The 72,089-nt window shown below is 38.0% G+C and overlaps 2 protein-coding genes across 2 annotated transcripts; both read left to right on the top strand.

Annotated features, from left to right (window-relative positions):
- Positions 1-42,569: 42,569 nt before the first annotated feature.
- LOC121991115 (putative F-box protein At4g22180) lies at positions 42,570-45,773 on the top strand. The gene is made up of 2 exons (XM_042545141.1): positions 42,570-43,935; positions 45,352-45,773. Coding segments are annotated over exons 1-2 (1,332 nt in total). The 5' UTR covers positions 42,570-42,604; the 3' UTR covers positions 45,353-45,773.
- Positions 45,774-60,450: 14,677 nt separating this feature from the next.
- On the top strand, positions 60,451-61,791 carry LOC122044986 (putative F-box protein At4g22180). The gene has a single exon (XM_042605029.1). The coding sequence runs from the start codon at positions 60,451-60,453 to the stop codon at positions 61,789-61,791; it is 1,341 nt and encodes a 446-aa protein (XP_042460963.1).
- The last annotated feature ends 10,298 nt before the right edge of the window (positions 61,792-72,089 follow it).

Raw genomic sequence — 72,089 nt, 5'->3', positions numbered from 1 at the left:
TAAGTACACTTAAGACTTTCCTGAAAACTCATTCAAATACGTTAGATAACAAGATCATTAAACCCAAGTTTGAATCGGTTGTACATAGCTCACTGTTTTCCAAAAATCAGATCAAGATTCTTGGAACCCAACGTGAACCGTTCCAACGTATCTTTCAGTTCTTTAACTTGAGTTTTCAAATTGGAATTTTCTTCCTCAAGTTATTGGACTTGAGTTGAACTTCCAATTTGATTTGACTCAGTCAAAGGGCTCAATTTAGTCTTCCTCCTTTTGGAGTGACTTAACTCGGAGGCTGGATTTGGCTAATTTATGCATAAGGTAATTAACTAATTATGCAGTTTACTTAATTGAGAAATACTTACAGTGGGTTTAGGCCCTTCGGAAACAGATACGAATCCGTGGCTTTGCTCGGACTCGATTTCCGATTCGCTCTTGATTTTTGATTCTTTGAGTTGTTCCCAGGCCGTCAATGCGAGGAAGCTTGTCTGTTCGAGTTCTTCGTCGGAGTCTTCTGAAGAAGACTCATCCCATGCTGCTTGTAGTGCTTTCTTCTTCCTCTGCTTCTTTGCTTCCTTTTGGTTCAGACAGTTGGCTTTGATGTGTCCCTTTTGGTTGCAGCCGTAGCAGGTAACTTCAAATTTTACTTTTGGACTGGCTTGCACTGTCTTGGACTGAATTGCCTTCTTGATGTCTTTCTTCATGAATCCTTTCTTCTTTTTGTAGAGCTTGTGTACTAGGTTGACGATCTCAGTTGTGATCTCATCGTCATCATCTTCTGAGTCTGATTCATCTTCGGACTTGGGTTCGATTTTGCGCTTTGCTTTTGGTTCCCGGGTTCCGCTTGTACCTGCAACCAAAGCAATACCTTTCTTGGCTAGATGTGCATTAGTTAGTTCGTGCAATTCCAATTCTGAAATAACTCATCTAACTTAATTGATGAAAGATTCTTGGATAATTTGTAAGCATCTACCATGGATGCCCACAAAGTATTCCTCGGAAAGGCGTTGAGTGCATACCTTATTGTTGGAGTGTATACTGAGAGCCTAAGCTTTGTAAACATTCATTATGAATAAAGAATCACATTTGGTCTAATTATCTACATTTGTTTGTAGTTGTTCATTTAATTTATATTGTAGATAACATAGTATGTGGTGTCACATACAGAAGATGATGTTATCAGTACCTTATAAAATTATAAACAGTAGCTCACGACCAGAATGGAAAGGAACAAACCATTAGAAGGTCGTAGTGTAATTAGGTATTAGTTTATCTTGACTATATAATTACACTAGTACACTCAGAGTGTATTGAGTAGGACCATTTGAGGTCGTTTCTTTTATACTGACTTTGTAAAGGAACAAAGACCTCAGTTATTATGGAAGTGTGTGCTCTTAATCCTAATATAATAGCAAGCACATATGTTTGATATTTATTTCTTTAATTTATCAATGGGTGAGATTTAGTTCGATGAATCAATAAACCCGATAAGTTGGGAAATGGTATCACTCATAGTGTGTGTTGTTGATTATAGAAGGAAACTGTGTCCTAGTGATGCTAGGTTGATAATGTCCTCAAGAGGAGCTCATAAAGATTGTCATGTTAAACCCTGGTGGACTTAGTCCGACATGATAATAAGGTTGAGTGGTACTACTCTTGGACTTAGATATTAATTAAATGAGTTGTCGGTAACTCACTTAATTAGTGGACATTCGATATCTTAAACACGGAGACTAACACACTCATAATAAGAAGGAGCCCAAAATGTAATTTGGGATTGGTGCGGTAGTTCAATGATAGTTCTCTAGTGGAATGAATTATCATTGATAAAATTAAGTTGTGTGTTAGGGCGAACACGGGATGCTTAATTTTATCGGAGACCAAAACCAATTCCTCCTCTCGGTCCCTATCGTAGCCTCTTATTTATAGAGTACTATACCCACATATACCCACCTTTTATACCCACCTAAAGGGGGCCGGCCAAGCTAGCTTGGGAACCAAGCTAGGGCCGGCCTAAGCTTGGGTTTAAGGTGGCCGGCCCTAGCTTGAACCCAAGCTAGTAGGGCCGGCCATAATTAAATAAAAAAGAAATTTAATTTTAGATTTTATTATTATGTGGAAGATATATTTTAAAGAGAATTAAAATTAAAATATCTCTCTTGTAAAAGTTTTACAAAAGATTAAAGAAAGAGATTAGATCTCTTTCCTTATTTGTAGATTGGAGAGTTTTTTATTTTCTCTTTAAAATTATTCACATGTTAATAAAATTAAAATTATAGATATTTCCTTTTATTAACCATGAAGAGATTTTTAAAGAGAAATTTTATTTTTTAAAATTTCTAGAAACAAATAAGGAAAGTTTTAATTGTTGATTAAAACTTGTCCAATTTGTTTCCTTTTGATTGTGGCCGGCCATTACAAGTTGATTGGGAAATTTTATTTTATTTTTCTCAATTAATTCATGTCAAGGAAAATTAAGGAAATTTTATTGTAATTAAATTTCCTAATTTGCCTAGGCTAAGGAATATAAAAGAAGGGGTGAGGGTGCCTTCATGAGACACAACATCTATTATTCCTCTCCCTCTTTTGTTCCTTGGTGTGGCCGGCCATCATCTCCTTCTCTTCCTCTTGTGGTGGCCGAACCTCTCCCTCTCCCTTGGAGTTCTTGTGGTGGCCGGATACTACTCGGAGAAGAAGAAGAAGAAGGAGAGAAAGCTAGCATCTCTTGGAGCTTGGTTAGTATTTTGTTTTTCCTCCTTGGTGAAGTTTCCCTTTGTGGCCGAATCTTGCTTGGAGGAGAAGAAGGTGGTTTGTGGTTTCTCATCTTGGAAGATCGTTGCCCACACAACGTCCGAGGTTAGAAGAGGAATACGGTAGAAGATCAAGAGGTTTTTCTACAAGGTATAACTAGTAATTTCTATTTCCGCATCTTGCTAGTTATTTATGGAAATAATACCAAATACAAGAGGCTTACGTTCTAGTATTTCGAATATGGTTTTTCGAAGTTGTGTTCTTTTGTTTCTTTCTTTTCCTTGTGATTTGATTGTTCTCTTTGGTTAACCTAAAGTTATTTTAGGAAATTAAATATTAGCTTTCTATTAAAGGTTTTGTCTAGTCGGTGGTGGTTGCTCCCATATCCAAGAAGGCCATGTGCCTCGCCACGTCAGTACTGGGAACCTTTTATGGAAATTGATATTTAATGGAATTAATAACTTAAGGAGACTTGGGTCGAACGTGTTAAGTTCCGCAGGAGATCCAAGTCAAAACCTAAAAGAACAAATAGATTAAGTTTTGGATCAAACGTGTTAAGTTCCGCAGGAGATCCAAAATTTAATTTAAAAGAACACATGGTAGCTAGGAAAAGGTTCAGACCTTTGTACAAAATTTTTGTACAGTGGAACCTATAGGCTTTCCGAGTAGCAACCAACACTTATTATGTCTCATATCGAAGGTGCCTTTGTGCAGCTCGATTAGCTTCTCCCATAGTTCTTTCGCGCTTGAGAATGGACCAACTCAGTTCAGCTCTTCCTTTGTTAGACCACATTGAAGAGTACACGTTGCTTTGGCGTTGGCCTCGACTTTCTTTATTATACTTGCGTCCCAGTTCTCGCATGATACTGGTTTTCTCATGCCATCGAGTGGGAGTGAGATGCCGGTTTTGATGATCATCCACATCTCAAATTGGGTTTGGAGGTAGGACTCCATTCAGCTCTTCCAGTAGCCGAAGTCTTCGCCAGTGAAGAGCGACGGGCGGGCTGTGCTATAGCCTTCTTGATGGGTCATTTAAGAGGAAACTCTCACACACAAAAAGAAAAAGAATCAAATATTCCATGACTTGGTCTTGGATTAATAGTGTTGGAGAAAAATAGAAATAGTAATTTTTTTTAAAAAAAATAATAAAATATTAATAAAAATATTTAAAAAAATATTATTACAAAATTTTAAAAATGCGATATTTCGCTAATATTGTCCAATAGTGAAAAGATGAAAATGAATTTTTTAAAAATAGTTTTGGAGGGAAAAATGAAAGGCGTAATATTTTCTTTTTGAAAAAACGGACGAAAAAGCAAAAATTGCTCGAACGGTAGTTGTACCGATTCAGAGCGACCCCGCTCTGATACTAATTGTTGGATTGAAAGCGCTAGAGGGGGGTGAATAACACTCGTGGCTATTTCGTTCATTTCAGAAAACTCAAAGTAAAACACGCAGCGGAAAATAAAACACAACGCAAACACCAAGTTTTTTACTTAGTTTGGAGCCTGTGGCGACTCCTACTCCAAAGACCGCACGTAAGAGTGCTTTCAATGGGCAATGACTAAACAATTTGAATACATAAGTAAAAAGAAGGAATATCAATGATGAAACAAACCTGAAAATGCGAGCTACTGAGGCAGCGAGCAATCTGCTTGAACAAGGTAATCATGCAGCGTTGGAACTCTGTCGTGAGCATCAAAGACCAAATATTACCAAATATTAAGATCACTGAATTGTCTGGACCACCACATAATTGAAGCTAATTGTCTGGAGTTGCAGGAAAGAATAATCAAAAGTAAAGTTGTTCCCAACCTCTCAAGTTCCGATTCATGAATCTTATGCTTTAATTCAAACTAAAACAGCACAAAGAGAATGCTCAAGGAGACAAGGAGCTTTATTTGTCACCAATCAAGTGGGAAAACATAATAGAAGCTTCAGAGCAGTGGTCTGGGGAACAACTTTACTGGCCCTTGGGTTACTGAAGCTTACAAATTGCTTACTGCCAAGAACGTTTCAAACCTGGTTGATTTATCTGCATCTGTTCTATAGAAACTCTAGCTATCACCTCTAAGTTCTCAATGCATTCACCATTAATTGATTGCAGCAAAAGGAAACCACTGCATGTAATAGACTTTTCGACTTGATCTCTTCTCCAAGTAAGAACATTTCAAACCTAGATACCTAGTAAATCCACATATGTTCTATATAAACCCGTCACCTCTAAGCTCTCAATGCATTCATTCACCATTTACTTCCTCAATACATGCTCTAGTACTGAGAATTCAAGCTATGCAAGGAATGGCTGTTAAACTCCTCATTGCACTGCTTGCCTTGGCTTCCTCACGCAAAGGGTATGCATGCATGCAACTTTACTCTCGAAAACTAGAAGATATATTGAAGTCATTATCAGAAGAACATGAAAATTTACTTACAATCTTGTGTACTGTGTTCACCAAATCTTCACCTTCAAACTCTCCTCCTTTGTTGGCGCGTCCTTTCTTCCACATAATAGCTCTATTGATGTCATTATCATCACATAATTCAGTCCCCTACAACAAAGAAAAATCAAATAACAAATGTGAAATAATTTAATGTGAATCAATTAGAGGGTTCTTAGAGGAAATATATTTTAAAAATACTTACAGGAGGAAAGAAGGCACTACAAATTAGCTTAAGGATCACACTCTGGTTTAAATTAGCTCCTTATTTTATCATGTTAGAAGCAAGCTTATTAACCGAGCTTGATTAATGAGTATACCTATGCCCCTGACCCTGAATGAGGGGAATATTACAATATAGAGAAAGGATAGGCATGGAGTATGACAGGTTGTGTGGCTAGATTGATGCTTATTGAGCATGTGCATGCTTTAAATGTTTGTGCCACTAGCTAAAAGAGTAAATTTTATTGCTTAAAAGAATAACAAAATGTAAAATTGAATAGTAAAAATTCCTAGTACCAACCAAGAATAAAGGTATATATGAAGCATTAAATATAATCCTAAGTTAGGTTCAAATGCGCAAGAAATCACAAAGATTATGCTGAAAAACAGATCATTTTTAAGCAGGACATAATTTTGGAAGTCTAATTAAATCCGATATGTAATTATACACTAAAGCATTATATTTGCCCATGTAGAAAATCGCATGCAAAAATTGTAATCTGCAAACTAAATTGATAAGATTTTAACAACAAGATAAAACTTCATTATTGGAAAAAAGAAAGAAAGAAAGAAAGTTCGTTCTTTTGTTGTTAATTCCAACAAAGGAAAAATGAAATGAAAGGCAACGATGAGAACAACACTTGTTAGATGTTACCCCCAACCAGAACCAGCTAGCCAACCAGATGAGATCGTTGGAACATTAAAACTCTGGTCAACTCCAAGATCCAGCAGCTCTATTCTCTCTACAATGAAAGCAGGACCCTTTGCCGACCTAATATAACAACGAACAGAGGTAAGTAACTACTGCTTTCTAACATTACTTTCTGTCAAAAATTGACCAACCAGATCAGCAAGAAGGGTGTTGAAGAGAAGGAAATGGTTGAGAGGTTTACCTTGGCTTAGTTTACGAATTGGGATGGAAGTCTCTGCCCTGTGCAAAACCCTAGCAGGAAGGCCTGCACGGTACAAAATTATTTATGATAGATAGGTTACAAAATCGAAAATGGGGCCAGCACAAAAAGGTAGACCACGCTCGTCCCCCCGTGCGATCCCTTTACTACACCATAACTGATCCCATCTCTCTCGACTTGGAGGAGTTGGGCCGGCGTGAGGAGTTTTGCGTGAGGAGTTTGGGTCGAGATTAGGGTTCAGAGGAGATCACGCGGCAAGGAGAGGAGAAGGCGCTCGTGGAGAGGAGAAGGCGCTCGTGGAGAGGAGTGGAGAGGAGAAGGCGCTCGTGGAGAGGAGAAGGAGAGGAGAAGGCACTCGTGGAGAGGAGAACTCGTGGAGAGGAGTGGTGAGGAGAAGGCGCGCGCGCGTTGAGGGTTTAGAGTTTAGCAAAGCGAGGGCTGCGAATTTATTTTAAGTGAGTTTAGGGGAAACATACACAACACTTTAAAAAACGTTTTTTAAAAAAATGTTGTCTTTGACCATAAACAACAACACTAAAGACAACACTTCATTAAAAACCGTTGTCTTTAGTAAAAAGTAAATACCATAGACAACGCTTTTCACTAAAAGCGTTGTAAAACAAAGAACGACAACGTTTTTATTAAAAAGCGTTGTCTATTGGGTGTTGTTGAATGCAAAAATTCTTGTAGTGGTACATAAGTAATACAATTGTAGTACAAGGAACTTTTAAATGAAAATAATACCGATAGCTCTGTATGAGGAAATCTTCTAGAAGAATCGTCGTCGGAGCTTCCGGGCGTCGTGGAAACGATTTTTGAGCAGTTCAGAGAAGCGACAGTCGTTCATTGTGTTGTATTAAAGCTTCTAGTCGAGGCTGCTTTTATAAGCCATTCCGGGCGCAAGGAACCCCTTCGGGCGCCTGGACCATGTGGCTCGGCCACTCCACACGAGCCACATCAGCTTAGCGATAACTTTTGGGTTCCGGGCGCCCCGACCCCTTCCAAGCACCCGGACACCCGGACCAGCTTTCTCCAGCACATTTATTTTCTGTTAAATAAAGTTAGTCCAGGCAAAAAATAATATATATAATATGAAATTATAACAACCTTTGACTGTCCGGTTCTGACTTTGAGTTTCGTCGAAACTCTAGGTCTAACCGACGCCTACTATTCCCTCTTCGGGGAACACGTCCTCACCTACTCCTCTCAGGAGAGTTTACCTGTTGCCAGCCAATCCTCCAATCCGACTAGACTTTTGCTCAGCTCCCGAGGCTCCAGGACTTTCTGCTGAATGTTTGCTCCATGACCTGTCCAGTCTTTTCACCTGGTCCGCGACCACCAGGACTTTCCACTTAGAGTCCCCGACTCTAGGGTTTTTGTCCGAAACCTTCAACCCGCCAAGACTTTCCACCTAGGGTTACCACCCCCTAGGATCTAGGGTTACCACCCCCTAGGACCTAGGGTTACCACCCCCTCGAGTTTTCCACTTGTCTAACCGCAGGTATGACTTTTACCTAAGTACACTTATGACTTTCCTGAAAACCCATTCAAATATGTTAGATAACAAGACAACTTAACTTTGGACCCTTTGACATAATCAAAACACAGGTTCGATCGTCGGATGCTTCCCGCACCAACATATCATTGGGAAAGAATGCTTCAACACAATTGAAAAATTCATTCGTAACCACTTCTTCACTTCCTATGCTCCAATCATTGAAGCAGTAATAAAAGTTCAAGAGGTAGGCCACCAAATATAGTGGACTATAAAGCTGATTACGCATTTTTCATCAATAATATCAATAAATGGATGATAGTGAAGCTCTTGATTTTTGAATGTCACTTTAATTTCCTCTCTCGCTCTAAGTATTTCTCCATACACAAAACTCATAGATGACTTCTTATCCCATCAATAAGACGAAGCACCTTAACTAAACGAGCAAACACCTTCAAGTAAAAACTTACCCCATTCTAAAAAGAGACACTCAAAACAGTATTATATGTCACTTTCCCGTTTGCACTCTTTGAATATTTGCATACATTCCATTCTTCACTAGCAATCATAACTCTTAATTCACTTTTCTTCTTTATCAAACTTTGCAAAATTAGAAAAGTGGTTGCAAATTATGTTACTCCTGACCTCACTATGACCCTTTTTGGATAAACTTTCTCATCTTGTGATGTGCATAAATAAAAATTGTCAAACCCTTTACTTTTTCAATCACCCTTTTAAACTTAGGTTGATTGTCAATTCCTTGAAGTATAAGATTCTCGATGTGAGTTGACATGAAGTTCAAAATCTAGGTGGCCTCTTCTCCTTCAATAGATCTTTTGCCGCCATATTATTTGAAGCATTGTCCATTATCACTTGAACTACACTTTGGGACCCAACTTCTTCAATGCACTTGTTCACATATTCAAATATATAATTCCTGATGTGTGCTTCATCAAATGTTTTCCTAGAAGAAAGGAAAGTTGTGTTTTTTTTTACAATTAACATACAAATTCATGATACTTTTTCTTTACCGGTCGGTTCAAGCATCGGTGAAAATTAAGCAACCATTCAAAGCCTATTATTCTTCTTGCTTCTTTAATAGACTTTTAGTTCTATCTACCTCTTCCTTCAATAAGGGTTGCCTTAATAGGTAATGAGTTGGATGATGATAACCCAGGCTAAATTAACCAACTGCATTTGCAAACCTTTTGAAGCTCTCATTATTAATGATATAAAAAGGAATATCAGACTTATACACCCATTGAGTTAAAATTAGTGCACACTATATGTCCTTTGCCTCCAAAGTGCATCAATAAATAAATATATATTTATTTATTTATTTATTTTGTCTTCTTATTTCATTCAATGAAGAATCGAGATCAATGACGAATGCAAATCGGTCTGTAGAGCCAAGAGTAGGCGGATTTTTTCTTGTCCCAAGACTCCTTCCTCATATTCTTCAAGAACAACTTCTACTCTCACCTTCATTTCATTCATATTCTTTTATTTTTTGTTCTTGCTTCTTCCATGACATTCTTATACGTCACTTTATCCTCATCCGAAGACTTTTATATGGGATAATATTTTTCTTGATATTAACAACATGTTGTTTGATCCTATAAATTCCACCGCTAATAATTTTTCCACACAATTTACATTTCAACTTATCCAATTTTTTAGGATTCACCAAGTCTACAAATTCCCATCCATCATCATTTGAATTACGTTTCAAAGATGTATAAATCTCCAATATTAAATTAGATATTTCAGAAGATATAGTACTCAATATTTTACTGCACTAAGTAAAAAAGTATCAATATCAATTTTAAAAAATCATTTGAGTCAAGCATGGTTCTTAAGTATTCAAAAAATCAATTATCAATTCAAACCTCCAAACTCAAATCAAAGAGTGAACTACATCGCCTCACTCAAAGACATCATGGGGATTTCGTTGATTTTAGAATGAAATAAGTGAATGCATCAATTCGTCGAGCTCGATAACAAAAAATGGTTAAACGGAAATCAAGTACTTGGAGAGGTGGCGTTGAGACGAGGAGAAAGATGTCTAGTCTCCACCGAAATCATGGTTGTTGAAGCCGTAGAGGGAAAGGGTCGGTGTAGTAGTTGTTGAAGCCTTCGTAGAGGGAAGGGCGTTGGGTAGAAGAGAGGAGGAGCCTGCGGCAAGAGCGACGGGATCCTCTTGAGAGTGTGCCTCTTGTTGCCGGTAGTCAAAGCCGCGGGGGACAGGTATTGGTTAGAAGCGGGCCATGAGGAAGCGTGGGAAACGTGAGGAGATGCAAATTTTAGGAATTTAAATGTAAGGAATCGATTTAGGGATTTAAGTTTTTTCTTTAAAAAAAACTTAAAATCAGAATAAAAAAATTTTAATTGGCAGCCCCTGCCTAGGCGACCCTGGCAAGCAGATTAGGCGATGCCTCTTTGCAAAAGGCGGGGCGGTGGATCGTTGCCCACCACCTAGGCATCACTGTTTTAGAACACTGATAAATAATACAATATATTATTGTTCTGATTTCTTCTAGAGTCAATGGGTTGAGATTAAGAAAATGATAGAACAGGCCAAATTGAGAAGAAATACCAATAAATTTTGTTATTTTTTATAATTATTATTTACATTCCAACAAATCTTCATAATTCTTTGACTATATGGTAATCAGAACAGGATCAAATCTCTATCAAGAATATTTATGCATTGATTGCAGACAATATCAGACAAGAGAACCACTATATTTCAAATATATTGGCAGACTTTCCTTACAAAAGAAGAAAGCAATTAGGAATATATTATCTGACTTCTACTTTAAGAAAATAAAAAAAACATAAAAAAATGTCTTAGGAAACAAATAATCGACCAAGAAATAAATCAAATTAACTAAAAATTTTACCATCTTCATCTGTCACGTTTGGGTCAGCTCCCCTGCATTTTAATAAAACAGTTAGCCAGGTGAACAGAATTTAAAGCCATTTTTTTCCCCTCTATAAGAATCAGTAATAGCAAACAGAGGCACTATATTTATACATCTAACACATGCAGCTGAGGTATGTCGATGTATCCAAGTTAAGAAAATAATACAATATCGCATCTTATTATAATTTTCTGTAGAAAATATTTCTGGAACTTGAGATCAGTAATGATAACCTCTTGTGCAATTTTTTAGTGAGAAAATGCAGAGAAAGGCAAAAAGGGAGGAATGGTGCAGAGTTTATGCATAATTAAAAACTGCCTTCATAGGGATATAGACTCAGGTCTCAAAATATTTAACAAAGGAATTCATTAATTTTCACTAATTTGTCACACCAAATAAGATGCTGTCATGAATTCAAAGTATATGAATTGGGCAACTCACCTTGTCAGTAGTAGTTTGGCTAAAGAGTGTCTGCCTATAAGAAAATAATGATTAAGTGAAGTGGTGTCCTTCCTCTTACATAAGTGGAAGTAACATTTGCACTATAAGATAGGTTAGGAAGATTGTTAGGAGGGCTTCTGACATTGTCACTCTAACACCCAAGTCAGCTTGCTTCGAAAAGATGAGGAAGAGGTGCCCCCGAAATTAGGATTTTTTCTAGATGTATGTGTGTGTAACTTTTCCTTGTATCTCCCCCTTTTATAGGAATGAATCCTTCTTTTCATGTCTCCATATTTTCCTCAAACATTACCATATCCTCCTCAGTTGAAGGGTCATTACTGCCCATTTATTTCCAAAATAACTGCCCATGTTCTCCCACCGTTATAGCCATAATGTGAGTGATGCCAACACTACTCTTTCTACAACAACTACCCTGGATAGCCTCAAGGAATCAAGAACCAACCGGTAGTCGGGGCTTTGAGCCAAAGAGAAGTAGGGAGCCAGATGACAGCCAAGGTTGTGAGCCAGATGGTAGTCAGGAGTTGGGAGCTAGATGATAGCCGGGGACCGTGAGCCATATGATAGCCGAGAATTGTGAGATAGTCGGGAGTCGGAAATCAGGCCTTTTCTCTTGTTGACTTGACCGCCCCCTTGGCATAATTATTATTTTTATTGGCCACGCGACCTCTAAAGAATACCACTAGATCACTAATCTCCCCTTTTAGATTCGTCGAAGGAGGTACTAATCCGACTGATTGGATTGGTGTGACTGTAACTTTTCTCCCATACCTTTACGACACGTGGTCAGGACAAATCTTCGAGAGCAGCTCTTTTGAGATATGGACTTTAATTATGACCACGCCTATTAAATGCGGAACGTGTTTTATTGTTCTCGATTTTTGAGCTTTTAGAGATACCCTTGCTTTCGAGATTATATCACATTAATATAAAGTGACCTTGGTGCTTGGAGAACTGCGCACATATCCTCATGTAATGATTATTATGTTTCCCCGTAATTTATGTTTCATTGAACGGTCTCCAAATTCCCTTCATCTGATCCAAGGGTCTTAGTGCGTTGCCTACTTTTATAAATTAGGTTTGGGAGACATTGCATTCGTTTCACATCCTATGTGCTTAGTTCTCCTGTCGATTTACGTCCTCTTCTTACTTTGGCTTTTGATATTGTTCTTCTTTCTGTTGGACCCCGTGGTAGTTTTGATGTGATCAACCAAGTTGATCCCTGTGTCTGAGTGTGCAGTAGCTTAGGAGCGCAGGAAGTCGAGCGGAAGACGCAACTAGCGAGAATGACAGCACGGGAAGGGAGCCGATGGGCTCAGTGCGTCCGAAGGACGAGAGAGCTGCGGAAGAGTACACCGGTGGGCGAGAAGAATGTGCGCGGCGTTCAAGGGACGTTAAGCCAGAGAGGAAGACTGCTCGAGGAGAAGGCCGGGAATTGAGTTCGGGTGAGCCATATTCCGGTTGGCCGTAATCACCTAAAAGATCGGAACGTCGGAAGTCAAAGCAAGGCGAAAGGATGCTGGAAATAGAGCTTAAGGCGCCTCAAACCAGTATTGGAGGCGCCTCAATCTGCCTTGGAGGCGCCTCAAGCTTGAAGGCGCCTTCAAACTTGATGAAGCCGCCTTCAACTGGTCAAAAGTGACCGTTTGCGCTGCGGATAAAGTTTTATCCGCCCACTCGATGGAGGCGCCTTGGACCCCTGTTGGAGGCGCCTTGGACCCTCGAGATTAGATTTCCAGAGGCTATTTAAAGGCCCCTGAAAGGCCCCTGGAGCTAGGAAGTCAGTATCAATTATTCCAGCAACTCTGTAATCAATTCCTTGCAATAGTTCTGAGCTGTTAGAGTGTAAAAGGCTTCTCCGCCTTCAGAGAAGGAGATTTTTCTAGTGCGCGCTTTTCATCTCTCTGGATTAACAACCTTCTTGATTGTAACAAAGTTCACTCCCTGTCTTCTCTGTCCTTTTGTTTAGCTTTATTGTTTTAGTTATTTTATTATTGCTATTGTACTTTCGAGTTGAAAGATCTGAGGAGGGTATAGTTTTTTTTTGTGCAGGCAATTCACCCCCCACTTGCCAGCCTCCGTTGCACCCTCAATTGGTATCAGAGCCAGACCGCCTCAGAAGGACTAACCAGAAGGACTAACCACCGACTGAAGCACAACGATCAAGATGATGGCCGGAGCGAATATTCATCCCCCGAAGTTCGACAGAGACTTCGCAACGTGGAAACGCTGGATGGAGGTATTTTTCAAGACAGAATTTGACATTTGTTTAATTATGAAATATGACTATGCAGTTCCAAAAGATAAAGAAGAAAACACGTGGAGCAAGAAGGAGCAAACTGATTTTGTCGCAAACAGAAAGGCAAAATTCCACCTGCTTAGCGTGCTACCACCACAAGAGGTAAGTCGAATCGGAAGCTACGACTCTGCGAAAGACCTCTGGGAAAAATTCCTGGAGCTTCACGAAGGTACTTCGGAAGCTAAGCTAGCGAGGCGCGACATCCTCCGGACCCAATTAATGAACCTCCGGATGAACCAAGGCGAGAAGGTAGTGCAACTCCAAGCAAGGATCAAAGAGCTGATCACGCAACTAACCAATCTTGGAGAAGAAGTAACGAACCGGGACTCAATCCGGTACGCACTCAACGCCTTCCCCAGAACTCCAGAGTGTGCCTCCTTAGTAGATGCGTACCACATCTCTAAGGACTTCGAGGTAAGTACTTTTGAAAATTTATTTTCTACATTTGAACTTCACGGATCTCGGATTGCAGAGCCCATTAAAGTGGAGAAAGCAAATCAGAACATTGCCTCGAAGGCAAGAACAAACGATTCTAACTCCAAAGCCTCGATCGACGAATCCGAAGCTACATTAATGGTAAGACGATTTAATAAGTTTTTTAAATCTAACAAATTTAGATCGCAGAAGCATGAGCGAAAAAGAAGAACGGTTCGGTGCTACAACTGCAACGAAGAAGTGCACATCAAGGATGACTGTCCGAAATTAAAGAAAAAGCAGAAAGAAAAGGAAAAGGTCAAGTACAAGAAGCCAGAATCCTCCAAGCACAAGAACCTGAAGACAACATGGTCAGACTCATCCTCCGAATCAGACCTTGAAGAATTCTCGGGGCTAGCGCTAGTGGCAAGCCATCAGCTGTAAGAAGAGTCAAGCTTAAAAATGAGCATAAATGAAGGGGGAGGAACTTCAGGCGAAGAAAGCGACGATGAAGGGGGAGCATCACCGAGTCAGGTAAGTAAGGTACGCAATCTAACCCCGACTCAGTCTTTTCGCTTTATTAAGTGTCTTTCTAAAGACTTATTCAAATTAGAAAAAGAAAATTCTGAATTGAAATTGAACCTAGCAAATGCATGTCCACTAGAAATGTATGATAATCTAAAATTAGAAAATAAAAAAATTAAAAGTTGAAATTGAGAAATTGAGAGATAATGATGTATGCTTAAATAAATTTCCAAAATTAAAATTAAGAATTTATGGAAAATTGAACTAGTATATAAGAAAACATCAGGGCCAACTTAGAAGAATACTTAAAAGATATGTACCCCCTAAGTTTTTGATCAACCATGTAGGAAGGAACCTTTATTGGGTTCCAAAATCTTTGCTAGTTTAAATTGCTCTTTTAGTTAAAAGCTTACAGTGAGAAAATTAAACTTTGAGGGGGCGTTTGGTTCTTTCTTAGGAATAGGAATCGGAATGAGAATCATTGTATTATGGAATGAGAATGGGTATGAGCATGGATATCACTCTTAAAAGTAATGTTTGGTTAGTTGTATATCTTCTATCTGAATAAATCAAAGTTTCCTTTTTTACCCTTAAAGGAAAATAAGAGAAAAAATTAGATGTGAGAGAAAGATGAATGTGAGAGAAAAATATGATGAAAGAGAATGATGAGAGAGAAAGTATTATGAGAGAGAAAGTGTGATAAAAAAGAATGAAGAGAGAGAAAGTGTGATGAGAGAAAATGAAAAAAAAGAGTGTGATTGGAGAGATCATGATGAGAGAAAATATGATGTGAGAGAAAGTATGATAGGAGAGGATGAAGAGAGAGAAAATATAGTGAGAAAAAATGAGGAGAGAGTGTGTGATGAGAGAGAAAGTATGGTGAGAGAAAAAAGAACAGTGAATATGATGAGAGAGAAAGTATGATGAGAGAGAAAGTGTGTTGAGGAAAAAAGGAGTAAGTGTGATAAGAGAGATTGAGGAGAGAGAAAGTGTGATGAGAGAAAAAAGAACAGTGAATATGATGAGAGAGATTGAGGAGAGAGAAAGTATGATGAGAGAGAAAGTGTGTTGAGAAAAAAAGGAGTAAGTGTGATAAGAGAGAAAGTATGATGAGAGAGAAAGTGTGTTGAGGAAAAAGGAGGAAGTGTGATAAGAGAGATTGAGGAGAGAGAAAGTATGATGAGAGAGAAAGTGTGATGAGAGAGAAAGTGTGATGAGAGAGAAAGTGTGTTGAGGAAAAAAGGAGGAAGTGTGATAAGAGAGATTGAGGAGAGGGAAAGTATGATGAGAGAGAAAGTGTGATGAGAAAAAAGATAAAAGAGAGTGTGATGGGAGAGATTGAGAAGAGAGAAAGTGTGATGAGAGAGAAAGTGTGATGAGGAACAAAAGAAGGAAGAGAGTGCGATGGAAGAGATTGAGGAGAGAGAAAATATGATGAGAGAGAAATGTAATGAGAAAAAAAGAGGAAAGAGAGTGTGATAGGAGAGATTAAGGAGAGAGAAAGTGTGTGATAAAATGATGAGAGAGAAACTATGATGAGAGAGAAAATATAATGAGAGAGAATAAGGAGAGATAAGTGATATGAAAGAAAAAATAAATAAATATATTTTGATATTTGATATTAATGGAGAAAATTTTAGTTTTAAGTCAAGGGTATTTTTGGAATAAGTGAATATTTTGATTGATGAAAATAGGGTAATGGCTCATTGAAGGGGAGGTACATGGGAATGAGTCATTACCCAATTTCAAGGATTCATTCCCTTATTTGTATTCCTATTCCTATAATCCAAACATTAACAATGGGAATCAATGATTCTCATTCCCATTCCCCACTTCTATTACCCTAAACCAAACGCCCCTTGAGTTTCTTTATGGAAGCTTTGTCTAAGGAAGTGGTTGTTGCTCCAATAATCAAGAAGGCCTAGTGCCTCGCCACGACCTGAAAGTCGAAATATCGAAATAAAAATATTTAATTAACTTTATGATAAAAACATTAAAATTAGAATTAAATAATACTTTGAAAAGATTTTTAACATTTCCTTAGAAATTTTTACTTAATTTTTTTTTGAAAAATTCTAAAAATTAATTTTGACTTAGAAATTATCTTGAAAATTCTAAAACTTAATTTTGACTTAGAAATTATTTTAAAAAAAATTCTAAAAATTCTGTTTTCTAACTTAAAATTTGCTAAATATTTTTATCTTATTATCCTGTTTTTGCTGTGATCAAAGGGGGAGAGAGAGAAGTACAAGTTTTAGGGGGAGAGATTTTTGAAAAATTCTGGTTAACTCTTTATTAAGTAGTTGCAATTTTATTTATTGCAAATTTATGCTAAAATATGTTAGTTTAGTAATTTTCTTTTAAAAATTACTTTTTGTCTATCTTTACCCTAACATGAACTTGGGTTGATGCACATCAAAAAGGGGGAGATTGTTGGACCCCGTGGTAGTTTTGATGTGATCAACCAAGTTGGTTAGGTCCTGCTTTTGTGTTTGATCCCTGTGTCTGAGTGTGCAGGAGCTTAGGAGCGCAGGAAGTCGAGCGGAAGACGCAGCTAGCGAGAAGGACGGCACGGGAAGGGAGCCGACGGGCTTGGTGCGTCCGAAGGACGAGAGAGCTGCGAAAGAGTACACCGGTGGGCGAGAAGAACATGTGCGGCGTTCGAGGGACGTTAAGCCGGGGAGGAAGACTGCTCGAGGAGAAGACCGGGAATGGGTTCGGGTGAGCCCTATTCCGATTGGCCGTAATCACCCAAAAGATCGGAACGTCGGAAGTCAAAGCAAAGCGAAAGGATGCTGGAAATAGAGCTTAAGGCGCCTCAAGCCAGTACTGGAGGTGCCTCCACCTTGGAGGCGCCTCAATCTGCCTTGGAGGTGCCTCAAGCTTGAAGGCGCCTTCAGACTTGATGAAGGCGCCTTCAACTGGTCAAAAGTGACCGTTTGCGCTGCGGATAAAGTTTTATCTGCCCACTCGATGGAGGCGCCTTGGACCCCTGTTGGAGGCGCCTTGGACCCTCGAGATCAGATTTCCAGAGGCTATTTAAAGGCCCTTGGAGCTAGGAAGTCAATATCAATTATTCCAACAACTCTGTAATCAATTCCTCGCAATAGTTCTGAGCTGTAGAGTGTAAAAGGCTTCTCCGCCTTTAGAGAAGGAGATTTTTCTAGTGCACGCTTTTCATCGCCCTGGATTAACAACCTTCTTAGTTGTAACCAGGTTAACTCCCTGTCTTCTCTGTCCTTTTGTTTAGCTTTATTGTTTTAGTTATTTTATTATTGCTATTGTACTTTCGAGTTGAAAGATCCGAGGAGGATATAATTTTTTTTTGTGTAGGCAATTCACCCTCCTCTTGCCGACCTCCGCTGCACCCTCACTTTCTCCCTCAGACATCCTTGCTATATTCGCCGTAAGTTTTCTCTCTTTTAGTACTCCTCTCCTTAGCCTTTTCTTGTTGCATCTCCTACAAGTGTTGTTCTTCTCAAGTGCTAACGTGCAATGACGATGAGCTCTTCAGCCCTTTGGTACAAGTCCGTTAAATCCAATTTCACTAGTGGTTTGTTGGAGAGACTGCGGGAGACTTATAAGATTCCAGATGATCATTAGCTGCTCCTTCCTAATGGCAATGACCATCCTGACCACCCTCCTCCTGGATGTGTCACTTTCTTCCGAGAGCATATGAAGAATGACCTCCATTTTCTCATCCATCCATTTTTGTGGAGACGTCCCAATATTTCCATATCCCCCTCTCCCAACTAAGTCCCAACTCTTTCCGTCACCTGGTTGGGGTTATAATACTTTTTCATCTATATCGCATTCTTGTAATTGCTCAAGTATTTCACTACTTTTCTACCCCCAAGAAAATAGATGATGGAGTATTCTTTTTCTTTGCCCGCCCAGGAGTTTCTCTCTTGAAATGTCTTCCATCCTCCCATAAGGATAAACCCCAGTTTTTCTTCGTGAAACTTCCCCATCTGGTGGCTTGGCCAAAAAGGTGGTGTTCAGAGTTGCCTCATGCACCCATCTTAAAAGGCCTTCATCGGGAACGAGACTTATTTGAGTTTCACCGATAAGGTGCAAGATTTGAAGTTTGACAACAATCTTCTATTGGAGGAAGGACTGCTCCGTTTGTTCGGACTAAGTCCCATGTTGGTGCAATCGACCTAGGTTTGATCAGTATGATCATGATTTTGATGTGTGTGTCAAAGAGTTCAAGTTAGACTTTCATATATATTTGATATGTGTTTGAGTCTTACAGGACTTGGTGAAACACATGAGGAACTTGGTGTGGCCAAGTTTGGGAAGCTCATCCTAAGGCTCGGATCCTTGAGTCGGTGAAGGATGGTAGAAGATATCCGAGGGACCGCCGGACGAGGAGCAACGGGGTAAAGTTGAGAAAAGCGAACTTTAAGGCAACATGAATGGTGCATGGAAAGGAGTCGTGGGCTCGAGTGCATCTGAGGGACGAAGGCCGAGGAAGATGGCTTCAAGGGCGACTCCAGAAAAGATGAGTGTGAGTGAATGTAAGGTACCGGTCGACTGGTACTTGGACCAGTCGACTGGTCCAAATTCACGAAGAGCGCAGAAAGGTTCTGTGCTCATCGGCTGCGAAGATCAGTCAACTGATGTTGACATCAGTTGATTGGTATATGGCCATTGACAGAAAATGAGTTCTATAGAGAGTCGTTGGTTGTGTCTAACGGCTACATCAGTCGACTGATGTCGGGTTGAGTTGATATCATCAACTCTCTCCTCTTATTTATAGGTAACTTGGGGCATGAAGGAGGTTACTTATGCTTGTTGAATAACTCCCAAGTCTTTGCCCAAAGCTTCCAAATCTTTTCTTCCTCTCCAAACCTAAGTTTCATCTTGTATAGAGGAAGAGACCTTTGTGAGAGGTTTGCTCCACCGAGAAGGAGAAAGCTTTAGCCGGAGATTGCCGAGGACGAATCCACCCAAGGATTAAGGGATCGTCCACCCCAAGGACAAGCCGTGGAGTAGGAGCAAACAATCTCCGAACCATGTTATATCGAGTTTGTTAGCATTTGTATTCTTACATTATTGCTTTTCATTGCTTTAGTATATTCCGCTACGCATTAACCTTTTGTAGAGAAGTAATCGACTTAGGGGTGACTTCGCTATTCAATCCCCTTCTAGCCGGTCACCGATCTCCTACATCCCATTCCCGCTCCTTTACATAATTCTTTTGGTGAGTTTCATGTTGGTGCAACCTTAGGTCAAGGTTGACCTGGTTGACCTGACTCGAGTTGACGTGACTCGAGTTGTATTTTGATGTTTGACTTGGGAAGATTGTCGGTGCAACCTTAGGTCAAGGTTGACCTAGTTGTGTTGCATGTTGATGTTTGACACTCGTGAGAGAGTTCTATTCTTGATGTGGGACAAGAATAGATGTTTGGGAGATTATTGGTGCAACCGTAGGTCAAGGTTGACCTGGTTGACCTGATTCGGGAAAAAGTCCAAGTATGGAGACTTGGCAACGGAAAAGTCCAAGCAGGGAGCTTGGCACTAGAAAAGTCCAAGTATGGAGACTTGGCACTGGAAAAGTCCAAGCAGGGAGCTTGGCACGCGAAAAGTCCAAGTATGGAGACTTGGTACTGGAAAAGTCCAAGCAGGGAGCTTGGCACGAGGGAAAGTCCTAACTGGGATGTTAGGCGGTTGGAAAGTCCCGTGAGTGAAGCCAAGCGGGAAGTCCTAACTGGGATGTTAGGCGGTGTGGAAAGTCCCGTGAGTGAAACCAGGCGGTGGGAAAGTCCTAACTGGGATGTTAGGCGGTGGGAAAGTCCTAACTGGGATGTTAGGCGGTTGGAAAGTCCCGTGAGTGAAATCGGGCAAGGGAAAATCGAGATGGATCGGGGATGATCGGACTTCGGTGTTGAAAAGTCTAAGTGGGTCAAAGGATTGACCGGACACTTAGCGGGAGTGCTAGCAGGTCAAGGGAGTGACCGGATGCTAGGCATGATGTACCAACAGTCAAGGTTGACCGGATGTTGGTGTGGAAGCCTTAGGTTTAGGGTTGAAAAGTTTGGATCGGGCTGCAGACCGATCCAATGATATGGCTCATCGATCGGTGCGGTGACCGATCGATCGATATGCTCGATGGTTATCGATCGATGCGGAGACCGATCGAAGGAGATCGATGGCGGCGGAGAAGAATCCCGATCGGTCCGACCGATCAGGAGGTTCTGATTTCGAATCAGACCGATCCGTTTCTGATCGGTCCATGGACCGATCAGTGAACAAGCATAGGCTTCTTTCACGATTGGTCTGCGACCGATCGAGATGTTTCTGATCGGTCCACGCCGATCGGGCTTCGATCGCGACACCGATCGGTGCGGGACCGATCAGGGTTCTAGCGTTGCGACGCAACGGCTAGTTTCAGGTATAAAGGGGTCGAGGGCTGCTGCTGCGCGAGAACTTCTTCCTCTTCTCTTCTGCTAAAAAGCTGCTGTTCTTGTGCTTGAGCTTTGTTGAGCTCTTCTTCGCAAGCTTCGCGTGAGCTTCTCGACTGGGATATCCTGCTGTTGTAGGTGTTCTGAGGAGCTGCTGCTTCAACGAAATCCAGTCGGCAAGGAGGCAAGAAAACCTGTGTTTTTACATTCATTGTTCTTGTCTTCTTGTATTTCTTGTTGTATTCCTTTCTTGCTGTTGCAAGAATATTGTGGCGAGGTTTCTCCACCCACAAGGAGTATATTGTATTAGCCGGTTTTCCGGGGACTCATCCACCGACGGATTGATAGGCTTCGTCCACCTTACGGACACGCCGAGGAGTAGGAGTTTCATCTCCGAACCTCGTTACATCCTTGTGTTAAGGTTTGGTATTCTTCCTTTCGTTTCTATTTGTATTTTCCGCTGCGCTAACAAATTGTAGGAAGAAACGAGCGATTTGGGGCGGCTATTCACACCCCCCCTCTCTAGCCGAGTACGAAGGATCCTAACAAGTGGTATCAGAGCGAGGCCGCTCTTCATCGGATCAACACCCGTGGGAGCAAAGCTAGAGAATGGATCTCTATGGAGAAGATGTCACCATTCCACCCTTCTACGAATGCGGCGACTTCGCGTATTGGAAGGTAAGGATGAAGTACTTTCTTATGACTAACATAATGAATTGGTTTTGTGTACAAGAAGGTTTTACTCCTCCGGTGGATAAGGAAGGAAAACCACTTGAGAAGAAGGAGTGGACCAGAGAACAAATTCACAAATCCGAAATCAACGAAGAGGTAACGAGAATAATTGAATTTTCATTGCCTACTAACATCTTGTGTAAGATAGGTTACAACAATGCCAAGGAATTATGGGATAACTTGGCCAAGTACCATGAGGAGAGCTTCACTTCAAGCCATGGAGAGGAGCCTAGTGAGCCAAGTAGCTCACATCATGGAGGGAGCAAATTAGAAGTTGAGGGTTACTCAACATCTAAGGACGAAGAGGAGGAAAGTTCTTCTTCAAGTTCGGAGCAAGAAGAAGAAGCTTCTACCTCCGAAAGAGATGAAGAAGAGAGCTCGCATCCACCCTCAACCCTAGGTAACTCGAGCAATTTAAGTTCAATTAAATTACACATTATGTGCTTTGAGTGTAGGGAACATGGACATTACAAGAGTAAGTGTCCAAAGAGGGTAAGAAAGACTCCACCGGCGCCAAAGGTCAAGGAAGCCGGAGTCCCGATACGCAAAGGCAAGGAGCACGTGGTGTGCTTCCAATGCAAGCAAAGGGGACACTATAGGAGCCAATGTCCGAGGGGGAGGCAACCTCACAAGGGCAAGAGACCGGGCACATCGATAGGGGGAGATAAGGCAAACCCTAAGGTAACCTCTAAGGTTCATTATTGCAATTCTAATAAAACTCATGCTAGTAGTTTTGTTGCAATTGTTAATAATGATAAGCATGTTAACTTTAGGAACCAATACATGTGCTTAGGAGCTAAACATGTTAGCCTAGGTAAGGATAACACTAGAAATACCAACCCTAGGATTAACGCTTCTAAAGTTAAGGAAAACCTAGGTAGAAATCCCAAGAAGACTAGACACATGCCTAGGAATATCTCAAGAGAAAATGACAATTTAAAACTTGAGGTATTGGAGAGGGAAAATCAAGTCTTGAGGTCAAGACTTGATAATTTAGAAAAGGCTCTTAAAAACATGGAGAAGTCATCTCTAGGGTTTAAGAGTCAAAAACCCAAGTTCAAGGACAAGAAAGGTTTGGGTCACAAACCTAAGTCCCAAATGGTCAAGCCCACTTACCACAATGTTTCATTTGATTATGGAACAAAACCTAGGGCTAGGAAGACCATTACCAAGGTTACAAGGGGAGTCACCCCTATAGTTGACCTTGATGAGACCCATATGACCAAGGCTTCAAAGCCTAAGAGGGTCATTAGGAGGGTTGCTAGGGAAGTTATCCCTAGTGAATATTTAGTGAACCCAATGAGCTCTAATAGGTATTGGGTTCCTAGGAGCATCTTCTCTACCCCATAGATGGGTTAGAGAGTGTCAACTCCAATTAGAAGGGTAGTTAACCCAACTTTGAGGAAATTGACACTCAAGGAGCATTTTCAAGGTTTTGATAACCTTTGAAAATGAAAAAGGATTATTATTTACTCCTTAAAGAGTAAATTGTGCCATATTTGAAAAATATCGATTTTAATCTTATTTGGCACAATTTAAGAAAACCTAGAGAAATACCATAATTGGGATTTTGGTTGTCTCTTAGGGATATATGGGCAATCTAGGGTTAGATTCTAAGTTAGCTAAGGCTAAGGATACTTAGATAGGGAATTTAGGTATTTTATTTGTGCTAACTTGCCATGATTGGTTGCCATATGCCATGCCATGACATCATATTTATTTTATTATCATTTGAAATGTCATGATAATGCTTAGGTTATCTATATGTCATGTGTTAGTTTCGTTTCAAACTTTATGCCATGACATCATGACATTGGCACATGTTTTCATTTATGATACCATTTTATGCCATGTCATCATCTCTTGCATTAGTAATCAATTGAATTGATTTAAGGATGAAAAACACACTTTGATATTGAGATCAAATTTGTGTTTAGAAAATGCATGAGACCTTAGTCTAAGATACCTAAACCCATATCTCACATCAAAATTGACTTGGATGTGTTTGATACACTTTAGATGTGTGTGAGATATTAGGATCATGAGTTAGGATCAAGGTGCATAGTCCTTGTACCTAGATGACCCTAATTCAAGAAATTAAGGATCATAGGGAAAGCTTGTGTACAAGTCATGTACATCTAGCCCTAAGATTATAGTCCTAAATTCAAATGGTTTTAAAATCATTTTGAAATTGATTTGGAAAACCTTGATGAAGCCATCTTAGTGATTGCATTCATCATTGAACATTGTGATACAAAGTTGACTTAACTTTGAACTATTTCAAAGTTTTTGAACTTTGTATCAAGATTGAAAAATGGAAACTATTTTCATAGAAAATTATTTTTCCGTGATAGTATATGGTATGAGGAGTGTATCCTCAAAACTTTACGATTTTTGGAATTTTCTGGAATTTATTAGGAGTTTCTGAATTTCCGGGAAGGGAAATCAGAAATCTCTGATTTCAGAGTGTGGATCGGTCACCGGACCGATCCAGGGAAGTTCTGATCGGTCTGGTGACCGATCAGTGACGATCCAGTGCGATCAGTGAAGCGTGGATCGATCCAGGGGGATTCTGATCGGTCTGGGGACCGATCAGTGCGTGCCAGTTTCTGATTTTCAGCTGTTGGTCTGAAATTTCAGCTGGAAGTTGGGTTTTGTGGATTTCTAAAGGTTTGGAACTCTCAAAGACATTGTTGGTGCAATGGTCAAGGGGGAGTTGACCTTTAGGGGGAGTTTTACCTAATTGTCAAGAGGAGTTGACTTTTAGGGGGAGTTTGTACTCCTTAAGACTTTTGAGGATTAGTGATATGGGATTATCACTAAGTTGATTGTTGAGTTTAGTATCAAGGGGGAAATTAAGAGTTTCAAATGAAAGGTATGGGACTTTCATTAGGAAGAAACTCTTGACCTTGATACCCTCCTTTTTCTTTTTGATGTGTGTCAAAAAGGGGAGAGTAGTCATTGGAGAATTATTGGAGAACCCAAGTTAGGTTATCGGGTTAACCTAAGCTAGGGGAAGAATGTCAAGGAATGTTCAAGGAAGAACATTGGAATTCTTTTTGATGTGTGTCAAAAAGGGGGAGAATTATTGGGGAACCCAAGTTAGGTTATCGGGTTAACCTAAGTTTGGGGGAGAAACGTTCAAGGGAGAATATTGGAGTTTGGAAAGAATGTTCAAGGAAGAACATTGGAAAACCTGAGTTAAGGTTTAACCTAACTTGATTATGGTTTTGTCAAACATCAAAAAGGGGGAGATTGTTGGTGCAACCTTAGGTCAAGGTTGACCTGGTTGACCCGACTCGAGTTGACGTGACTCGAGTTGTATTTTGATGTTTGACTTGGGAAGATTGTCGGTGCAACCTTAGGTCAAGGTTGACCTAGTTGTGTTGCATGTTGATGTTTGACACTCGTGAGAGAGTTCTATTCTTGATGTGGGACAAGAATAGATGTTTGGGAGATTATTGGTGCAACCGTAGGTCAAGGTTGACCTGATTCGGGAAAAAGTCCAAGTATGGAGACTTGGCAACGGAAAAGTCCAAGCAGGGAGCTTGGCACTAGAAAAGTTCAAGTATGGAGACTTGGCACTGGAAAAGTCCAAGCAGGGAGCTTGGCACGCGAAAAGTCCAAGTATGGAGACTTGGTACTGGAAAAGTCCAAGCAGGGAGCTTGGCACGAGGAAAGTCCTAACTGGGATGTTAGGCGGTTGGAAAGTCCCGTGAGTGAAGCCAAGCGGAAAGTCCTAACTGGGATGTTAGGCGGTGTGGAAAGTCCTGGTGAGTAAAACCCGATGGATCAGGGATGATCGGACTTCTGGTGTTGGAAAGTCCAAGTAGGTCAAGGGAGTGATCGGAAACTTAGCACGAAGAGGAAAATCGAGATGGATCAGGGATGATCGGACTTCTGGTGTTGAAAAGTCTAAGTGGGTCAAAGGATTGACCGGACACTTAGCGGGAGTGCTAGCAGGTCAAGGGAGTGACCGGATGCTAGGCATGATGTACCAACAGGTCAAGGTTGACCGGATGTTGGTGTGGAAGCCTTAGGTTTAGGGTCGAAAAGTTTGATCGGGCTGCGACCGATCCAATGATACACTGATTTCGGTCCGGTGACCGATCGGTGACGATCGATATGCTATCGATGGTTATCTGATCGATGCAGGCCGTCGAGGACGATCGATGGCGGCGGAGAAGAATCTGATCGGTCCGTAGACCGATCAGGAGGTTCTCGATCGGTCCCTCCGATCGGATTCTGATCGGTCCATGGACCGATCAGGGACGGAACAGAAGCATAGGCTTCTTTCCTGATTGGTCTGCAGACCGATCAGGATGTTGCCTGATCGGTCCACAGACCGATCAGGGCTTCGATCGCGACACCTGATCGGTCTGCAGACCGATCAGGGTTCTAGCCGTTGCGACGCAACGGCTAGTTTCTTCGCTGTCTTCTTCGCAGGTATAAAGGGGTCGAGGGCTGCTGCTGCGCGAGAACTTCTTCCTCTTCTCTTCTGCTAAAGAGCTGCTGTTCTTGTGCTTGAGCTTTGTTGAGCTCTTCTTCGCAAGCTTCGCGTGAGCTTCTCGACTGGGATATCCTGCTGTTGTAGGTGTTCTGAGGAGCTGCTGCTTCAACGAAATCCAGTCGGCAAGGAGGCAAGAAAACCTGTGTTTTTACATTCATTGTTCTTGTCTTCTTGTATTTCTTGTTGTATTCCTTTCTTGCTGTTGCAAGAATATTGTGGCGAGGTTTCTCCACCCACAAGGAGTATATTGTATTAGCCGATTTTCCGGGGACTCATCCACCGACGGATTGATAGGCTTCGTCCACCTTACGGACACGCCGAGGAGTAGGAGTTTCATCTCCGAACCTCGTTACATCCTTGTGTTAAGGTTTGGTATTCTTCCTTTCGTTTCTATTTGTATTTTCCGCTGCGCTAACAAATTGTAGGAAGAAACGAGCGATTTGGGGCGGCTATTCACACCCCCCCTCTCTAGCCGAGTACGAAGGATCCTAACATTTCAGACTACGCACTATACTTGTAATTTCTAATTGAAAATTCTTTCTTCTTAAGCAGTCGAGACAATGTTGAAAGCTTCTCTATATAAAATCAAGTTGTCTAGAGCGGAATTTGAAGCTCGTCAAGTTGTCAGTAGGTCCCTTCAAAACTATTTCGGATCCCGTTTTCCAGTCAATCACATCCATGTGACAGGCTCCATAAGGATCCACTTCTTGATTCTACCGAACATCTATGGGGCTCCGCGCCTCGTCCTCTCCAAATTGACTACCGCCAATTGGACAAGCTCCCTAGGGGCCCACTTCCTAGTTATGCCGAACATCCACAAGGCTCCACACTTGTCTTTTCCTGCTCAAACAGGCTCCCTAGGGATCCACTTTTCGATTCAACTGGACATCCACAGGGCTCAACTCCCCATCCTCTCCCGATCAACTACCGTTGATCAGATAGTTCCCAACCGACTATCGTTGATCAGACAAACTCCCAAAGGGACTCCCTGTGCCTCACCCATCACCCCACCAACGGCCCAAGTGGATGCTTAACCCGTTGGTCCGATGGGCTTCCTAGCCCATGAACCCAATGGGCTCCCTACCTTGAAAGGTCACTTCACTATTAATGCTACACCTGAGCTTGTCAAGAGATCAAAGGATATGTATCTTGGTAGAGATACGTCATACCCCTCAGTAGGATATGAGATAAGCACGTTGATTAGACAGGTGATTTGAAGTCTAATTTAATGTGGAGATAACATACATATTATATGTTCTTCTCCATTAGTGGAGGTATGCGCACATGTCGACTCACGCATCTACTTTCATTCTCTTTTTTTTAATTGGTGTCACTGTATTGACTCGATCGTTAGAATAACCTTTCCTAGGACTCCTAGTTTATTTATTGACTATTCTCTTGCTCTTCCATTTCATTTATTGTACATTTGGTTCGAGGTTATTTTTAATAACTTTGATTATCCATCTAAAATTATCTACAAAAATTTTGTTTGGTTTAGATATTCGATGATTCTCGAGTAATGTTCCATGCCCGACATGTCAGTAAAAGGGTCATGCAGTCCAGAATCGGAAAACCTTAGAAAACTAAGGTTTTAAAAAATTTAAAATTTATTATTTTTTTAAATAAATAATTTAAAAGATAAAAAATATAAATTTAAAAAAAATAAAAAAATAAAAAATTTATAAAAATTTAAAAAATAAAATAAATAAATAAAAATTAAAATAAAAAAATGTAAAAAAATAAAAAATATAAATATAAATAATATAAAAAATATAAAAACATTAAAAAATAAAAAACACATAAAAAAGTAAAAAAAATACAGGAAAAAGAAAAGTAAAAAAACATAAAAAATAAATAAATAATAATAATAATAATAATAATAATATGTATAGTTGATTTTGTAACGGAGGGTAATACGGTAAAATATTAAACTAGGGTATTCATTAAAACCTTCAAACAAACAAGTTTTTGTTGCATTACCTAGGTTGAACCAAACAACATTTGGTTATGTTTTATTCCCCATAACCTTGTTTATGTGATTACCTGGTAATCACATAACCAAGGTTATATATGATAACTTGAACCAAACGCACCCTTAGTGTTTATAGGCAGACAGTTACTGGAGTCCTCGAGTCCACGCGGTCAACATCTACGCCAGTCTGCTCGTAGTCCACGCTCACTGCTTCTCGACGGAATCAAAACTCTCGAGTAGTCTGTGCAGACCATCACGATGTATTGCTCCATACCGCTCCAAATCTAGGCATTTCGCCATTTGGGCGTCATCTAGATCACAAACACACACTTCTGAAAGTGTGTTCATATACATTTTACCTTTATGGAAGATCATATTTTCAATTGAAATGGGGTTCCTTAGATCGAACCATTGCTCATCATCGTAGCGGGTAAAAAAGATTCTCATGTAAGGATGAGTAGATAGAATTGCTTTGAGGTGATGTTGTTCCATATACCAATTGCTATCATTGATTCCACGCCGAACTTGCTCTTCGTTCACTAGTTTTAGCATCAGGAAACCGATTAGGCGCTTTGCAGTGTCGCGGATATGGTGTGGGTGTCCTCGGAGGGGAGGATGCGAGGGAGGTCGATCTGCGCGCTGGTGATCGGGATTGGCGAAAAAGAATCAGGTATTCAACTCCGGAGATAAATCGAAAAAGAAATCTTTATTGGTTTTACCTCCTTTTTTTTTATGAAGAGAATGAATCTTTTTATCGAATGATCAGAAAAAATTGTCGGAAATGTGAATGGAATAAAGAGGTGGAGACGAAAAAACTCTATTGTGTATGTATTTAGTCCCACATTAGAAGTCTCTTAACTTTATTGTTGGTTTAAATTATGACACATGCATTGATGTTGTAAACATATGCATGAGGAGAGACTCTCTCATGCGTGAGTGCGTAAGGGTGGGTGCAAATTCAGGGCTCGGATTATACTGAACGAAGGTTGACTCATGTGCGAGACCGACCAAGGCAAAATTTGCACAAAAGAATAAACCAACATATTGCCACTTGAATATCTTTTTGCTACATTAAATGATCATAATTTGATAATTTGTTGTAAGCAAAGTGAGAGCTCTATATAAGGAGGTTGGATCTTGAGCAAAGAAAAGAAGTGTAAGAAAGTGAAAGCGAAAGAAAACGAAAGCAAGAGAATTCCTCCACCTCCGTTCTCTGATTCTTCTCTTAGTCGTGCATCCGCTCGGCTGAACTACTCGTGATAACACTTAGGTGCATTCTCGGTTCGCTACGAACAACCAGTGCTTGGTTGCGTTCGTGGTTTTGCCATTGTATCCTGGGAGACAGACGACGCGAGGAAACCTCGAAGCACAGTTGGAGGTAGGGCGAATCTATTTCAAGGAAACTGCGACCATCGCAGGCCTTGGTCCCTTCGCCCGTTTGGCTGCTTCGCCCGCTCAGACTTTGCTGCTCAAACTCGGTGCTCTGTCTGCACTCAACAATTAGCAAAAATCAACCCTCGCTAGCAGCCTGAGATTATCAGCTCAGGTCATTTCGACAGATAAGTTAGAATTGATTTTGTATAATTTCAATTTAGTTAATTCCCTAATATCTCCGACAACAAATTGTCCAACAAAAAATCGGCCTGGATCTACTGTGGAAATGATTTGGATGATCCAAAACGAAAAATAAGGGTATTTGCTAGCAACAACATTATGGAGATAGTTAATCAATATAGATTGATCCAAAATCCGATTCAAATCTACGGGTACATAAGAAATGTATATAATCGATTCTTTTTAATGAATAGATCCGATCACAACTTTGAATATGAAATTCAAAGGGATCAAATAGGAAATGATACAGACGGGGAGGGTGTACTCCTTCGCTCGTCAAAGGCATAGTGATGGCGGATGGATTGCTGCGGGATTGTCGTTAAGCATGAGCCAGGGCTTTGCCTGCGGAACTAAAATCATCTGCTGCGGGAGACCAGGTGACCAGTCCTGTCGCCGCCGTCAGCCATGGGAGGAGAATCTAAGAGAGATGTTGATGTTCATGTGGCTGCGATAAGGCTCGGACTTTATAATCTTGTTCTAGGGTTATCTCAAGATTTCTTTCTACATTTTTCTCAATAATATTGATTTTTCTTCTCAAATTTCACATACTCTGATTTATAGGGTTTTTTATTTGATAAAATTGAATTTATCAAACTGCATATCGTATTTATATAAAAAAAATTTATTTCAAAAAATAAATTAACAATCCATTTATTATCAAAATTAAAGAAATAAATTATTTTAATTATGTTTTTTTTTATGATAATACGGAAAGAAGAACGTGATTATTTTAGTTTAACTTAGTAATCCCTCGACAATTTTAATTATTATTTAAAAAACAAACACATTAACTAATAAATAAATATTTGTTAAATAATCTATACATATATATAAAATTTTGATATCCTGCGTGCCCGTACAGTGCACGACTATGGGCACGCGCAGGATATCACTCGTTTTATTTTTTAAAATTTTTGAATTAAAAAAATAAATAAAATATTTTTTGTAAATTTTATTTCTAGGGTTCAGACTTTGGGTTATAATTTTTAAGCTATTTTTTTTAGATTTTATCTATAGGGTTCAGACTTTCCAATTATATTATAGTGTTTGGTTTAAAAAAAATTAAAATAAAATAAATTTAAGTATTTATTGAATAGTGTAATATGTTGAGGGGATATATTAATGTATTAAAAATTTATATAAGGAAATATTTATTTTTTTAATTTAAAATATAAAAAGAATCGATTGATATTCTGCGCGTCCGCATAGTATATGGCTGTGAGTATATATATATATATATATATGACGCGCATAGTATATGACTGTGCAGTATATATATATATATATATATAGGATTATTTAAAAAGAAAATTATCTATTAATTCATAAGGCTTCATTCTTTTCAAATTAAAGATATAAAGTAAATTTTATTATTAATTAGGTTTGTAGTTGTCAAACTAGCAATCAATTGTTGGGAATGTTCAAATTCACGAGGAAGACTAAAAAATATTCAGCAGTAAACATGGATAATTTTGAAGTGATTAAAGTAGCTGGACACAAATTTTCCAAATTAACATGATTTATCCTTTCTCTTCTTCTCTTCTTCCCACCCTTGATTCCTCCATCCAAACATAATTTAAAGCTCAACGAGATGAATCTAGAAAAGAGCAGACTCAACAATTGTCTATCTTCAAGTTGCTCTGCATCTAGATGTAGAGAAAGTCACATCAAATAAAAGAATATAATACATAAGAATTCACATATTTCATGCAAATAGATACAAATGATAGACTATCACATCTTACATGTAAACTTACCATCACCTAATTGGGAATCACATTTTTAGACTAATTCAGCCAGGGATTTTGATAAATATAATATTTTTGGTATATTAAAATATCGGTATACCAAAATTTTAATATAATATCGGTATAAATTTTTTGTATAGTAAAATTTTTAGTTCAAAATATGGTATGAGGTTTCGATACTAATATACCGTACCTAACGAGCTCTAGATAAAAAGAGCAGAACTTAAATGAGCTAGCTTCCTTGGTGAAACCTTTGGATCAGTCCATGGAATTAGACTGGTCGATGAACTTCTCGAATCATTTGATTGGTCCGTAGAACCAAACTGGTCGATGCTCTCCAATGAACTCCTTGGTTTCATCTTCGGCCGCTTAACTCTGTTCAACCATGCCAAATTCATAACCATATGCAAGAATTGGGGCTTAAGTGTACACCGCTAAGATCTTAGCCTGCGTGCTTGGTTTGTGGTCTCGCTTATTTCTTCCAATCAATTCACACATCACCTCTTCGCCCTTGACCTGTCACATATGACCCATTTAATTTGCTGACGTATGCTTTCCCAATATCGATGGTCATAATGTGGTCGGATCTTTAGCTGGTTGACTTTTGTCAATGAAAATTAGAAGTAATGAGTTACAATACAATGACAAGAGGGTGGTATCTATCTTCACCCAAAATTATTATATGGAGATGGATTGTTGGCGTGAGGAACAATACTGATCACCTTGAAAAAAATTCAACTGCAATTGAAAGGGAATTATTTTCAATTTGATTTGGATGAATACAAAATAATTAAAAAATAATTAATTATCAGATTCATAAATCCATTTGTCAATCAATTAAATAGAAAAAAACAATTTATAGAAGTAAATAAGAAAAACTTCACAATAAGAAATTTTTCATAATTTTTATTTTCTTTCTCCTTCCTCTCAAATAAAATTTTAAAGATTATGTTAAATTGTTGATCAACATTAAATATAAATAAACATTCTATAAAAACATAAAATAATTTAAATTTTTTTATTAATACAATTAAAGTAGTAATAAAAATATACATGTCAATGGGTGGATGGTAAAGGGATATACAACTTTGACCAAAGGATTCAATATTTTGCTCCAGTCATATATTGATATCGAAACTTCATAATATATTTTGTATCAAAAACTTCGATATATAAAAAAATCATATTGATATCATACTGATTTTCTGTATAATATAAATTCTATATTATTTATACTCAAATTCTGATATCGATACGATATACCTTATACCGAACTATTAAATTGCATACCTCCCATACCAAAACAATTTAGTATTAAAGAATAATACATAAGAATCCACATATTTCATGCAAATAGATACAAATGATAGACTAGCACCACATCTTAGAGCATTCACATCAGATACTCTAAATATACATTTTACTTTAAATTTTACATTTTACCTAAAAAAATCCCTTGTATCAGATACCCTACTAGTTTCCTAAATTTAGATTTTATGAACAGTAACTCCCTAAATTTAGGGAATGAAAACGCTACCCTAAACATTAAATGAATAATAAAAAAGTATAGAGGAGAGAGAAATAATAATAAATAAATAAAGATATGGTAAATTATAGAGTAGTTGGCGTACCATGCATTGAAAAAAGATTCTCTAAATTTAATAAAGTTGATGATTTACCTTAAATTTTAGAGATATTGATAGGAAATTGAAGTGGATGCTCTTACAAGTAAACTTACCTTCACCTAATTAGAAATCACATTTTTTGACTAATTCAGCCAGGAATTTTGATAAATATAATATTTTTTGGTATATTGAAGTATCAGTATATCGAAATTTTAATATAATATCGGTATGAATTTTTTGTATAGTGAAATTTTTAGTACAATATATGATATGAGGTTTCAATACTAATATACCGTACCTAACGAGCTCTAGACAAAAAGAGCAGAACTTAAATGAGCTAGCTTCCTTGGTGGAACCTTTGGACCAGTCCATGGAATTAGATTGGTCGATGATCCTTGGTGAACTCCTCGAATCATTTGATTGGTCCGCATAACCAAATTGACCGATGCTCCCCAATGAACTCCTCAGGCTCATTTCCGACCGCTTAACTCTATTCAACCATGCCAAATTCATAACCCTATGCAAGAATTGGGGCTTAAGTGTACGTCACCAAGATCTTAGCCTACTTGCTTGGCTTGTGATCTCGCGTAGCTCTTCCGATCAGTTCACGCATCACCTCTTCGTCATTGACACCTTCGCCCTTGACCCGTCACAGATGACCCCTTTGCTGATGTATGCTTTCCCAATATCGGCGGCCATAAAGTGATCGGATCTTCATCAAATAGCTGGTTGACTTTTGTCAATAAAAAATTAGAAGTAAGAGTTACAATCCAATGACAAAAGGGTGGTATCCATCTTCACCCAGCATTATTATATGGAGATGGATTGTTGGCGTGAGGAACAATCCTGATCACGTTGAAAGAAATTCAACCAATTGAAAGGGAATCAATTAAATAGAAAAAAGCAATTTATAGAAATAAATATAAGAAAAACTTCACAAGAAATTTTTCATATTTTTTATTTTCTTTCTTCTTCCTCTAAGTAAAATTTTAAAGATTATGTTAATTTGTTGATCAACATTAAATATAAATAAATATTCTATAAAAACATAAAATAATTTAAACTTTTTATTAATACAATTAAAGTAGTAATAATGGATTGTAAAGGGATATACAACTTTGACCAAAGCTTTCAATATTTTGCTCCAGTCATATATATCGATACCGAAACTTTATATTATATTTTGTATCAAAAACTCCGATTTATAAAAAAATCGATATCATACTGATTTTCTGTATAATATAAATTTTATACTATTTATATTCAAATTCTGATATCGATACGATATACTGTATACTAAACTATTAAATCGCATACCTCCCATACCAAAACAATTACCAAAATTCTGTTAAGCTGTTATTATTAACCATGATAATTTTTACACTATTTTAAAAATTAAGCTAGTTCGGTTAAACTATTTTAAATAACCGAATGATAACCGAATGGTTAAAGTTTAGTTAAATTATTTTAAAAATTTAAATAACTATTTTAAATTTTGGTTAAATTGAAAATATTGATTTAACTAAATTTTGATTTTCAAAATCGAAAGTAAATTGATAAACCGATATAACTGATATTTTAATTGAACTTTTGCTCACCCTTAGTTCCAAGTATAATATTTTATTGTAAGGGGTTGTTGGTGCATTTGATTTTGTTGATAGATGTGTTGGAATTTTTGAAGTAGTTTTATCAGATAATGCCCTCTACCTATATATCTGGATACAACTCTCTCAGTTTTTTTTTTTTTGATAAATTAATTTCTTTAAGAGATATATGGTTTGATGATATAGAATTATAATTGGATAACTGTCTTTTCTTGAATTTCTAGATCTGCCCTAAACCCTATCTCAGTGATTGTTGATCACCCATAGCTTTAGAGTAAAAGTCAGTTAAATTGAAATAACCAACTGAACCAGCTGAATTTAAAAGTTCAATTCAGTTAATTCAGATTTTTTTCCTTAAAATATCAGTTATATAAATTTAATCAGTTGGTTTACAAAATCAAAATTCAATTAAACCAATTTAATCATATTTAAAATTTTAAAATAGTTTAATCAACTTTCAATATTCAGTTATTTAAAATAGTTTAACCATACTAGTTTAATTTTTAAAATAGTTTAAGAATTATCATGGTTAATAAAAATAGTTTAACCGAACTTTGATTATTTAAATTTTAACCAAAATTTGATTATTTCGGTTGAAAACTAAATTTATTGATATTTGTCGGTTCAATTTTTTTTAAAAGTTTGGTCGGTTAAAATTTTTTTGATTTATTCAATTTCATTTTAATCATTTCGCTCGATTTGGTTTTAAACCAATTGCACAACCCTATCCATCGGAACTCAATCAAATAGCTGGGATGAGAAATGATGTTGTTATTGTGATGGAGCCATTGGACGGTAGAACAGGATGGGGACATAAAATGCATTCCTAGGATTATGAAACCTCCACGGCAACCCCCTCACCATGTTTGAACTAATTATCTACATAGAACAATAAGTTTTTCAATTTTTTTTGTTCCCCAAGCATAGTAAGATTCAAAAGATCATGCAAAAACCAAGAAAGATCAAGCATTAACAGCACTAACAGCTAACAATTTCTTTTCATGCAAACTGACAAATTTAAACAAATGATTGACATTCATCGCACCTACGGTGCATATGCATTTGCTAATACTAGGAAAGGTTAGCAGACAATTTGTATGCCTTTAGCTTTAAGTGCAGCAACACACTCCTCAGCATTTTGAAACATACCATACCATACTGACCATATATATATAGATCAAAACTGAATATATTATGTCACTATCTGTCATTCCTCTATATTATTTCATACCCTTGAACAAGTTTTTTATGCCATTGTATCTTCTTCCCTGGTTGGTGGCATGCAAGACCTAATAACAATGTTAGCATTATAGATAATCCTTTCTCATTGGATGATCTCATCAAGCTTAGGATCTAGTCCATTCCAATACTATATGTCACAGCTTGACTTATTTGAGAGATTTGTCCATTTAACTTGATGTGTTTCAAGATCCAAAATGTTTGTCCAAATTCATAATGTAGACTCAAATAAGCTTTATAAATCTTCTTAGTTAGTCTACAATTTCATTTTGATACTAAATTGGTTCGTTACAATCTTGTTGCAAGTGATCTTGTTCAAGTTATTTTTTTTTTTACTTGTAGAATCTCAATCACAAAACATCGTGAAATATCTTAGGTCCATCAAGACATATAACCTCCTTTTCATATGTACAGTGTCTATTATAGTAGAGTTTTTTAGTCACACCCACATTCACTTGATGGAGTTCTTACAGGTATGTGGAAAATGGTTCTCTCGCTAACATCATCAAACCTAATAAATTGGGACCATTCCCTGAACCATTGGTGGCTGTCTATATTGCTCAGGTTTGCTTGTGATTTCATAGAATATGTCTCTTGCTTTATTATAGTGGTCATATGACTTCTTGTGTTATGATTATAATAACATTCCAGCATAACATTCCCTGAACCATTGGTGGCTGTCTATATTGCTCAGATTGGAAATACATTTGCCATTGGCCATTGTGCATAACATTCCAGCATTCACATATAACCTTTATAATAATAATAATAATAATAATAAACTGGTATTTGGGACACCATATTGGATGGCCCTGAGGTAACCAGCCATATATAACTGATCTTTTATAATTTTGTATATTTACACTATTTGTATTGGCAAGAGACTTGTGTATAATCTCTTTATTTTCCTTGGTGTTAATAGTATGTTATTAAATGGACATAATAAGAGGTTGTTTGGTATTAAAACATGTATTCTCTCTGATAATCATGTTTGTTGACGCAAATGTCAAGGAAACAATAACTGCTGTGTTAAAAGTACTTGGGAAAGTGGAGATTGATTGTGAACTATATATATAATCTAGTTAAAATGCTAATTAGGGAGGAAAAAACATGAAAAGAGAATCTTGTTCTAATATATTGTTGAACATAAAATTTCACAACTCACTGTCTTAATAGTCTCTTCTGCTTTGTCTCATAGAAGCAACTCATTGAGTTCTCATAATACAAAAAAATAAATGGAAGTTGTTGGTGTAATTTTTCTAAGTCAAAGTTGATCAGATTGATTTAGCTTGAATTGACTCAAGGTTGAGTCTTAATGTTTGAGTTTTGATATTTGATAATGTATAGAGATTGCATATGCAATCATCCATTTAGAGAGATTGTTAGATCAATTCTCCTGTGGTTAATGTTTGACCATTTTAGTGTGAAAAATAGTCAAGTAGATCAAGATCGATCAGATACTTGACTGGAAGTTAGGCAAGGGCAAGTTCAACGGGGAGGTTGGCAGATGATGAAAATCCAAGTGAGTCAGTGTTGACCGAACACTTAGTGTAGAAAGTCTTAGTAAGTGAAACCAGACAGATAAAAAGTCCTAGTGAGTGAAGTTAGGCAGTTGGAAAATTCTAGTGAGTGAAGTCAGGTAAAAGACCTAGTGAGTGAAGCTAGGCAGTAAGGAAGTCCTGGTAAGTGAAGTCGGGCGGTGTATGGAAATCCAGGTGGATCAAGGGTGATTAGACACATGGTGTTTGGAAATCCAAGTGGGGCATTGAGGACCATACACTTGACACGAGACGGTAAGTCCAAGTGGGTTAAGGTTGACCGAACACTTGACACGGCTAGAAAAGTCCAAGTGGGTCAAAGGATTGACCGGACACTTGGTAACGAAGTGTAACGCCCCGGCTCAGGTGGGCTCCACCCGGACCGAATCGGGAACGCCACCATAATTGCCCATCAGGTTGACGACTAGCTCCACAGACCACCGGAGGTCCTTTCAGCGTGCTTTGTCCTCACTCGCACGCACTCTGGAAAACTTCCCAGGAGGTCACTCATCCTCAGATTTCTCCAAGCCAAGCACACTTAATTTTGGAGTTCTTAAGTTTGGAGTTCCGAAAAGGAATGTGCACCTTGGTGATATGGATAGTATCATCTAACCTTTTAAGCCATACTTAATCAAAATCTCAGAACCAGGGTATTACAATTACCCCCACTTAAAAACACAATGTTCTCGTTGTGTAACCACGAATCACACCACAGACAAATCCCAGAATCTCCCTTGCTAGGTGGTGCCCTGGGTGCTCCTGCCACAGGCGCACTCACGGTCGCAAGGTCGCTCTGATACCATCTGTAACGCCCCGGCTCGGGCGGGCTCCACCAGGACCGAACCGGGAACGCCATCAAAATTGCCCATCAGGTTGACGACTAGCTCCACAAATCACCAAAGGTCCTTTCAGCGTACTTTGTCCTCACTCGCACACACCTTGGAAAACTTCCCAAGAGGTCACCTATCCTCAGATTTCTCCAAGCCAAACACGCTTAACTTTGGAGTTCTTAAGTTTGGGCTTCCGAAAAGGAAGGTGCACCTTTGTGATATGGATAGTACCATCTAACCTTTTAAGCCATATTTAATCAGAATCTCAGAACCGGAGTATTACACGAAGTCCCAGCAGGTCAAGATTGACCAGATGCTAAGTATGAGCAAGTCCCAATATGTCACGGTTGACCAGATGTTGGGTTTGAGACCCTAGACTTGAGTTAGTCAAGTTAGGGTTGGTCAATCGATCAGCCGATCGATTGAACCAAAGCCCAATTGATCGATTGGGAGAGTTTTGTGAGCAAGGATAGGTCAATCGATCGGTCGATCAATTGGGGCTAGCAATATATCCGATTGGATGCCACTCGCGCGAAGAGCACAGTGTGCTCCCCGATCGATCAACCGATTGATTGGGATACTCCAATCGATCGGTTCGATCGATTGAGGCTTATTTTCTCATGAGATTATGAGGCACTTGAATCGATCGGTCAATCAATTTTGGGTTTATCTGTGAGAGCATAGAGACGCTCTGAATCGATTAGTCGATCGATCAAAGTCGCTATAATCAATCGATCGATCGATTGGGATATGATCGTTGCGTAGGATGTAGCGTTTGGACGGCTGAGATAGCTAGGATCTGACATGGCAATCTTTGGGAGCAAGTCCAATCGATTGGGAGTCCTAAAAATGTACATATAAAGACGACGACGAGTTCAAATGATGCAGAGTGTACACGACACTGCTGCTATTCTCTTCACCAAGCTCACAACTATTCATCGTCGCTTCTTGAAGCATCTTAGAGATATGTGCTGTTGCACTTCCAAGGTCAAGGGGCATCTACAAGTTACATGAGATCAAGAAGAAGGAGGTTTTCCTTTGCATTCATGTATTTATTTCTTGCGTTGAGTTGTATGCTTGTGTAAGTGTTGTAAGAGGTTTCTCCACCTCCGGTTGTTTCGAGAAGGAGTTTCTTTCTTAGTGAAGAGTGTGTATAGTGCAAATCCTTGGACTAGTTACTTTTTCTTGAAGTGGATATCAAGTAAATTCAGACGTTAATGTTTGCTTGAGTATTTTCTGCTGCAACAATCATCGATCAAGCGAACATAGCTAATCACCCCCCTAGCTTCTAAAGTGATCCTAACAGAAGCTTCAGTTATCATTTGTTATCCTATCTGTACGATACAAGGGGTATCCTGGAAATCTAACCTACTTAAGGATGCATTTGGTTGGAGATTATCCTTGATAATCTTGGTTATCCATCCAAGGTTATCAATAAAAATCTTGTTTGGTTTAAATAATTAATAATTCCTGAGTAATGTTTCATGTTTGACACGTCAGCAAAAGGGGCATGCAACCTAGAATCGAAAAATCTCGGAAAACTGGTTAACGAATTTTTTTATTAAAAATACCTTACGATAAGAGAAAAATATGAAATTTGGGATTGTTTGAGGCCACCTCCCAGGACCGTCTCAAGATTGTCTGAGGCCGAGGAAGAGCCACCTCCCAGGACCGTCTACGCTTATGGGAGATGTCTCAAGATTGTCTGAGCCAAGATTGTTGACAACCGGGAGAAAAAAAATAGGATCCAACCGTGGCTCTCCTTCAGCAGTTGCACTTGAAGGCGGACGTCGATCGTGATGATCCAACCGTGAGCAGAGCCGAGGAAGAGTCGGTCGATTATTTGAGGACCGTCTCAAGATTGTCTTAGGCCCTAGGCAATAATAATAATAGCCTTTAATATATTTTTAAATTTTTCGCTCAAGTTTTTTTCATTTGAATTTGGGATTAAGAATCATTGGTTTAAAAAATTTTGATTTATTTTTTAAAAAATAAAATATTATTTTTATATAAAATTTAGTTTTCTCGTTAATATTTAGATAATTTTTTTAAACATTGTTAAATTATTTAATCTTTTTGAGACATTGTTGAACGTAAATATATAAAACTTTATTAATTTTATTTTTTCAATGAAACATTTTACTTTACCTTGTCTGGATAAAAAAAAATCTCTGATTCATGTTATTATCGAGGAAGAAAAAGAAAGAGTAAAAAAGGAATATTATCGGTGAGGGATGAGAAGAGCGTTCTCTGAGATATCATCGATGAGAGAGCATAAACTTACAGAATTACTGATGAGAAAAGGAAAAAAATACTGACGAGAGTATAAACATATAAAATTAATGATTAGAAAAGGAGTAGACATGAAGCACTGGTGAGAGAATAATTAGGATTTTTTAGAGATATTGAGAAAGAAAGAGTTTATTAGTTTTATAAGATACATAATTAAATAAAATAAAATCTTGATTAAGTTCAATTGTGAGGAAATAAGATTAAATAAAATAAAATCTTGTAATGATGAGGAAATAAGATACGTTTAAGTATAAATAGGAATAATGAATTAATTGATAAGATGCAATTAATGAGTTAGCATGATATTTATTAATGTATATGTCATTAATTAATATTATTGACCCAATTTAATTATTTTAATGTCTACTTAATTATTTAATCAATGGACCCCCAATAATATTGGGGTCTTAAGCATAAGCTTTAATGGCCTATGCCTTGAATCGGGTCTGTCAACCTCCCAGCGTCGATCGACGACTCTCGGACAGGATCGACTCTTATGTAACATCGATTGATGCAATAAATAACCTCGGGAAATTAAACTTGGATGTGAATTGCACATCAACAAAACAACATGGCAAGCATTCTGCTAGTTCACCTATTAACGAACTGAACTGGTCTCTTTGGTTTCTGAGGAAGACATTGCGAGCAAACATTTCATTGATGATGCTACAAATCTTCATTCCACAAGAGCATTTGGTTTAAGATCATCAGATGAAAGTTTTAAGCCGTCAACATTTGGAAAAGTTTTTCATGCACCCCACTTGCATATATGTTCAGAGAAGAATGAATCACAATGAGAGGACATTGGGTAATATGAGTAGGAGAGAAAATGTTGTGGTGGGTATTGAATAGTGCATATCCCGACCTAGAGAAGAGAACCCACCACCACTGCACACTGCACACTGCACACTGCACTCTGCATATGTTCATGAATCACCATCAGTGAGCTGACATTGTGAAGATTCAATTCACAGGGGACTGCCCAGATGATGGAAAGTTAGATGATGCGAGCCCTCGTTTATCAAACCTCTCTGGTGATTATCAGCTTTGTTGTAGCATTTTACATCATACTCAGGAGTAGTTCCAAGAGTGTTCGTTCAACCGATATTTAATTAGTACCGCTCTACCATGCATCCCCTTCCCCGTATCAAAACGAGCATTCCTGGAATATGCAAAGCATGCATGCGCATGTTGGTGCAAATAGTCTTGTCCACTTTCCACCACTTTCCCCAAGTTATTATCATACCTTCGAAACATGGTGAGTTTGCACTTCACTGTTTTTTTTTTTTTTTCTAGTTGAGCATCATTTTGATTCCTTGTTTTTTTGGTTATAACGTTGCACCTTTATTCTATATTTTTCTATGTTTGTTTTGGCGTCCTGTCAAAATTTGAACAAACTTTAAAGCTCCCCATTTGTGATACTTATACATGAGAGTTCATCGTATTGTTAGCCTCAATTATGATATTTTGGGGAACAGTAACTTCTGTGAGTTTGTTTAATCTAACCTAAGGTTTTAAGTACAATTGCCTAATTTTGTTTGGTATAGATGCGCTCGAACACACGTTATTTGATAAATATTTAAGTATTAGTCCATGTGTTTATCTTTTAAAATAATAATTGAATAATGGACAAATAATTATTGACGGATTACGAAGTTGAATTAAAATAATCAATTTTTTCTTTAAAAGAAGACATAATTAAAATAATTTGTTTGATTTATTTTCTGAAACAAAAAATGAATACAGTCGTTTGATAAATTAAATTTTATAAAAAAAAAATCTATGAAATCACACATCAGTATCTGAAATTTGAGAAAAAAAAATTAGGATTATTGAGAAAAATTTGGAAACAAAAAATTTCTATATTAATATAAATTAAATTTTATAAAAAAAAAAAATCTATGCCCGAGTTTCTGAAATTTGAGGGGGAAAAAAGAATTATTGAGAAATATTTGGAAAGAAATCTTGAAAAAACCCTAAAACGAGATTATAAAATCAGGGCCTTATTGCCGACTCATGACCATCAACATCTCTCTTAGATTCTCCTCTCCTCCCATGGCTGACGGCAGCGGCGGCTGGGCTGGTCTCCCCCTGGATGTCTTCTCCCTCATCTTCTCCAAACTCTCCCTTCCTCAATTTCTCCGCTCGGCCGCCGTCTGTGTTTCGTGGTCGGCTGCCGTCCGCGATCTGTCCACGCGCGGAAGCTACTTTAAGTTCCGCGGGCAGAGCCCCTGGCTCGTGTTTTACGACAATCCCCGCGGCAACCCATCCGCCATCACTTTCTACGCCTTGGACGAGCGAAGGGAGTACACCATCCCGGTCCCGGAGCCTCCCATAACCGACCGACTCTTTATCGGCTCTGCTCACGGTTGGATCATCACGATCGACGCCCGCCTCCGGGTGCTACTGCTGAACCCGATCACCGGCGCGCAGATCGACCTCCCTCGCCTCCTCCCCTCCGAGGACACCCATCCCATCCGCGACACTGCAGGGCGCCTAATCGGCTTCAGGATGCCGAAAACAATGAGCGATGAGCATCACCTCAAAGCAATTCTTTCCGCTGATCCGTCGCTCGGAGATGGCTACACCGTCGCGCTCATCCAATATACTTGCAGGAGAATCTTTTTTACCCGCTCCGGCGACGAGAAATGGTTCGAGCTAAGGAAATCCATTTTAGTTGAAAATATGGCCTTTCATAAAGGGAAACTGTATATGAGCACACTTTCAGAAGTGTATGTTTGTGATCTCGACGAGGAGGCCCAAATTGAACATGGTGAAATGCCCAGATTTAGAGTGGTCGATCGAGCACTACATCGTGACGACCTACACTACTTGTTTGAGACTCCTCGAGGGGATCTTTTGAGTATTTGGAGGGAGAGAAATCAAAATCTTTCCAAGACCATGTCTGTGAACCTGGTGATAGATGATGAGGAGAGGCCAAGTAAAAGACTAGAAAAAACGATGAACTTGGGAGATTTTATTATCTCCTTAGGCGACAACAGGGTGGTGGTGGATAATGAGAGTCTAAGTATCAGACTAGAAGCCAAGGACTTGGGAGACTTGATCATATTCATCTTCTTAGGCGGCGGCGGCGACGCACTTTGCCTTTCTGCTTGTGATTTTCCACATTTGAAGCCTAATTCTATATATTTTACAGATGGCATTACAGATGACGATATAATTCCAAATCGATTCCATTACTATCTGCAAAAGTTTCGTGAAATAAATTCGCAAATATTTTCTGCCTTCCTTCTGCCAATGTACCTTCCGCCAATGTTTTCGGAACGAAATTGGTTCAGAAAAATTCTGAATTGTCCGATTTCCTTTAGCATCGACAAGACTTCCGTCAGATTATATTGGCAGCCTCCCTCAAGCTCCATTAATTAGTGAGTCTATAATCATTGTAGCAAGTCTATAATCAATTGCTTATGTAGGTAGTTTATAAATTTCATGCTTGAGCTAACTATATATATACAAGTTGTCTTTTAAAAATGTGATCTTTTTTCTATATATTTACATAACTTATATTGCTTTTGCATGTTTTAAGACAAGAGAGTGAGAATAACAAATTTATTAACCTTGATGTTGAAATGTAGTAAAAAAATTTAGAAACTAAACATTTTATGTTATGTAGAAACAAAACTAAATAATGTAATGCAGTACCCATGAGTAGGTATTCAAAAGAATAGTTAGGATATGAAAATCAAATTCTTGTATGATAATTGTGTACCTCATTGGCTAAACGGAATTTTTGAAAGAATCATGGTAATTATTTGTCATGCCTTATGAATCAGGGTGTAAAAATAGCATATAAAAATAATATAACAAAGGTGAGAATGTGAATTTGGATGTGAGGACCTACTAGATAGATACATCAAAAATACTACTGTGAGAGCAATTGGATGTACTGCTAAAATGAGAAAAAAATTGAGATGGTAGAAATATGTTCAAAGCCTATTTATATATTCTATAATTAAATGAGTTGAAATAAAGATGATCAAAGAAAACTCTAGTTAATAGAATATAAACTGATTTAAAATGTGAATAATATTAGTCATATAGCTTTACATAAAGTTCAATGAAAAGGTAAGATCCAAATAGCTTGCTCATTACTCAATTGACACCAGCACAGGTTGGTGATGATGATAGACTTTACTTGATATAAATAAGTTGTGCCCTCTTCTCTTCATCCCATAATTTTGTGTGTTTGTGTGTTCGTGTATAAAGATATAACAACAATCAAGTATTATCCCACTAGATGAGATTGGTTAATATTCATATATAAAGATAAAAATCAAAATTCACCTTAGAAAAAGGCTTTTCTAAACTTTTTCTATTTGTTATCGTATTTATCTACATTGTCTAATAACATTTATAAGGTAGTTATTCCATCAATTCTAGACATTTGTTGCAATCGTGCTTCTCAATACTAGGTGCCTCTTTGTTGTAGTGTTGGCGGAATTTAATGAATAGCAAGTGGAAGTTCATCTAACCTTTTATTATTGTAGAAAGTTTGGTAGATGATTTTCCGGGATGTACTCTCTTATGTGATTGGTGAGAATTTAATTTTCAACTTTGGTTGCATTTAGGAAAGTGGCTTAGAAGTTATTCACATTTGTTGATGCTTTTGTAGACTGTTTTGAGAAGGTTTGCCTTCAAAACTACAACAGAAAAGAAGTAATATAATTTGCGAAGGTTTTCTTTCCTGAAGAATTAAATTTTATCAAAATTTGGAATATATTAGTTATGAATTAATGGCTTGCAAGAAGAACTGGTCTAGAAGTGTCTCTTTGGTTCCTCAGGAAGAGCAAACATTCCATTGATGATGCTACAAATCTTCATTCCACAAGAGCATTTGGTTAAAGATCATCAGATGAAAGTTTTAAGCCGTCAACATTTGGAAAAGTTTTTCATGCACCACACTTGTATTTATGTTCAGAGAAGAATGAATCACAATGAGAGGACACCGGGTAATATGATCAGTACGAGAGATAATGTTGAGGTGGGCATTGAATAGTGCATCCTGGCCTAGAGAAGATCAGAACCCACCACCACTGCACACTGTACTTTCCAGTTATGTTCATGAATCACCATCAGCGAGCTGATATTGTGATTCCTTGTTTTTTTGGTAACGTTGCACCTGAGTTATTCTATATTTTCCTATGTTTGTTTTGGTGTCCTGTCATAATTTGAATAAATTTTAAAGTTTCCCATTTGTGATGCTCATCGTATTGTTAACCTAAATTATGATATTTTTGGGAGCAGTAACTTCTGTGGATATGTTTAATCTAACCGACGGTTTTAACGGTTAGTTTGATTCTTACTGTACAGACAATATCCTCACCTCTCACATTTGGACGGTGGAATTCATACTTGATTAGTGGATCCCATTATCCATACAGATAGGATGAAAATTTTCGAATTTTAAGTACAATTGTTTAATTTTGTTTGGTATAGATGCGCGCACGATAATTATTTAATGTGTTTGTTGATACGGTATATAACGATGGGGTCCGTTAAGGTTGGACAGTCAGAAATCAAGGGGATGTGGCAGTCAGAAATCAAGGGGATGTGGCAGTCAGAAATCAAGGGGATGTGGCAGTCAGAAGTCAAAGGGGCGGGACATTTAATAGATATGGAAAGAGGAAGTAAGACTGGGTGACGACGTCAGCAATTGATTCCCGATCAGGTTTTCACATACCGGAACTTCAGATCTGAGACACCTGGGAAGACAGTCGAGATGATACTGGACCTGGATTTGACGAGTTGAGCTCTCACGGCCTGGTTGTACTTAGGCCTAGTGCTCTCAGTAAGCTAAACTCCTAACCAACTAACTCACAGTCAGTTTTTGGACAATCTTTCCATGGCTCCCGACTCCTAAGGTTTAGGCCAGGTGTTATACCCGACTGATCATCTCGAACTGCCCTATTCATGCCCGGTCGGGACAGAAGGTACTACATAACAACAATGTAAGGGAATCGTAATCGTCTGTCAGAGAATAACTGCTAAGTGTCAGGGAATATTCCAACGGTCTGCAGTCACCTGCGAATGGAACCTTCCTTCAGTCTACAGGAGGATGTCATGTGTCCTCCATCACCCGACAAGTCATGACACCAGACATTCTCTTACATCACTCAAGATCCAGAAGGTACGCATTATATATAAAAAGGGAGGTTCTCTCTCTTATGCAGGTACGCTCTCTCGGATATTCACACTTGTCTTCTACTTTCTTTCTCCTTCGTACACTGTTCTTCTGGAAAAAAGTACCTGACTTGAGCGTCGGAGGGCTTGCTTGGGGGACTGTTTCCCTGGTTTCTGGCCTCTAACGCCTGTGTGCTTGTCTGAGTGTGAGCAGAGCTCAGGTACCACCGGTTCAGTCATCGTCATCCGTCAGCATCACGTGGGAGTCCATTTTTGGAAGTGCATGCGAGAAATGTGTCTCGGTCGCCCCTCCGTCAACGCTAGCAACAGCTCACTCAGCTTTCATCTGACTTAAATTCCGGACAAGATCAATTTAACGTCATCTATGGAAACTTTCTTCACCTGTTCTAGAGTGTTAAGATAGAGGAGACTGGACGAATCAACGTGATCATGACGACAGGGGAGTACGAGTTGTTCAAGGAAGCTAAGATCACGAGCAGCTTCCGAAAAATAGACCACTGCTTCGCGACCATATAAAATGTTTATCGTTTCTAAGGACCCGACTCATGTTTCAAACAGAGTGTTTAAGAGGAAGCAACCCGAGGAGTTCCTCCCGGCCTTCTACCGGGAACTAGCCCCAGACTACTACCATAAGGGCTCGGACTGTTATAATAAGAAAGAGCAACCGCATGCCTCTATGGCGGAAAGCTCCACGCCCAGGGACTCAAAGAAGGGGAAGGCTATAGTCCTCAGGGAAGAGTCCCGAGGGGAACCTGATGAGCAAGTGCCCTTCTCTCTAAGAATACTAGAGGAGAAGTTACCGAAGGGGTACAAGTCCCACCATTGGAGAATACGATGATAGTAAAAATCCGGAGGATCATCTCCGCAAGTTCAGGATCGGAATGTTGCACTGTTACATCAATACAACGACGCTATTAAGTGCCGAGTATTCTTGAATACTCTATCTGGCTCAGCACAGAAATGGTTCGATGGATTGCCAATCAGGCCCATCATCCGTTTTCATGATTTCAAGACTGTCTTCTTGTGCCATTTCGCCAACAGCAGGAAATACCAGAAGACAGACCACCGTCTCTTCGCTCTTATATCAAGCGTTTCAACCAGGTGGCCCAGGACATCCCATCCGCTATCTCGGACATACTGATGAGCGTCTTCTCTCATGGACTAGACACCGTAAACGATTGAATCAATCTCCTATGGGTCGTTCTCGGACAAACAGAAACATACCTAATCGATCAGGCTAGTCGATTAGGCATGCGTAATCAATTAAGGTAATTGATTATGCTTGAGAATATAGATATTTGAAGCATGTTGCTGATGTGGTAATCGCGGTAATCGCTTAAGAGTAAGCTTAAAGGATTAAGGTGTATGAAGAGCCCTAGGAAAGTGTTTTTGCATGCTTTGTTTCATCAACGCTCTTAACACAGATTCTCGACAACCACACACTGGTTCTTTTAAGAGAAGTATTGCTACAGTTCCAAGTTGATCAAGAGGTGTCTACAAGTAAGAAGTAAGAAGTAAGAAATTAGGATTTCATTTGTTGTAAATTTTATAAGATTTCATATTATATTAGCTTCTTCTTATTCTTCTTCTTGTATTTCTGTGTGTGAGCCTGTACAAGGTTTCTCTTCCTCCGGATTATTTCCAAGAATGAGCTATTTCATAGTGGATGTGTGAAAGAGGGTCGGATACTTGGATTAGTCACCTTGCTGGGGTAGATACTAAGTAAATCCTTATGTTAATATTGGAAAGCTTTGCTTTGAGTATTTCTGCTGCAAAAGATCAATATCCATGAAACAAGTAAGTGAGTGAGACGAGCTATTTATCCCCCCTTTCTCTCTAACTTCGAAGTGTCCCAACATAACAGATTAGCAACTATAATACTGTAGTTGCTACAACTATATAGCAACTACGGATTTATAGTAGCTATAATACACCGATTTAGATAAAAATAAATAAATAAGAGAACTAATAATATAAATATATTATTATTTTATAATAAAGGATAATTATGTCATTTTATAGGGTGGGACACCAAGCTCTTTTATTTTTATTTTTTCATTATTTCTTGCTAAAACTTCAGTTTGAATAATTTCAAAATATTAAAAAACTTTTGACTTTTTTTTATAATTTGGAGAGTCTGAGATCTTATAAAAATCTTGAACAATCTTTGATGTATAATAGGAATTTTAATATTTATGATTATGACTTAATAACGGAGTTAATAATCTTGAAGAGTTCTTTACTACCAAAAAGCTAAAAGACTAATTGATATGTTAAATTATTAAAAGAAAAAATAATAATTGTTATTCGCATAGATATGTTGTCTATAAAATTTTATTAATTTTTTCGGTTACAGTTTGTCTGCAAAGTTTCTCAAATTAAAATTTTTCTTCCATCAGGTATGTCACATATAATTAATTTTTTTTTCACCCAGATATCCACGATGCTCAGGACTTCTGGACAGATTATTATGTGTGCTTCTTGATTTATTCTGATGACGGATGATAAACTTCAATGGAATCTCACTTATAAAAAATTATATATTTTTTTATTATGAAAATTTAATTGATATTTTTGTTGTCAAAATTGCAAGACATGATAATATTTAAGTAGAATATTTGTATTATATTAGTGGATTATATTATATATATTTTGATGATTATATACTATTTAATATTTTAGTCTATATTTTATATGTTTTATTATTTTTTTAAAAAAAAATCTTATCGATAAAAAAAAATTGTTTCCCAAATGGTTGCCATATCTGTTAAGACTTATGAGTCCATAAAATTGTTTCCCTAATTAGCAATCAAACTAATGAAAGGCAAGGGTAAACAAGTACATTGGAGAATCTGTAGGGTTATTGTGCAAAAAGGAATAATTATCGTATCCATAATACTTTTTTTTTGCTACAAAAGTTATTAGGATGTTTATGATTATTTGACAAATATTCATTTATTAATTAATGTGTTTGTCTTTTTAAATAATAACTAAAATTGTTTAGGGGCTACGAAGTTAAATAAAATAATCAGTTTCTTAAAAAAAACATATTCTTTAATTTTGACCATTCCGATTCCAATCTAATAAAAAAGGATTGCCGATTTGTTTTCTTAAACGGAAAATATCGATATAAATATGATATGTGATAAATTCAATTTTATCAATTTTTTTTATAAAATTACAAATCTCGAATTTGAGAGGAAAAAATGGAAAGAAATTAGGGGTGTAAATAAGCCAAGCAGTTCGTGAGTTATTCGAAGCTCGATTTGATAAAAGCTCGTTTGAGCTCGTTTAATGAGGCTCGTTAAGATAAACAAACTAAGCTCAAGCTTCATAATATTCAGCTCGTTAGCTCGTGAACGTGTTCGTTAAACTCATGAATCAACTTTTAAATAAAAAATAATAATTTTGATATTAAATTTATAGATTTTACACTCTACTTATGAAAAATATAGATAAATATATTAAATTTATTTATTATAATAAAATTATAAATTTTAATAAGAATATTATAATTTTAAAAAATATATAATTTAGTTTTAAATAAATATTTAAATTTATAATTTATATTTATTAAATTCGTTTAGACTCGATAAAAGTTCGAAGAAGCTCGTGAACCATGAATATATTCGTTAAATAAAGCTTGAGCTCGGCTCGATTATAAACGAGTCAAACTGAAACATCCAAGAATTCGACTCGACTCGGCTCGACTCGATTACATCTGTAAAAGAAATACTTAGGGCGCGTTTGGTTCGAGGTTATCTTTGATAACCTTGGTTAATATCGATTTAGGGTCAGGATCGGATCGGTCAGGATCGGATCGTAGAATCGTACGATCCTACCAAAAACCCTTAAAATTTTATCATACATGATTAATAATTATAAAAAATACCTAAAAAACTCATTTACATATAAATAAATAACTAATTTTGTATATATATGCAATTATTTACACTCAACACATCAAATTACATTACTACATGTACAAATTTAAATTAACTTGTAATTCAACTAGCATTCTCGCATAGTAATAATATTTATATTTTCATATCATAAAATGAAAGAATATAAAATATCTATTAACACAATAATAATAACACATACAATGTCAAAAATATTTCCTTGATTTATAAGATAATTCAATTTAAATGTCAACAAAGCATCTAACGTATATAACAGAAGCTATTGAATTCTTTGATTCAAATATGAATGTCGGAAATAATCTTCTAAAGACTGGTTGATGCCACACAATACTAGACAATAGACATCCAAAAACTTATTATTTTGAGAAAAATAAATGACAGAATATTATTGATAAAAAACTAACTCAAAAATAATTAAACATATATTTAAATAATTTAAAACTTTAATAAGATGAAAAAAAAGATAATGGTTAAGGATAAACTTTGAAATTTATTAAAGATCTCTGAACGAGCTTTAATTTGATATATTATAGGCCCCGTGGTTCAATCCGAGTCAAAAGTTATGACCTCTCAAAGCTTCCACCGATCCTACTCCGATTCTGCTCCGATCCTGTTCCAATTCTACCGATCCTACTCCGATCCTACCGATCCTACCGATCCTGCTGCGATCCTACTACAAAAACGATTCTGCACGATCCTGGATCGATTTTGGGTTTTCGGATCGTAGGATCGTACGATCCTACGATCCGGATCGCGATTTTGCAAACTATGGGTGTAGCATTGGCTTGGACCAATTAACCCTGCTCAATGTTACATCAGTGCATTAAAAGAAAATCATCATCATCTTGGCCGTCCGTTTAGAATGACTCCTCGTAATTAAAAAAAGGATAAATCATAAGAAATATTTTGCATGAGAGATAATAGGTATTCAGAGAGGTATATTTGTACCTCTTAATGCTATCATGTGACAAAAGGTAAAGTATTTTCAGTCTACTTTAGGATTAATATAGAGAAAATAAATTATAACGACAGAGAAGATAAATGAATAAGACTAAATTATACAAGACGTAGGAATTTACGTTTTAATTATCAAGATTCGATATTCGCTCAATTCTATAAATTTATGATGTGAATAACTAATTTGGCTCTGGGAGGCCAAAATTTATGATGTGAATAACTAATTTGGCTCTGGAGGCCTCTCAATGACACATCATGGTCCATGGCTTAAACGGCAATGAGGACACGGGAGTATAACTAGTTTTAGCTTTATTATGGATAAGTCAGGGTGGGAATTACCATTCTCAGCTATATTGCAATCGACGTTAAAATATAAATAATAAAGGCTGTATATTTGATGATTAAAAGAAAATTAATATTTTATACTCACAAGCAATAAAACAGATAGAAGAGGCGTAAAGATGATTGAGAATTTAAATTTTAAATTATAATATATGGAAAAAGAATGGAATTAAATATGGAGTACATAGGTTTTGAAAGGAAGGAGTAGTGGAATTTGGATGGATTGGATGATATTTAGGTTGGGTTGGAATTTATTTATTTTTTAAAATTTCAATTGAATTTGATCCGAACTCAAATTTGAATTTGACCAATGTGAATCCGGCTTGAATAAGCCGATTCAAAACTAACTTTTTTTTTACTATTTTTTTTTTATAATTTTTATATTTATCCTAATATTTTATCATTATCATACTAATATTAATATATATATATATATATATATATATATATATATATATATATATATATATATATATAAATATCTTAATTTTTAAAATAAAATTAGATTTAATCTAAAAAAAATTCTATTAAACCTTAAATTTGAGGCATCCCAAGTCAATCTGAAACCTTCAATCCGAACATGATTTGACCTTGAAAATATTTAATCTAAACTTAATTTTTTTTAGTCAACTCGTATCAAATCGTTGAGTCGGATTTATTTTTAATATCCCTTGGAAGTAAGATATAATTATAGCTAGATTATGATAACTGATCTTGTCTGAGAACTCGACGAGAAGAAACACTGGGAGAGGTGGGCAATGATTCCGGTGAAGAAGAATAATAACATATCTGAGAAACCCAAAGAAGATCTGGAAGAAACTCCAGCGAATAGTTTCTACGAGATGAAGCGCTAAGGGAGGTGGGCGATGATTCCGATGAAGAAGAAGAATAATAGATCTGAGAAACCCAAAGCAGATCTGGAAGAAACTCCGGCGAATAGTGCACCGAGACGGAGAAGACCTTGGATCAATGCTCCCACGGATGCTATCACCTCTTGCGCACTATGAAACCAACCGACAAAGCGTTAATGACCTAAGATCGGGGTGGAAATCCCTAGCTAGGCCCTCCGACGCTCAAGTCAGTTTTCTCTCTCTCAAAACAGGAAGAAGAAGAAGAAGAAGAAGAAGTACAGTAAACTGAAGTAGAACTAGGGTTTGAGTGATGGTGCCAAGCTTACCTCGCCAACGGAGAGGATTCCCCTTTTAATACCATCTCATATAACCTCCGCAGTCATGAGGTGGACACCGGTTCATTAGAGTTTGTTAGGAGATGACGTCATCTACCATAATAGTTCAAGGAATTTTTTTTGTACCCCAGATGTACCTTATTTGTCGTTTAGTTCACCTGCAAAAGTTTTTAAAAGATTTTTCCCGCCAAGTAAAATAGGTTGTCATGTAATCACATATTGTTCACATATCATTAATATAATAGATGTATTTGTGTATCGAGAATATTTTATATTAAGTTAATTTTGGTTAAGTATATTTAAAGGATGTAACAAAGTTGTTTATGCCCGGCCAGATTTTGTCAGGTCGATCTTATACTAATAGTCTTGTAAAAGTGCGTATTTATATACTCGCCCGGAAGTTTATTACCGAGCGTATTATGCCTATGTTTGACTGAATACTTCCAAGTCGAGCTCATTCTGACAACCTTAGTTTGTATGTCTGCTTTTTCGCCCGCGATTATATTACCGAGCAAATTATGTTCATGCTCGCCCGGGCTTCTACTACTGAGCGTGTTATATTTATATTATGTTTATGCCTGATCGGGCTTCGTCTATTGAGTCAAGTTGAGACTTACGATATGCAATCGGTTTTCGCCTGGCCGGCTATAGAGATTACTTAGCAATGCACGCTTTTAAGTTCGGTCGGGCTTTGCCTGCTGAGCGCTCCTAGGTTCACTGGCACTCTATTGTTTTAGTTTAACCAACACTTTATGCTCGGCTGGACCTTGACTGTCGAACGTGCCTAAATGTACTAACCCCTCGTTCGTCTCTCAGTTCAGTCGAGCTTGCGTTCTCGATTGACTTTGTATTCTCGGTCGGGATTTCATGCTTGACCGAGGCTTTCCTGTCGGGCATAGATGTGTGTGCTAATATTTCATCCATTTTGGTTCGTCTGGCACTTCATGCACGAACGAGATTTGCCTATCGAGCATATCTACCTGTGTTGTGTCTTTATTCAGTTTTATCCCGGTCGGTCATATATTCTCGACTGGGATTTATTTACCGAGCGTATTTACCTCACCTGGGCCTCTCTACTTCTTCTCTCTTCTACTTATATCTCCTTTCATATTATTATACGGGATTCATTTTTTATAATCTGTATCAATAACAAAGGGAATTATTAATGTAATTAATATATACACATCGAGTAGAATAAAAAAAATAGATTTTGAGAAAAATGTATATCAGAAGAAAAATGTATATTAGAATGAAAAAAAAATTATAAAAATTGAAATATTATCCCTGAAAAAACTTAATTCTCTAACTTAAGTTAATAAAATTTAAATATGTATCTCAATATAATATTAGTAGTAGAAAAAAAATGCATGATTTTATATTAAAGAACAATTCAAGCTAAGTAGTATTATAATTTCATTGGTATAGATATTTAGAGACGAAATAACGATAGAAAATAATTTTTCGAGAGATCAAAACAGAGAATCATCATTGTAAAGTATTTCATTTGCTTTGTGCATCTTTTCATTTTTTTTGTTTGTGTTGCTGGTATAAAAATAGATGTATAAGAGATTTCTTTATCTTCTTTATTTTCTACGAATCTTTTGTAGATAAGAACATGAAGGTTGGATGAAATTATAAATCACTATTCACCCCTTTAGTGACATAATCACTCGTAATATTTTATAGGTAAGAGGGATTGAAGTAATTAATTTTTTTATTTTTAAAATCAAATTAAATAACTTTATAATTCATTCAATATCTCATTTCTCTCCGCACTTTCATATCTTTAATTGAATATCATTCTGTCTAATATTTTTAAAATTTTTATCATATTTAATCTGTATTTTACTCCTAAAATTTTGTTTTTTTTTTGATAAAAATTTAAATTTTTATACTCCTTTAACAGGTTTAAATTAGCTAAGAAAAATTAGTCCTTTAAACTGTGATTAAAAAGTTATTAAAAAATATCTCATCAATCACTCTTTTTTTTTAAAAATTGATTTAAAATCCTTTTAAAAATCTAGTCATTTAACTTAAAACTTAAACTTTAATCAACAAAAACTTAATTAAATCAATTAAAATTTAATTAAGTTAAAGTTTAATTAAATAATTAATTAAAATTTAATTTAATTAAAAACAAAAAACATTAAACTAAACTTAACTTTAATATAATCTTAATTAATAACATAGATCAACATTAATTGAAAACTTAAGTTAACTAAAGATTTAACTTAACTAGATTAGTATCTTAATTTAACCTAATTAAAATATTAACTTTACACTTTAAATCAAACTTAAATTTACAAGTCAATGAACACATAACATCAATTTAACTAATCAAAATCTTAATCATAATTTATATTAATTAATGATCGACTTAAATTGAACCTTAACTTTATTTAACTTTATTTACAAACTTTAACAAATTTAACTGTGAGTTAATTCAAACTTAAAACTTAGTTAATCCTAACTCAATTTTAATTAATAATTTGTATTAAGCTAAAGCTAATAAAAACTTAAAATTAAAAAAAAACTTTCAATTAGTCAATCAGCTCATCAGTTAATATAAGTTGTTTTAATCGAATAAGTGTTAAATTATTGAATTGAGTCAAGTAAAAGTCAATCAATAAACTATTGATAATGATTAACTATTATTGAATTAGTAACAAATTATTTTATTTAACCAAAAATTTAATTTTAACTTAATACACCTAAATCTAAGGTTAATTATTTTTAGAATAGTTGATTAATGATTAATCAAACTTAAGTAAACAATCATAATAAAATGTAAATAATATATTTATTGCACACTAGTGTTATGAACAGTAAAATTTCCTAGGCACTAAAGTAGAAATCCTTATTGCTAACAAAGATAATCAGAAGGTGCTAGGTTAAGGAGGAGCAAGGGCCTTGAAAACATGTTACACAATTCAATGTATCTAAACTCTAGTACAATTTAAGGGAGAGTGTTAATTTTTAGGGGGAGAGAAGGGTTCAACCTTTTAAAAATATTTTAAAAACTAAGTAAACTTTTAAAAATTATAAAATTTATTTCCAAATTAATTTTGTAAAAGTATTTGAAAATAGTAACATTTGAACTTGTTTTTTTAATAAAAAAAATTAAAATTAAAAAAAAAACTCTTATACTTTTAAAAAATTATGATTTTTTTTTGATACTTTGACAATCATTCCTAACATATTTTGAAAAATTATTTTGTTACTTTGTGAACATTTTAAAACTTAAGTTGACAAGCTCTTCTCAAAAGGTTTTGTTGCACAATCACTTTTAAATTTATTTTTTTTGGTGGATTGGAAAATATTTTGAAAACTCACCTTCAAACTTAGTGTTCTTTTGATTTGGATCAACTCTCTAGACACATAGGAATTTTTACTTGTGGTTAACAAAAATTCCTAAGAATGTGTCAAGTTAAGGCGGAGTCCTGATTAAAAGATTAAATGTAACTTTTAAAATTCTTTCAAAAATTAGTTTTGTAAATCTTTGAAATTGAGTTTGAAAAATTATTTTCAAAATCTTTTATGAAATACTCTTTGCTTTACAAGTTTTTGTGAAAACACCTTAAAAAATATTTTGAAAATTCACTATCAAGAGTTACCTTGACAACCAACTTTAAAAAATTAGTCTGCAACACCCCTTTGAAAAAATTTGATTTTGAAATACTTAATTATGTCTTTCAAATGTTATTGTTGGTGCAAACCCTAATCAAGAGTGATCTTAAGTTTACATATTTTTGATGTGTGCCAAAAGGGGAGAGTAATATTAAGTTAGAAAAGTTAAAGGGGGAAAGTGACTAATCTCTTAAATTTTGAGATATAACATGTAAAAACCCAAGCCTAACTTAAGAAAATTATCAAACATAAAAAAGAGGGAGATTGTTGGTGCAATTGACCTCTAGGATTTTGATATTTGACAATGCACCTAAGTCTGGTCAGTTTGACTAAGGGTTAATCCAAACAAGACTTGATGTTTGGAAGAGAGTAGTCTAGTCAAGACTAGATGACTAGCAAGGGTAAGTCCTAACCGAAGGATAAGCAAGTGAGAAGTCCTAACTAGGTGGTGGAAGTCTTGGTGAGTGAAGCTAGTTGGTGGAAGTCCTAGTGAGTGAAGTTGGACCCTAGTGAGTGAAGATAGGTGGAGAAAGTTCTAGTGAATGAAGCCAAGCAATGGAATTCCTAGTGAGTGAAGCTAGGTGGAGGAAGTCCTGGTGAGTGAAACCATGCAATGGAAGTCCTAGTGAGTGAAGCTAGGCAACCCTAGGGATGTAACCCTAGGTAATGTGTGACCGACTGCTTTCCGATCGACTATATGCGGTTGACTAGACCAGCGAATCTTGACCGGACCAGCGAATTTTGACGGGACCAAGGAATCTTGAAATAGGTTGACACTGTTTTACTTTACTATTTTATCTATTTTACTAACCTAGTGTGCAGGAGTTTGACAGGTTTGAGGGAGTCCAGATAGGTCAATGGGTCAACCAGATATCTGACGTGAAATCCAGTGGATCTGCGAACCAGACAACTGGCAAAGTGATAAGTTAAGGTAAGTCACTGGAGAAGAGTGACCCTGTGAGGACGCATCTCGGTTGAGGGGATAGTAGGCATCAGTCCAGATTAGGTCCATTTTGGATACCTAATCTGAGACTTTCACTAGTTTCTGGTCTTGAGAGGACAAAGACTAATTACTACTTATTATTATTGTCCTAATACTTGTTTTGTTGGTTATTTAGATAAATATTATTTTGCAGGACAAAAGGAGCAAATTTACCTTCGGATGAACAGTGTCTGAAGGCACCATCAAACAGTGAAGATGCCTTTGTATTGTTCATAGAAAGCGTCTTCTATGGCTATGGAAGGCGCCTTCTGCACGATAAAATTTTAACTTCGCCATAGATAGGTGTCGGGCTATTAGGGATCAAATTTTCCAGGTTAAAGGCGCCTTCAATAGCTATGGAAGGCGTCTTCCATGCCTTATATAAGGCAGTCTCGAGAAGGCTTCAATACATAACTACTATGCGAGCTACTACGCGTTCTTTTGAGGTTTCGACTGCTCCGGGCTCTTGCTACAACCCGGCTGCGAAGTTGTTGTGCTCGATGACTATTTCGAGGACTTTTAATCGCAGCATGCAGACCGACATCGATACATGAACAAGCCACTTCGATCCTAAGTGTCGGTAACACTTTTGTACTTAAATTCTGCAAACGGGAAATGCAGTCTGTTGCACTTCTCCGATCTTATTTGTACTCGATTCCCTCTTCCAAAGGTGTCAAAAGAGGTTTTTAGTGAATTACTCATCGATAGGTCCGTGGGACCTAAGTCTTGGAGTAGGAGTCGTCGAAGGCTCCGAACCAAGTAAAATCGCCTGTGCTTTTTTTGTATCTTTTGACTTCGTTTGTATTTTCCGCTACGCATACTCGTGTTTTTTTAAATAATAAAATAAGTTCTTAAAAATCACGTGATTCATCCCCGCTCTCAGTGCGTATTGTGTATCGATCCAACAGTTCCCAGCCCTAAAACAGAACTCAATTTATTTCACAGAGCGCAACAAAGACTACAATGAGAGTGAAGAGGAAAAGGACATACTTGAAATATTGCAGAACATTCCAGCCGATGTGGGGGTGTAGGACATGGAGATGAGGAGCTTCAACAAAATATTAGACTCTGATGAGTGTGCAGAATTCACCTGGCCGCCACCGATTTGATTCTTTTCCCTCTTAGTAAATAAAGCTTTGTATTATAGGAAGAAAATTTTGTTGTTTACATCTGAAGAGCTTAGAAACTGAATTCACCTGACCGCCATCGATTTGGTTTTTTTCCTCTTAGTAAATAAAACTTTGTGTTGTAGGAAGGAATTTTTTTTATTTACATATGAAGAACTTAGAAACTGAATTCACTTGGCCGTCATCGATTTAATTTTTTCCCTCTTAGTAAATAAAATTTTGTGTTGTAGGAAGATTTTTTTTTGTTTACATCTGAAAAACTTAGAAACTGAATTCACCTAGCCACCGCCGATTTGATTTTTTCCCTCTTAGTAAATAAAACTTTGTGTTACTTTTTGTTTACATATGAAGAACTTAGAAATTGAATTCAACTAACCGCCACCGATTTGATTTTTTTCCCTCTTAATAAATAAAGTTTTCTGTTATAGGAAGAATTTTTTTTTGTTAACATCTGAAGAACTTAAAAACTGATTGATAGCATCAACTGGAGGAATAGTGAGCTTTTCCCTGTAATTTTGTTCAAGTGGATGCACTGTTGTGCTCCTTTTTATGTCTACTAATCGCTCACAGAACATTTGTTGGATATTCATGCTAATACAAGTATATGAGACAAATTTCCTTTATTGTAATTGATCTTAATGCATCCTATTTCTATTACATAATGATCATGTGGCAAAAAGCGATTCGCTTGCCCCCAACGCCCCCGTCAACTCGTCCCTAGGTCAATACGGAGGAGGTAAATCACGGATGGCTACTAGCCATTAGTACAAATGACCAAGACATGGGAGAGGTTATGCTCGATCACGCCGAGCTATTACATGATGATCATGATCTTATATAATGTAGCTAATTGACACTAAAATTTAGAGTAAAAAACTTACCGGAAATGATGCTATTTCTCTTGTATATCTTATTCTTTTAATCATTTTATACTGTTTGATCAGGCAGAAACTTTAATCATAAAAGAACATGCTAACCTATGCAGTTAGTAAAACCTCAATTACTTAACAGAGAGTTCTAGCCTTGGATGATATGGTATTAAGTTTCATTGTATCAAGCATAACAATTTTTTCAACCGGCTAAATGACATGCTTGTGAATGATAGAACAGTTAACGTTGGACCTTCCATTTGCAAGCAAGAAAGGGAAAACTCTGCAGAGAAGACAAATTTTATTTTTTTTTGATTTTTTCGTTCTTGTGTTGTTGGGAACTTGGGATGATGATTTGGAATGAAATTAGGTTTGTTATTAGGATAAATGGATTGCGGATCATTTGATAAATATTTATTTATTAGTTAATGTGTTTGTCTTTTAAATAATAATTAAAATTGTTGAAGTCGGAATTAAAATAAACAGTTTGTTTAACAATTTTTTTTTTAAAAATTAGACATAATTGAAATAATTTATTTTAATTTTGACTCTTTCAATTTCATAACGGATTGTAGAATTTGTCTTTAATTATGAAAATTCCCATATAAATACTATATTACTTGCAGTTTTTTATCCAAACAAAAAACATCAGGATTATTGAGGAAATTTTAGAAAGAAGATCTTCCGCCAGTTTTATTGCCGCCACATCCACAATCCATATCTCCGATGGCTGGCGGCGGCTGGGCTGATCTCCCGTTGGATGTCTTCTCCCTCATCTTCTCCAAACTCTCTCTTCCTCAATTTCTCCGCTCGGCAGCCGTCTGTGTTTCGTGGTCGGCTGCCGTCCGGGATCTGTCCACGCGCGGAAGCTACTTTAAGTTCCGCGGGCAGAGCCCCTGGCTCGTGCTTAACCACAATCCCCGCGGCGACCCATCCGCCATCACCTTCTACGCCTTGGACGAGCGAAGGGAGTACACCATCCCCGTCCCGGACCCTCCCATAAGCGACCGACTCTTCCTCGGCTCTGCTCACGGTTGGATCATCACGATCGACGTCCGTCTCCAGATGCAACTGCTGAACCCGATCACTGGCGCGCAGATCGACCTCCCTCGCGTCCTCCCCTCCGAGGACACCCATCCCATCCGCAACACTGCAGGGTGCCTAATCGGCTTCATGATGCCGAAAACAGTGAGCAAAGAGAAGGTCGAAACATATAGGTATAGCGATTGGTATATGGAACAACATCACTTCAAAGCAATTCTTTCTGCTGATCCGTCGCTCGGAGATGACTACACCGTCGCGCTCTTACAATATCGTCCCGGGAGAATCTATTTTATCCGCTCCGGTGACGAGAAATGGTTCGAGCTAAGGAACTCCATTTTAGTTGAAAATATGGTCTTTCATAAAGGTAAACTGTATATGAGCACACTTTCAGAAGTGTATGTTTGTGATCTCGACGAGGCCCAAATTGAACATGGCGAAATGCCCAAATTTAGAGTGGTCGATCGAGCTTTACATTACGACGACCTACACTACTTGTTTGAGACTCCTCGAGGGGATCTTTTGAGTATTTGGAGGGAGAGCAATGAAAATCTTTCGAAGACCGCCATGTCTGTCAAGGTTCACAGGGTGATAGATGATGCGGAGAGGCCAAGTAAAAGACTAGAAAAAACGATGGACTTGGGAGAGTTTGTTATCTCCTCAGGCGACAACAGAGTGGTGGTGGATTATGAGAGTCTAAGTATCAGACTAGAACCGAAGGACTTGGGAGACTTGATCATCTTCTTAGGCGACGGCAACGTACTTTGCCTTTCTGGTTGTGATTTTCCACATTTGACGCCAAATTCTATATATTTTACCGATGCCGATATAATTCGAAATCGATTGCTTTACCATCCGCAAATGTCTCATGAAAGAAATTCGCACAAGTTTTCTGCCTTCTTTCTGCCAATGTTTTTGGAACGAAATTGGTTCAGAAAAATTCTGAATTGTCCGATTTCCTTAACCATCGACGCGACTAATTCCGTCCGATTGTATTGGCAGCCTCCCTCAAGCTCCATTAATTAGTAAGTCTATAATCATTGTAGCAAGTCTATAATCAATTGATCATGTGGGTAGTGTTTGATGTTACAAACATTTTGTATACAGTGTCTTATTTTTTATAAAAAACAAAGAATTATGGTGTTTGAAATGTCTGATTCTGTATATATTTTTTGGAGCATATTCATTGGGAACCCTAGGCCAAGAAAGATGAAAGGAGCATTCTCATGATATGGGCATGCTCTTGTGGCCAAGAAAGATGAAAGGAGCATTCTCATGATATTCATGCGTGAAGTTGGCTAGTCGTCTCACCTTCCTACATTTTGATGTTATACAATTTATTAAAAAGTAAATCACGCTTGCTTACCTTTGTGTCAGAAGTGCCCTCGTGTAGCTTGATCAGTTTTTCTCACAGCTCTTTTGCGCTTGAGAACGGGCCAACTTGGTTAAGTTATTCTTTGGTTAGGCCGCATTGAAGAGTACATGTCACTTTGGCGTTGGCCTCAACCTTCTTTATTATGCTTGCGTCCCTGTTCTCGCATGATACTGGTTTTCTCGAGCCGTCGAGTGGGAGTGAGATGCCGGTTTTGATGATCATCCACATCTCGAATTGGGTTTGGAGGTAGAACTCCATTTGGCCCTTCCAATAGCCGAATTCTTCTCTGGAGAAAAGCAGCGGGCGGATTGTGCTGTAGCCTTCTTGATGGGCCATTATAGCATAAAAAAATCTCGCACACACAAAAAATCATGAAACTTTGTTCCAAGACTTGGTCTTGAATTAGTAGTGCGGGATAATAAAAAAATAATACGCCAACTCAAGTGGTGTTGCACCAACTTCGAGGAAAAACTCGATTGCGATAAAACCATATCAGAAGACGATAATTTTATCGATTCCGATCGACTCAGAAAAATTGAAAACTACCATGAAAAATTTGCTTGAATGGTGGTTTTACCAAGTCGAAGCGACTCCACTCTGATACCAATTGTAGGATCGAAAGCGCTAGAGGAGGGTGAATAGCGCTCGTGGCTTTCACTTTCATTTTTAAGACAATCGATCGGAGTAAAATATGTAGCGGAAATGTAAACAAATGCAAACGCAAACACCAAGTATTTTTTACTTGGTTCGAAGCCTATGGCGACTCCTACTCCAAGGCCCACGCTAGTTGAGCGTTTACTTTGGACAATCACTATCAATTCAGAAAATTACAACTTTGAAGTACAATGTAAAATAGTAACAAAAATTATACCGACAATTAAGAATAGAAAATTATACCATGGAGGCCGCCTTCAACAGCATGGAGGGTGCCCTCAACCCCGCCGAATCCGCAGCGATGATAAGCTCCGCAAAACTCGCTGTTTATCCACCTGAGGGCACCTCCAACCTCCATGGAGGGCGTCCTCCATACAGCGTCCAGGGCGCCTCCATGCTCCATGGAGGGCGCCCTTCACCAAGGGTCCAAGGCGCCTCCAGCGACCATGGAGGGTGCCTTCTGCTCTGCTGTACGGAGTCTTTAAGCAATGCACTCGAGGCGCCTCCAAGCTCCATGGAGGGTGCCTCGGGTACTGTTCATCCGAGGCAAAAGGGTCCAATTCGATTCATGTAAAATATGTTAGTCCAAGAAACTAGCCATACACTGCAAAACCAAGTTAGCACAATAAAGACATGAATAAAGTATTTGACAGTCTTCGGACTGTCCGGTTCTGACTTCGGATTTCACCTCAGAAAACCCTAGGTCGAACTGACGCCTACTGTTCCCTCACCGGGGAACGTGTCCTCACCTACTATTCCCTCATCGGGAAACCCTAAAGCCTCTTTACAGCAGTATAAGCACAGAAAATGAGAAGCTAAATGAAAACTAATTCGTGTACAAGTGTGTTGGATCGAGATCGCGCTAGAGGGGGTGAATAGCGCTCGTGGCTTTCACACGTTTCGAATTCGTAAAACGAACGAGTAATAAGCAGCGGAATTAAAAGAAAAAAACAATCACGAACACAAGTTATTTACTTGGTTCAGAGCATTGGGCAACTCCTACTCCAAGGCCCGCGATCGTTGATCGCTTTCGGTGGGCAACAACTATAATATCACAAAATTCAGCACAAGTATGAAATGAGTACAACAGAAATTTAAAACAATAACAACAACTAAATTACAGAAATCGGAGCGTCGGGTTGTCAAGGACTTGTCATAGCTTAGCCGGAGCCTTTCGTTAGCAACACGTTGTAGATGGATCGCTTTTGAACTGATGAATCAATGCTGCTAGTCGAGACCCCTTAAATAGCCTACTGGAGGCGCCTCCAAGCCTGTCCGAGGCGCCTCAAAGGCTAAGTTATATCCCGCTTCCTGCGCTCCGATGAGCTTCACTGCCTGCTACTTATCTTGCCTGGAGGCGCCTCCATGAACTCTCCAAGGCGACTCCAAGGCGACTCCAAGGCAGTGTCCAAGGCGCCTTAGCTTCACCTTTGAGGCACCTCCAGCTCCACTCCGCAGCCAGCTTACCCCTTTGCACCCGAGGTACCTCCAAGCTGCATGGAGGCGCCTCGGATACTGTTCATCCGAGGGAAAATCTTGTTCTTTTGTACATGCAAGACACGTTAGTCCCAAAACACAAATATACCCTGCAAAACAAAGTTAGCACATATAAATACATTAAAAAAAGTGTTCGACAGCCTCCGGACTGTCCGGTTTTGACTTCGGATTTCCAAGCCGGAAAGCCTAGGTCCCTGCGCTTTTGGACAGGTTTCTTACCTTTGTCCTTGTCCTTGTTCCTTAGCTTGGGACAGTTGTCTTTGACGTTCTCTTCTTCGTTGCAGTGGTAGTAGCAGATCGTCCTTTTCTTTCTACCCTACGGATGGTTAATTTTTCTATACTTACATAGTTTCTTAAAACGTCTTACCATCATAACCATTTCCTCGTACCTGTTGTGCTCTGAATCAGGTTCGTCTCTCGATGGCTCTCGATGCTTTGAAGGCGATGTTGTGCTTAAGCTCTGAATCAGGTTCGTCTCTCGATGCTTTGAAGGCGATGTTATGCTTAAGCTCCTTCGTACCTGTACATCTTGATTCATGAAGTTCAAATGTCGAGAATAATTCTTCCAAGGTAATTTTTTCTAAGTCTTTAGAAATATAAAAGGCATCTACTAGTGATGCCCATTTCGTATTTCTTGGAAATGAATTTAGTCATACCTTAGTGAATCTCGGTTACTTACCTTTTCTCTGATATTCGAAAGCTCGGTGATAAGCTCCTTGACTCTCGAGTGCAGATGCGCAATTGTTTCATCTTCATCAAGTCACAGATTAGTGAGTTGGTTGCGAAGTAGATCCCGTCTTGCGAGCTTGGCTTCGGACATCCCTTCGTGCAGCTCAAGGAAATTTTCCCGCAATTCCTTTGCTGAGTCGTATTTGCCGATCCGGTTGACTTCTTATGGCGGAAGGACGCTTAGCAGATGGAATTCTGCTTTGTCGTTTGCCACATAGTCAGTCTGCTTCTTTTTCGTCCACTGGTATTTTTCTTTGCCCTCCGATGCTACAAAACCGAATTCCATTATTAACAACAAATCAAAGTCAGTTTTGAAAAATATCTGCATTCGCTTTTTCCAGGTAGTGAATTCTCCTTCGAACTTCGGCGGGTATATGCTCGGTCCGACCATCGTCTTTGCTTCGATCGGAGGTTAGTCTTCCTGAAGCGTCTTGGCTCTAATACCACTTGTTGGGACCGTTGGGCCAGCTAGAAGGGGGTTGAATAACCCTGCAAACAATAAAAAGAAACCCTTCTCGAACTTTCAAAAGAACACTTAGCTTGCAAAATAATTAAAAAAAATAGAAAGAAAGTAAAAGAAGAGGCACGAGTATTTTTACTTGGTTACAACCGGGGAGGTTGTTAATCCAAGGAATGAATCAAGTACTAGAATATCTCCTTCAGGCGGAGAAGTCTCTTACAGTAGTGAAGTGCAAAAAGAAAGAAGCTAAACTAGAAAGAAAGCACACAAGTGTTGAATACACAATTCTTGAATGAATGAATAATTTCTGGACTAAGACTGTATTTATAGCCTTGGTCGGGGCACCTGGAAGGGTTCTAGGTGCCTGGGAGGGGATAAAGTTTTATCCCCGACGCAACGGTCAACGTCCACGTCAAACTAGATAGTTTTTGGGTTCCGGACGCCCAGAGCCCGGGCACCCCCAGTCCGGGTGCAACGGAGCTACTAGACGCCCCTAGTCCAGGCGCCTCGCGCGGGGAAAGTCAACAACATTGACTTTTTCCTCCCGGGTCTTCTCCTCCGCTTCCGTTCGCCTCGGTCCGGATCTTCCGCTCCGGCTCCGCTCGCTTGGGTGATATCGACCATCCGGAATAAGGCTCACCCAAACCCAACTTCCAGCCTTCTCGAGCAACCTTTCGCTCCGGCTTCTCGTCCCTCTGAAACGCCGTGCGCCTCCTTCTCGTCCGCCCACATACTCTTTCGCAGCAACTCGTCACACCGAGCTCATCGGCTCTTTCCCGTGTCGTCCTTCTCGCTAGCTGCGTCTTTTGCTTGACTTCGTGTGCTCCTAAGCTCCTGCATACTTAGACACAATGTCAAAAATCACAGGACCTAACTTAACTTGTTGATCACATCAAAACAACCTTAGGGCTTCAATATAATAAAGTCAAGAGACTTTTAATATGAGACTAAAAACTCATGCACAATCTTCATTTCCATCTCTTTATTCCATTCACATTTTCAACAAATTGCACATCAACAAAATAACATGGCAAGCATTCTGCTAGATCACCTATTAACGAACTGGTCTAGAAGTCTCATTGGTTTATGAGGAAAACATTATGAGCAAACATTCCATTGATGATGCTACAAATCTTCATTCCACAAGAGTATTTGGTTCAAGATCTTCAGATGAAAGTTTTAAGCCGTCAACATCTGGAAAAGTTTTTCATGCACTCCACTTGTTTTCATGTTAAGAGAGAACCAATATGTAGGATCTATGTGAACGAAGAAGAGGTGGAAATTGTTCTATTGTGAATAAGACTTTAGTCTTACATTAAGAGCATTAAGACATATTAGTTGATTTATTTTGATTCACATGCATTGATAATGTAAATAAATATGGAAGAGTCTCTCTCTCATATGTGGGTGCGCGAGGGGTGAAAATCCAGGGTCTGGATTTCACTGAACCAAGTTAACTCGTGTGCGAGCACGACCTGCATGCGTCAAATGTCGGACCGGTCAGGGCAAAATTTGTCCAAGTAGAACAACTAACATTTTGCAGCATAAACATTTTTATTGCTTGTGTGGAGGATGCATTAAAGTAAGATTAATGGATAATCAAAACGGTCGAGTGAAATGTTGGCGTTTCACAGCTCGACGAGTAATGATCGTTAATCGATCATTAACGTTGTCATTGATATGAGCTCCTATATGTCGAGGTCGCAATCATAGGTAAAATGGCTGACATCCACAAAAAGAAAAGAAGCAGATCTCACTACAAGAAAAAAACCTTACAACAACGGTTTTTCACCGTTGTCGTAGCCCCTTTCGGACTGTTGTTAAAGGTTGTGTTGTTAAAGGGGGTACTCAAAGAGAACAGTTTTTAACCGTTGTCTTTGAAGACAAAGACATCAGTTTTTACAACGGTGAAAAACTGTTGTCTTTTCCTTCAAAGACAACAGTTTTTCACCGTTGTCTTTGCGCGTCTACCTTTAATAACAGGGTCTTCAACAACAGTTTTAAACTATTTACGACAACAGTGAAAAACCGTTGTCTTTTTTTGATAAAAAATAAAAAAAAATATTAAAATTTATTATACAATTTTCTAGTATTATAAATCATTCAAAATACTAAATTTGTAAATAAAATTTAACATATAATTTTCTAACATTCAAAAATAATATTTACAACATTCCGAAGAAATTTCAAAAGCAGCCAACAAAATGACAACGACACTATTAAAACAAAGGTAGAACAACACAACATCCTAATCCTAGAAGAGTAACACAACATCCTAATCTTGATATCCAGTTTTGAAGAGTTGGATCATTTGAACTACTTTTACCATGTACAACACTAGAAGAGTAACAAAACACTGCTTCTTAATTCTCCTAATCCTTCATCTTCTTCATCCTTGCCATGTTTGCATCGTACTTGGATCGAAGTGGACCAAGTAGATAAAGAAAGAAGATAAACTAAATGCCTTCATCTTCTTCAACCTTGCTTCTTAATTCTCCTAATCCTTCATCTTCTTCATCCTTGCTTCTTAATTCTCCTAATCCTTCAAACTCCACCTGTAAGAAGAAGATAAAGAAATGTCACTTGATCTAAACTAAATGCCTATGAATAATAAAAAAATCTGAAATCTCATAAAGTAGACTTAATTCATTAATAATGCGTTATATTGAATGCCTCTCCATGACTAGCTTAATAGCCTGTGCTATAGACATGTCTTCATTTGTTTCATACCTGAGTTTGTTAGCCTGTAAACATTGAACAGTCATTTCACAAGAGAAATATTTCCAAGTTATCAGCACTGCAGATATAAGGTTAATAAAGAACTTGCCTCTTCCAGAATGGTTTCAAACACCTTACCAACTTTTTCCACTAGATCTTGAGGCACTTGATGTCCATCACCATCAAAGAGTGCGTAGTTGAAAAATAGAAGTAAATTTGTCTCCATAAGATTATAGTCTCCATGATCAGTGATATCTGTTAGTTATTCAGTTAACCATTACCTCTCCAAGTCATGATCATACAAGACAGAATTGTCACCAGAAGTTCGATAAATTGGTAGACCAAGTCTTCCAATCCAAGATGCCAATGGATTCTCGTTGCAGACACCATGCAACCTGAAGTGTCCAAATTAAAACTTCTAGTCACTGAAATTTTGAAGGCTGGCCACAATCCTCTTCAGAAGGAATGAAAACAAAAACACAAAAAAAAGAAGCATACGAGGCTGCTCCCATGTCAACAGGAAAACCAAATGAGTAGTTAGTGTGAACTCGACCACCAATTCTATCCCGAGATTCTAAAAGCACAACCTAAGGAATAAAAAATAAACTTCCATGTGATACAAATTTACCCAGCCACTTCACACACTGCATTCATATCAGAACTTAGAATCTAATATGTAAAGGCAACTGAAAAAACTGTTAATTTATATCGACATAACACCTAAAAAGCTGCATTTTTCAGTGCATGAGCAGCTGCAATCCCTGCAAATCCACCACCAATGACAATGGCAGAAGGAGAGTGAGATTGCCTTGCTTCAGTCTTCTGATAGAATGATGCTGCAAGAAAATTTAAGTCAATATATATATAGATATATATGTTGATGTGAAGCAGTAAAATGCAAACTAGAATATATTTTAACACCATGAAAAAAAACATAATTAATAATAAATCCAACACAAGAACAAGCAACATATTCTGTCGTGTTGTATATATATTTACCAAATGCATTTTCCTTCCACATGGTTGAACTCTAAAAATAATTCAGAAAGTACCCCAATAATAAGACTGACAACAAAAAACACCCCAAACATAAAAATTTAGTTTTATTTGTAATTATGACAGATAATCATGTAACTAGCTTCAGTATTCCCACAAAAAAAAGATATGTAACATAACAATATACTGATACAAAGAAAACTAAAGGGATGACCATTAAAGGAAAGAATACCTTAAATAAAATGAATTCAGAAAGTTCCCATAGGCTCTGGATTAATCCTTTAAGTTTACTTTGATCATGAGCTAAATCATTGCAGTGAATAGATTTAAATCGAAGTAGGTAAAATTCCCATTTTGGCGGCATGTATACCTCATGAAACCCATCTGCAATTTCACACTAGAGGTTGAAATCGAGCTCTTAAAAATCTTTAAACTTGATATACCGAAAGCTGGAATAGAGCAGGAGGCTATACTCACCAGAAAAATCCAAATTGATGCTGGAAATCATTGAAAAAGGGATGAGTAAATTCAAAACTCTACTAAGCTTGAACACCAACATCTCACGACTGGAAGCCCTAAGAATCGACCTGAAATCTGTCAAAAAATTGAAGATTTTGTGACTAAAAATTTACGCAGAAATAGGTCACAAAAAGGACTCTATTTGGGCAGAAACAAGCATAAAAAATATGTAAGGAACAAAACCCCTCAAATGATTTTAAAATGAGGGAGGCGGGGAGGCGAAGGGTGTCAGTGACAGTGGCGAGTACGCGGAGAAGAAGTTTGTCCAAGAGCAGCAGAGATCTCTTCCTCCATCGCAGGTTCGTTTTCATTAGGGTTTGTGTTGATCACTAAGTCGCATGTTGAAGAGTGCATGATAGAGAGGCCTTTTAGTTGAGGCGGCAGCGACGCATATGGTAGAAGCGAACCTGAGGCCCATCTAGGATGGATGGAAGTGGAGCATCTAGGGTTTTCGACGAGAAGATGCAGGAGGAAGAAGTAGAGGACACTTACTGTTAGTGGATTTCATGTCGGAGGTCTTGCCGGTGAGGGCGTCCTTAATGGACTCGTGGACTGCTGCTGCTCCTGCGCGGCTCCGGTGAGCGAGAGATTGTGAGAAAAGAGAAAAGTGGGACGGATTGAGAAGATAAACGGGTGGAATGCGGCGGCAAAAAACTTTCGGGGAGAGGGAAAGAAAAAAAGCGGGGCAAAAATTGGCGAAGGGGAAAAAACGGCGAAGGAAAAAAAACACCAGTATTCAACATCACTTAATCGACAACGGCTTTTAAAAACTGTTGTCGTAATCCCAAAAAAAAGCGCACATAGACAACAGTTTTCAAAAACTGTTGTTGTAGCATTTAAAAACCGTTGTCGTAGTCTTAAAAAAACATAAATAGACAACGGTTTTTAAAAACCGTTGTCGTAGGCCAAAAAAATTACTAAAAGACAACGGTTTTTGTTAAAACCGTTGTTAAAAGGTAAAAAGACAACGGTTTGGTATAAAACCATTGTCGTTTGAGTGTTGTTGTAAGGCTTTTTTCTTGTAGTGAGAAGTTCCACCTTCGTTCCCCTCCTCCTTTGTTGTGCATTTCTTGCTCGACGGAGTTTCTATGGTGATAGCAGTCGGGTACCACTCAGTTCGCTGTAACCACCAGTGTTTGGTGCATGTCATAGTTAACCGTTGTATCATGAAAAACAAATGATCCGAGGAAACCTCGAAGCACAGTCGGAGGTAGGGGTGAATCTGTTTCAAGGAAACTGTGTCCATCGCATACCTCAATCTTGCTCGATCGCTCGGTCGTTCGCTTGATCGACTTGGACCTCTCTGCCGAGTGGGTCGCCAGCTCGAGCGCTCAGCCGCTCGCTTGCTTGGTCGGCTAATCGCCTTCTTGCTCGGTCGTTCGCCAATTCGATCACTCGGTCGTTCGCTCGCTCGACCTCTCTGATCAGCAGCTTGCTCGCTTGGCCTCTCTAGTCGCCAGCTAGCACTCTCACTTGGTTGCGCGCACTCGGCCATTCTGCTCGTCCGACCACACGCTCGCTCAACTGTTCTATCCATCTGGCAACACATTCACAGATCATCCGGCTGCACACTCACTCGCCCACTCGGCTTCTCTGGCCGACCGGACACTTGGCTATTCAACTCGCTCGATCGCACTATTTGGTCGACCTATCTGCTCGGTTAGTGACTTGGTCTGATCTGCAACTTGACCACCCTACCACTCGATCGCTCGACTTGATCAGCTGCTTTACCCGCTTGGTCGATCTGCCCACACAATCAGCCCACTCGACCTCTCAGCCCGCTCTGTCGCCGGTTGGCATTGAATACTGCACTTTAATTGATGCGAATGCATTGGGGACCGCCCAGATAATGGAAAGTAGGTGATGCGACTCCTCGTCCCAATAATTTATCAGACCTCTCTGGTGATTATCAGCTTTGTTGTAGCAATCCAAGAATGTTTGTTCAAATATCGCTCTACCATGGATCTCCTTCCCCATATCAAAACAAGCATTCCTGGAATATGCAAAGCATGCATGCGAATGTTGGTGCAAATAGTCTTGTCCACTTTCCACCACTTTCCCCAAGTTATTATTTGATCCCCCATTAGTTTCTAATGATATCACGAAAACAAGGGGAACTGGTACATACCTTCCAAACATGGTGAGTTTGCACTTCACTGTTTTTTTTTTGGTTCTAGTTGAGCATTTTTTTGATTCCTTGTTGTTTTGGTAACGTTGCACCTGAGTTATTCTATATTTTCCTATGTTTGTTTTGGTGTCCTGTCAAAAATTTGAACAAACTTTAAAGCTTCCCATTTGTGATGCTTATACATGAGAGTTCATCGTATTGTTAACCTAAATTATGATATTTTGAGGAGCAGTAGTTTCTGTGGATTT

Source organism: Zingiber officinale, chromosome 1B, assembly GCF_018446385.1.
Source record: "Zingiber officinale cultivar Zhangliang chromosome 1B, Zo_v1.1, whole genome shotgun sequence".
Taxonomy (NCBI): Eukaryota; Viridiplantae; Streptophyta; class Magnoliopsida; order Zingiberales; family Zingiberaceae; genus Zingiber; species Zingiber officinale.
Note: the sequence above shows the minus strand (reverse complement) of the source record. Positions and strands in the feature narration are given on the sequence as shown.

Excerpts from the sequence above, each read along its gene's own strand:
- LOC122044986 (XM_042605029.1), top strand. The coding sequence starts at position 60,451 with ATGGCTGGCGGCGGCTGGGCTGATCTCCCGTTGGATGTCTTCTCCCTC.
- LOC121991115 (XM_042545141.1), top strand. The coding sequence starts at position 42,605 with ATGGCTGACGGCAGCGGCGGCTGGGCTGGTCTCCCCCTGGATGTCTTC.